General features: G+C 43.4%; 1 pseudogene; it reads left to right on the top strand.

Annotated features, from left to right (window-relative positions):
* The first annotated feature begins 17630 nt into the window (after nt 1-17630).
* Nucleotides 17631-57075, top strand: LOC111954767 (zinc finger protein 385D-like; annotated as a pseudogene).
* The last annotated feature ends 15014 nt before the right edge of the window (nt 57076-72089 follow it).

Below are 72089 nucleotides of genomic sequence, written 5' to 3'. Positions count from 1 at the left end.
CCTTGGGATGCATCCATGGCTAATGGTTGAGCTTCTAAAACAGCAAGACTGGTCGTATATCTCCCCGTTTGAGTTTTGACGTGAGTAGTTGCTGTCCGTCCACTCCGCTCGATTGGCGTGATCCCTGTGTTGATTTATGATTGTCGCACCACACCTATGTTTTATCACGACCCCTATGACCCCTGCGTTCATCCTGATCCTTGACCGCAGAGAGCATGGAACCCGCCCCCCCCCGACCAAACCTCGGCGGGGAATCTATCCAATCCACTGATGCCATGTATAATGTGGACCTCTCTCTGTAATCTGGTGGAGACCCTTCTAATATCTACAGTATCCCCAGACAGATGCAGCCATAAGCTATCTCTCCAGCCCCTCTAGCAGTGTATATTATAAGGTTAACTGTGAAGTGATGTGTGCATTAGCTGTGTTTATGGTTCATCTGGTGTTAGGGTTCAGCCTAGGGACAGACCATTGTGGCTCTTGAGGTTTGCAGGGAGTTTGTGCTACCCTGCTGAGCTCTAACTCTGAATCTCCATTTCACAGGCAAGGATACTTACTCATGGTTCAAACCACAGAGAGCTTCATTCTATTCCGTCCTCCCCTCCATACACTCCTACATGTATATGGAGAGCTGACTGGTTGTGCTAGCTTTAATTAGACATGTAAGGTGCCATCAGAAACTATAAACACCCTTTGACTTAGGAGTTAATGTTTTAAGTTAAAGTTTTACCCTAATTTAAATGTTTACAACACTGGTTGAAATGAAATGAAAACAGTAATGGTTGATGACTTTTAAAATACAGTGTATTTTCCACGCTGATTCCACATCACAGTATGTTGACAAATGACGTTGAAACAACGTTGATTCCACCAGTTTGTGCCCACTGGAAAGGAGGTCTACAGATTTTCCAGTGTGTGTGACTCTGTTCTTCTTAAAATAGTTTGTATTGTTCTGCCAGAGGCTGTCTCTGCACATTTACCCTACACACAGGAGAAGAAACAGACACACACACACACACACACACACACACACACACACACACACACACCACACACACACACACACACACACCACACACACACACACACACACACACACACACACACACACCCACACACACACACACACACACACACACACAACTTGGAACCGTAGAGCTGCTGCTGAGATGTACAGGAGATTGAATACCGTGAGCTGCTGCTGAGATGTACAGGAGATTGAATACCGTGGCTGCTGCTGAGATGTACAGGAGATTGAATACCGTGAGCTGCTGCTGAGATGTACAGGAGATTGAATACCGTGAGCTGCTGCTGAGATGTACAGGAGATTGAATACTGAGCTGCTGCTGAGATGTACAGGAGATTGAATACTGAGCTGCTGCTGAGATGTACAGGAGATTGATACCGTGAGCTGCTGCTGAGATGTACAGGAGATTGAATACCGTGAGCTGCTGCTGAGATGTACAGGAGATTGATACCGTGAGCTGCTGCTGAGATGTACAGGAGATTGAATAACATGAGCTGCTGCTGAGATGTACAGGAGATTGGATACCGTAAGCTGCTGCTGAGATGTACAGGAGACTGGACACAGATGCAGACATTACTATAGCATCTTCCACTATATACAATATGCCTACATTCTACTGACAGCTACTTGTGTAAGAAACATCAAATGTTATCACTGTGTTGGACAGTGTAATTTACAACATACATTATATAGTCTACTGTGTGTGTTACCTGTGTGTACTGTGTGTATTCTCATTTAACAGTCATCTGATGCAGAATCCCATTCCAAGTTCCCATTCCAAGTTCCCATTCCAAGTTCCCATTCCAAGTTCCCATTCCAAGTTCCCCCGCAGAAGATTTACCATTGGAATGCCTCCAATGTCTGCGTTTGTTGGAAAACCTACTGCACATTTCTTCGACTAATGTCATCGCATAAACACATTATCTAATGATTTGCAGATCACCATGGTGATGTTGTTGTGGTGACCAATCAGGTGGGCTGAATGATTGTTGGTAGCATTTCATTCCTCTCAAACAGGAGAGCTAGAGTGTCTGGAGTACTGTAGGAAGTACACTATATTTACAAAAGTATGTGGACACCCCATCAAATTARTGGATTAAGCTATTTCAGCCACACCCGTTGCTGACAGGTGTATAAAATCGAGCACACAGCCATGCAATCTCCATAGACAAACATTGGRAGTAGAATGGCCTTACTGAAGAGCTCAGTGACTTTCAACGTGGCACCGTCATTGGATGCCACCTTTCCAACAAGTCCGTTCGTGAAATTTCTTCCCTGCTCGATCTGCCCTGTCAACTGTAATTGCTGTTATTGTGAAGTGGAAACGTCTCGGAGCAACAGTGTCTCAGCAGTGAAGTGGTAGGCCACACAAGCTCACAGAACGGGACCGCCGAATGCTGATGCGCGTAGTGCGTAAAAATCGCCTGACCTTGTTCGCACAAGAACTGTTCGTCGGGAGCACGCTACCTGCCCAAATGCATAGTGCCAATTGTAAAGTTTGGTAGAGGAGGAATAATGGTCTGGGGCTGTTTTTCGTGGTTCGGGCTAGGCCCCTTAGTTCCAGTGAAGCGAAATCTTAACGCTACAGCATACAATGACATTCTAGACCATTCTGTGCTTCCAACTTTGTGGCAACAGTTTGGAYAAGGCCCTTTCCCTGTCCATACAGAAATGGTTTGTTGAGATTGGTGTGGAAGAACTTGACTGGCCTGCACAGAGCCTTGACCTCAACCCCATCGAACACCTTTGGGATAAATTGGAACGCCGACTGTGAGCCAGGCCTAATCGCCCAACATCAGTGCCCGACCTCACTAATGCTTGTGGAAACAAGTTGCCGCAGCGATGTTCAAACATCTAGTGGAAAGTCTTCCCAGAAGAGTGGAAGCTCTTATAGCAACAAAAGTGGGACCAACTCCATATTAATGCACATGATTTTGGAATGAGATGTTCGACGAGCAGGTGTCCACATACTTTTGGTCATGTAGTGTATATATGGATGGAGCCTGGAAGTGACCACTTAGAACATTCAAACTCAACTCTAGACCTCAAATCCAGTTCCACTGCATTTAACTGTTCCCCTCTAATCAAGGACTGATTTATACCTGGGACACCAGGTGTGTACAATTAATTATCAAGTAGAACAGAAAACCAGGAGGTGCCGGACCTCAAAGAGTAAGAGTTGAATACCCCTAATTTAGAGCAAGTACTTGAAGACTTCTAGAAATATGTTGTTGTTTTGAATGCCTAGTTGATTGCAATGTGAAGTAACATATAGGCAGTGTTTGTATTTGTGTGTGTGTGCGCATGTGCACGAGTGCATGTGTGTGCATCAGGGTTACCGTTAGCCTAATAAAGCCAATAAATAAAATTAGCACCGGCAAATTGTCCTGTGAAGAAGAAAATGCCCATTGTGAAATAATTACTTTTTGCCTATTCATTGATAGAAATACCAGTTGATATAAATACATTTGACCCGTCATGCATATCGTCTATGGGTTCATTTTAAGTATCTTATTTTTCACAGGCGCACAGCATACAGCTTTTGTGTGTTAAAAATAGTATTTTGGCCATGATTAAAAAGGGCTATTCTTTTTATTTCTCAACTGGTAATTGAAGAGAACATCACATTTGCCATTCAAATGCTTAGGTAACAGTAGGCAGGCTTCAGGACAACACACCACTTTGCAAATGTAGTAGAATGGCCTTACTGAAGAGCTCAGTGACTTTCAACATGCCACCGTCATAGGATGCCACCTTTTCAACAAGTCAGTTCGTGAACTTTCTGCCCTGCTAGAGCTGCCCCGGTGAACTGTAAGTGCTGTTATTGTGAAGTGGAAACGTCTCGGAGCAACAATGGCTCAGCCACGAAGTGGTAGGCCACATAATATCACAGAACAATCCCGCTGAGTGCTGAAGTTCGTATCGCMTGAAAATAGTCTGTCCTCTGTTGCAACACTCACCCCCGAGTTCCAAACTGCATTTGAAAGCAACATCATCACAAGAACTGTTCATAGGGAGTGGTGTAAAGCTCACCGTCATTGGACTCTGGAGCAGTAGAAACGCGTTCTCTGGAGTGATGAATCACGCTTCACCATCTGGCAGTCCGACGGACAAATCTGGGTTTTGTGGATGCCAGTTGGCATTGTGAATGCACAATGCCAACTGTAAAGTTTGGTGGAGAAGGAATAATTGTCTGGGGCTGTTTTTCATCGTTCAGGCTAGGTCCATTAGTTCCAGTGAAGAGAAATATTAAGGCTACAGTATACAATGACATCCTATGTTTTTATTTAACCTTTATTTAACCTTTAAGACCCATTTAGGTAAAAACTATTTTGCAAGGGCAACCTGGCAAGAAGGAAGGCAAAACAGGGAAATAGCAGAGTGTACATAAAATATTACTACAAAATACACACAAAATACAAAGTGTTACAAGTTACAGATACATTTGAAGAATAGAAACAACTGCAGCTATCACAAACAGTGTCGTTGATCAGAGTCTTAAAAACTCCCCTAACTTTAATATCTTTCGAAGCATGTTCCAGGATGAAGGGGCATTATGGGAAAAAGATTGTTTCCCCATCTCAGTTTTAGCCTTAGGAACAAACAAGGACAGCAGCGACTGTGAACGAAGACTGTATTGAGTGACTGATCTGGTCAGTAAGGAACAGAGATACAATCAATGCCCTATCAATGCTTTGTACACAGAAGTGTACCAGTGCTTTAGCCTCCTGGTGGAGAGAGAGGTCCATTGCACCATAGCATACAGATCACAGTGATGGGTGAGTGATCTAGTATTGGTAATAAATCTTAAAGCACCATGATACACTGTGTCCAGAGTTTAAGGTACTTGCTGAGGCCTGCAGATAGACAATATCACCGTAATCCAGCACTGATAACAAAGTGCTATGAATAATATCCTTTCTGACTGACATTGAAAAGCAAGATTTGTTCCAAAAATAGAAACCCAATTTGGTCAAGTTATTAATGTGCTGTTTAAAATTCATCTTTTCATCTAACCAAATCCCAAGATACTTATAGGAGTTGACCCTATCAATTTTCTGACCTTTTAGAGTTAAAATCTGCAAGTGACTCCATCTGTCTACTTTTAGAGAAGAGAAAACCACAGATGAATCTTTGCTTCCAACTTTGTGGCAACAGTTTGGGGAAGGTCCTTTCCTGTTTCAGCATGACAATGCCCCATGCACAAAACGAGGTCCATACAGAAAGGGTTTGTCGAGATCGGTGTGGAAGAACTTGACTGGCCTGCACAGAGCCCTGACCTCAACTCCATCCAACACCTTTTGGGATGAATTGCGAGCCAGGCCTAATCACCAAACATCAGTGCCCGACCTCACTAATGCTCGAGGCTGAATGGAAGCAAGTTCCTGCAGCAATTTTCCAACATCTAGTGGAAAGCCGAAGAGTGGAGAGTATAGCAGCAAAGGGGGGACCAACTTCATATTAATGCCCATGATGTTGGAATGAGATGTTCAACGAGCAGGTGTCCACATACTGTTGGTCATGTAGTGTAGCTACTTAATTGTTTGGAACAGTGGTTCCCAAACTTTTTATAGTCCCGTACCCCTTAACACATTCAACCTCCACCTGCGTACCCCCTCTAGCACCAGGGTCAGTGCACTCTCAAATGTAGTTTTTTGCCATCATTTCATTGTAAGCCTGCCACACACACACACACTATACGATACATTTATTAAACATAAGAATGAGTAGGAGTTTGTCACTTCCCACGAGCCGGGTTGTAACAAAGAACTCTTATAGGACCAGGGCACAAATAATAATCAATAATTACATATACAACTTTATTTGTTCATCAAAAATGGTGAATAACTCACCACAGGTTAATGAGAAGGGTGTGCTTGAAAGGATGCCCATAACTCTGCAATGTTGGGTTGTATTGGAGAGTCTCAGTCTTAAATAATTTTCCACACACAGTCTGTGCCTGTATTTAGTTGTCATGCTAGTGAGGGCCGAGAATCCACTCTCCCATAGGTACGTGGTTGCAAAGGGCATCAGTGTCTTAACAGTGCGATTTGCCAAGGCAGGATACTCTGAGCGCAGCCCAATCCATAAATCGAGCAGTGGATTCTGATTAAATAATATTTTCACAGAACTGCTTGTTGCAATTTCGATGAGGCTCTCTTGTTCAGATATCGGTAAGTGGACTGGAGGCAGGGCATGAAAGGGATAAGGAATCCAGTTGTTTGTGTCATCCATTTGGGGAAAGTACCTGCGTAATTGTGTACCCAACTCACTAAGGTGGTTCGCTATATCACATTTGACATTGTCCGTAAGCTTGAGTTCATTTGCACACAAAAGATAATTAAATGATGGAAGACCTGTTTGTTGTCCTTGTTAATGCAGACAGAGAAGAGCTCCAACTTCTTAATCATAGCCTCAATTTTGTCCCACACATTGAATATAGTTGCAGAGAGTCCCTGTAATCTTAGATTCAGATCATTGAGGTGAGAAAAAACATCACCCAGGTAGACCAGTCTTGTGAGAAACTCATCATCATGCACGCGGTCAGACAAGTGAAAATTATGGTCAATAAAGAAAACTTTAAACTCGTCTCTCAATTTAAAAAAACGTGTCAATACTTTGCCCCTTGATAACCAGTGCACTTCTATATGTTGTAAAAGCGTTACATGGTCGCTGTCCATATCATTGCATAGTGTAACGTGTGCGCTGGGAGTCGGGAAGCAAGTACAGGGAGTGAATAATTTAATAAATAAATGAAAACATAATACAAAACAAGAAACACGAACAACGCACAGACATGAAACTGGAACAGAAACAATGATGCCTGGGGAAGGAACCAAAGGGAGTGACACGTGTGGGAAGGAAATCAGGGAAGTGATGGTGAGTCTGATGACGCACAGGTGCGCGTAACGATGGTGACAGGTGTGCGCCCTAACGAGCAGCCTAGTGACCTAGAGGCCGGAGAGGGAGCACACGTGACACAGTGCAGAAAATACACGAGAGTTCAGGGGCCTTAATTTTATAAAGGTAACCATTTTCACTGTAGTGTCCAAAACGTCWTTCAAGCCGTCAGGCATTCCTTTGGCAGCAAGAGCCTCTCGGTGGATGCTGCAGTGTACCCTATCACAGTGCATATCACAGTTCCAGTGGGTCAGAAGTTTACATACACTGAGTTGACTGTGCCTTTAAACAGCTTGGAAAATTCCAGAAAATTATGTCATGGCTTTAGAAGCTTCTGATTGGCTAATTGACATCATTTGAGTCAATTGGAGGTGTACCTGTGAATGTATTTCAAGGCCTACCTTCAAACTCAGTGCCTCTTTGCTTGATATCATGGGAAAATCAAAAGAAATCAGCCAAAACCTCAGAAAACAAATTGTAGACCTCCACAAGTCTGGTTCATCCTTGGGAGCAATTTCCAAACGCCTGAAGGTACCACGTTCGTCGGTACAAARAATAGTGTGCAAGTATAAACACCATGTACCCACGCAGCCGTCATACCGCTCAGAAAGGAGTGTCAAGTTCTTGACCTTATTTCCCTTGTTTTGTATTTATTTAGTATGGTCAGGGCGTGAGTTGGGGTGGGTTGTCTATGTGTGTTTTCTATGTTGGGATTTTGTGTTCGGCCTGGTATGATTCTCAATCAGAGGCAGCTGTCAATCGTTGTCCCTGATTGAGAAGCATACTTAGGCAGCCGGGGTTTCACGTGTGGTTTGTGGGTGTTTGTTCCTGTGTTAGTGTTTTGCCACACGGGGACTGTTACGGTATGTTCGTTTGTTGTTTTGTATCGTATATTGTTTTCGTGTTCATTAAATATCATGGAAACTTACCACTCTGCACATTGGTCCTCCGATCCTTCTCGCCTCTCCTCGTCCGATGAGGAGGGCGACTTAGACTGCCGTTACAAGGAGACGCGTTCTGTCTCCTAGAGATGAACGTACTTTGGTGCAAAAAYTGCAAATCAATCCCAGAACAACAGCAAAGCACCTTGTGAAGATGCTGGAGGAAACTGTAACAAAAGTATCTATATCCACAGTAAAACGAGTCCTATATCGACATAACCTGAAAGGCCGCTCAGCAAGGAAGTAGCCACTGCTCCAAAACCGCCATAAAAAAGCCAGACTACGGTTTGCAACTGCATATGGGGACAAAGATTGTACTTTTTGGAGAAATGTCCTCTGGTCTGATGAAACAAAAATAGAACTGCTTGGCCATAATGACCATCGTTATGTTTGGAGGAAAAATGGGGAAGCTTGTAAGCCGAAGAACACCATCCCAACTGTGAAGAACGGGGGTGGCAGCATCATGTTGAGGAGGGACTGGTGCACTTCACAAAATAGATGGCATCATGAGGCAGGAAAATTACGTGGATATATTGAAGCAACATCTCAAGACATCAATCAGGAAGTTAAAGCTTGGTCGCAAATGGCTCTTCCAAATGAACAATGACCCCAAGCATATTTACAAAGTTGTGGCAAAATGGCTTAAGGACAACAAAGTCAAGGTATTGGAGTGGCCACCACAAAGCCCTGACCTCAATCCTATAGATAATTTGTCGGCAGAACTGAAAAGGTGTGTGCGAGCAAGGAGGCCTACAAACCTGACTCAGTTACACCAGCTCTGTCAGGAGGAATGGGCCAAAATTCACCCAACTTATTGTGGGAAGCTTGTGGAAGGCTACCCGAAACATTTGGCCCAAGTTAAACAATTTAAAGGCATTGCTACCAAATACTAATTGAGTGTACGTAAACTTCTGACCCACTGGGATTGTGATGAAATAAATTCAAACTGAAATAAATCATTCTCTCTAATAGTATTCTGGCATTTCACATTCTTAAAATAAAGTGGTGATCCTAACTGACCTAAGGTGTATGTAAACTTCTGACTTCAACTGTGTCTAGACCTGTTCTGAAAGGCCCCAGAGTCTGCAACACCACTAAGCAAGGGGCACCAACAAGCAAGCGGCACTATGAAGACCAAGGAGCTTGCCAAACAGGTCAGGGACAAAGTTGTGGAGAAGTACAGATCAGGGTTGTGTTATAAAAAAATGTCTGGAACTTTGAACATCCCACGAAGCACCATTAAATCCATTAGAAAAAAATTGAAAGAATATGGCACCACAACAAACCTGCCAAGACAGGGCAGCCCACCAAAACACACCGACCATGCAAGGAGGGCATTAATCAGAGAGGCAACATAGAGACCAAAGATAACCCTGAAGGAGCTGCAAAGCTCCACAGCGGAAATTGGAGTATCTGTCCATAGGACCACTTTAAGCCATACACTCCGCAGATCTGAGCTTTACAGAAGAGTGGTCAGACAAAAGRCAATGCTTAAAGAAAAAAATAAGCAAACACGTTTGGTGTTTGTCAAAAGGCATATGGAAGAAGGTACTCTGGTCAGATGAGACTAAAATTTAGCTTTTTGGCCATCAAGGAAAACACAATGTCTGGCACAAACCCAATACCTCTCATCACCCCGAGAATTTCATCCCCACAGTGAAGCATGGTGGTGGCATCATGCTATGGGGATGTTTTTCATAGGCAAGAACTGGGAAACTGGTCAGAATTGAAGGAATGATGGATAACGCTAAATACAGGGCAAGTCTAGAGGGAAACCTGTTTCAGTCTTCCAGAGATTAAAGACTGGGACAGAAGTTCACCTTCCAGCAGGACAATGACCCTAAGCATACTGCTAAAGCAACACTTGAATGGTTTAAGGGGAAACATTTAAATGTCTTGGAATGGCCTAGTCAAAGCCCAGACGTCAATCCAATTGAGAATCTGTGGTATGACTTAAAAATTGCTGTACACCAGTGGAACCCATCCAACTTGAAGGAGGTGGAGCAGTTTTGCCTTGTAGAATGGGCAAAAATCCCAGTGGCTAGATGTGCCAAGCTTATAGAGACATACCCCAAGAGACTTGCAGCTGTAATTGCTGTAAAAGTTGGCTCTACAAAGTATTTGTAGACTTTAGGGGGGGTGAATAGTTATGCACGTTCAAGTTTTCTGTATTTTTTGTCTTATTTCTTGTTTGTTTAACAATAAAACATATTTTGCATATTCAAAGTGGTAGGCATGTTGTGTAAATCAAATGATACAAACCCCCCAAAAATCTATTTTAATTCCAGGTTGTAAGACAACAAAATAGGAAAAATGCCAAGGGGGGTGAATACTTTCACAAGCCACTGTAGGACAGACACTTCAGAAGAACTTCCTTTAGATTTTTMGGGGGGACTATCTGTTGTTCCATGTAGTGAATCTGTTTGTATGGGCTAATAGCAGTGAGGCCAATAATTCTTTTTCATTAAATCATTTTTTTTAAATCATTTTTTTTATACCTCAAGGGGTCTTAAAATTCAAAAAAGAAAAAGCTAAATGATCCTTGCTATGACCTTAAAACAATTCCATATAGCTTAGTAGAGTTAGGATTCCTGGTTTTCACCCAGGTGACCTGGGTTCAACTCCCGGTATGGGAACTCATATCTTGGGGTTCCCGAGTGGCGCAGTCGTCTAAGGCACTGCATCTCAGTGCTAGAGGCGTCACTACAGAACCTTGTTCGATCCCGGGCTGTATCGCAACCAGCTGTGATTGGGGGTCCCATAGGGCTGCACACAATTGGCCCAGCGTCGTCTGGGTTAGGGGAGGGTTTGGCCGGGGTAGACCGTCATTGTAAAATAAGAATTTGTTCTTAACTGACTTGTCTAGTTAAAAAGAGACAGGAACATTATTACAGAGCTGGATGTCTCTTCCCATATTCACACAAGGGGCAATTGAGGTCAACACCTCTCTCTGTCTAGCAATTAGCAACAGACCAGACACAAACTATGGGAGCAGCACATAGTTCCCCTTCCATTTATCATACCTCGGTTGCCATGGCTGCCAGAGTGTTTATTGCTGTATCTGTGACACTAAATGGTCTCTGGTGTAAAGGGATGGATCTAGTATCTCGAGGCGAGAGCCCCCAACCCATAAAGTGATGGATCTGAATATCTGGAGGTGATAGCCCTCAACCCATAAAGTGATGGATCTGAATATCTAGTGGTGATAGCCCCCCAACCCATAAAGTAATGGATTTAGTATCTCGAGGTGATAGCCCCCCAACCCATAAAGGAATGGATTTAGTATCTCGAGGTGATAGCTCCCAACCCATAAAGTAATGGACCTAGTATCTCGAGGGGATAGTCCCCAACCCATAGAATAATGAACCTAGTATTTTGAGGTGATATCCCCCAGCCCATAAACACAAGGCAGATAGTAATGTGAAATAGGCTTTTAACGTCTGGATGGTTTGGCTCTTGCCTGGCTACCCAAACCCCTTGCTCCGGCCTAACGCTACGCCACGCCCACGGACGTTTGTTTATTCTTCTAAATGAGTCTGGATCGGAGTACTTCTGACGATTTCTAGAATGGAAACACATGCTAACCGTTCTGATTGGCCCCAGAAACCGATTGGTTGAGCCAGAGACAGAACACACGTGGGTAAAGTGGCTTTGATACTCTGATTGGTTAGAGATGATCCAATCGCTGATGACTTTGTTTTTTTTGAGTCGTCAGGCAAGTTTGGACCAGGGATGTCATTAACATTATTGCTAGCCTTAACCCAGCAATGCAACCTAGAGCTGTGGTTGTCTCAAAGCAGATCTAGTATGTACCAACTTTCACACCAGCCTGCTAATGGTGAATTTAATTTCTATCTCAGTTCTGCTCTTAGGCAGAGGAGCCAAGAGAAACACCTGTGGATTCTGACTAAGACTAGCCTGGACCCAGTCTGTATGTGCTTTACCCAACATACATGTAGCCCATTTGTAGTTTTTTAAAATTTAACTAGGCAAGTCAGTTAAGAACAAATTCTTATTTACAATGACGGCCTACCCCGGGTAAACCTGGATGATGCTGGGCCAATTGTGCGCCGCCCTATGGGACTCCCAATTACGGCCGGTTGTGATATAGCCTGGAATCGAACCAGGGTGTCTGTAGTGATGCCTCTAGCACTGAGACGTAGTGCCTTAGACTGCTTCGTCACTCGGTAGCCCATGCCATGCCCAAGGAGCTGGCTAAAGTACCTATAGGTCTGAGACCAGCTCCAGGCTACAGTAAGACTGCTACCCTCAAACTTTCCCAACCCAAGTCTGAAACAAAGCTTAGTCCTGAGACTAGAGAATTGGGAAACCTCCCTCGAGGGAGAAAAAAATGAATAATAGCACCAAGCCTTAAAGCATTCTGTTATTTTCCGAGAACAGAAAGTGTCTGGTCTGGCATAACAGTAAGTGACAAAGGAGCGTCACATTTAGTTTATGAGCAGATATTTCCATCTGTGTACTTTTCTTCTTCTCTCTCTCTGCCGTTGTTCCGTGGAGCTGGACAGAAACACGCTAAATAACTCAAGTCAGTGGGAGATACTCTGGGAAGATGCTGGATGTTGAGCTGTTACTGTTACTAAGGGCTTCCTTATATTTGTGTGAAGTGTGACTTTTTTATCATGCGATGCCTTGTAGATTCATTTCTTAATTTAAGGGATGTTTAAACCAAAACACTGCATTGTATTTTGTGGCAGATCCAAGACACCATTCCATTTAAATGCCACTAATTCTGATGAATCTGCCCCAGGTGCCCCTCCTCGCAAAAACTGGGGGGGAGATTGCAGCAGACAGGCCAAAACGAATTTATATTCTCTGACTGTGAGTGCACAGTGCCTTCAGAAAGTATTCACACCCCTTCACTTTTTCCACATTTTCTTGTCTTACAGCCTGAATTTAAAATGGATTACATTTCAATTTTTTGTCACTTGCCTACACACAATAGCCCCTAATGTCAAAGTGGAATTTTGTTTTTTCAAAAAGATGTTAGTCAATAAGTATTCAACCCCTTTGTTATGGCAAACCTAAATAAGTTCAGGAGTAAACAATTACTTAACAAGTCACATAAGTTGCATGGACTCAATAATAGCAATGGCAATAATAGTGTCAATAATAATAGTGGCATGGCAATAATAGTGTTTAACATGATTTTTGAATGAATACCTCATCTCTGTACCCCACACATACAATTATCTGTAAGGTTCCTCAGTCAAGCAGTGAATTTCAAACACAGATTCAACCACAAAGACCAGGGAGGTTTTCCAATGCCTCGCAAAGAAGACCACCTATTAGTAGATGGGTAATAATTAAAAAAGCAGACACTGAATATCCCTTTGAGCATGGTGAAGTTATTAATTACACTTTGGATGGTGTATCAATACATGGTGTATCAATACACTACAAAGATACAGGCGCCCTTCCTAATTTCACCATGAGGCCAATGGTGACATTAAAACAGTTACAGAGTTTAATGGCTGTGATAGGAGAACACTGAGGACGGATCAACAACATTGTAGTTACTCCACAATACTAACCTAATTGACAGAGTGAAAAGAAGGAAGACTGTACAGAATAAAAATATTCCAAAACATGCATCTTGTTTGCAACAAGGTATTAAGTAATACTGCAAAAAAGGTTGCAAAGCTATTCCCTTTCTGTCCTGAATACAAAGTGTTATGTTTGGGGCAAATCTAACACAACACATTACTGAGTACCACTCTCCATATTTTCAAGCATAGTGGTGGCTGCATCATGTTAAGGGTATGCTTGTAATCATTAAGGACTAGAGAGTTTTACAGGATAAAAAAMAAATGGAATGGAGCTAAGCACAGGCAAATTTCTAGTGGAAAACCTGGTTCAGTCTGCTTTCCACCAGAGACTGGGAGATGTTCACCTTTTCGGAGGACAATAACCTAAAACACAAGGCCAAATCTACACTGGAGTTGCTTACCAAGAAGACAGTGAATGTTCCTGAGTGGCCGAGTTACAGTTTTAACTTAAATCTACTTGAAAACCTATGGCAAGACCTGAAAATGGTTGTCTAGCAATGATCAACAACGAATTTGACAGAACTTGAAGAATTGTAAAAAGAATGGGCAAAAGTTGCACAATCCAGGTGTGGAAAGCTCTTACACGGAACCAAAACCGTCTGCGTACATGCGCCATCGTGCGCAATCCCATTTTGTCCCCACACACCAAACGCGATCACGATACGCAGGTTAAAATATCAAAACAAACTCTGAACCAATTTTATTTATTTGGGGACAGGTCGAAAAGCATTAAACATTTATGCCAATTTAGCTAGCTAGCGTGCACTTGCTAGCTAATTTGTCCTTTTTTAGCTAGCTTGCTGCTGCTAGCTAATTTGTCCTGGGATATAAACATTGAGTTATTTTACCTGAAATGTACAAGGTCCTCTACTCTGCCAATTAATCCACACATAAAACGGTCAAACTAATCGTTTCTAGTCATCTCTCCTCCTTCCAAGCTTTTTCTTCTCTTGACTTTATATTGCGATTGGCAACTTTCATAAATTAGGTGCATTACCACCACTGACCTCGTTCATCTTTCAGTCACCCACGTGGGTATATGAGGAGATGGCACGTGAGTACCTGCTTCTACAAACCAATGAGGAGATGGGAGAGGCAGGACTTGCTGCGCGATCTGCGTCAGAAATAGAACTGACTCCTGTTTTGGCTCTTGGCAACGCAGACGCTCATTGGCGTGCGCGAGCAGTGTGGGTGCAATAATTGAATAACATGAATGTCTAAATTTATTTTGCTAATTTATTTTGGTGTAGTCAGCCTGTTAGAAACATACCCAGACAGATTCACAGCTGTAATCGTGAGTGGTGCTTCTACAAAATATTGACTCAGGGGTGTGAATACTTATGTAAATGAGATATTCCTGTATTTTATTTTCAATAAATTTGCAAACATTTCTAAAAACATGTTTTCACTTTGTCATTATTGGGTATTGTGTGTAGATGGGTGAGAGAAAAACAAATCTATTTAATCCATTTTGAATTCATTCAGGCTGTATACCACAACAAACTGTGGAATAAGTCAAGGGGTATGAACACTTTCTGATGAGAAGAGTGCATTTAAGAGCCATGCTTGTGTGTGTGTGGACATGTTTAACTATACTTGTGGTTTAACTATACTGTTTAACTATACTTGTGGTTTACTACCATAACAAAAATTGTACCAATTGGGGACATTTTGTTTTGTCCCCACAAGGTGAAATGTTATTTCTAGGGGCTTTAGGGTTAAGGTTAGAATTAGTGTTAGGGTTAGAATTAGTGTTAGGGTTAGGGTCCCCACAAGTTTAGTTCTACAAGACTGTGTGTGTGTGTGGGTGGGTGGGTGGGTGGGTGGGTGGGTGTGTGTGTGTGTGTGAGAGAGTCTATGCATGATGATGATGGTGATGATGATAACACCTAGTGTGATGTTATGTGTGTGGGACATACAGTGCATTCGGAAAGTATTCAGACCACTTGACTTTTAGCAACATTTTGTGACGTTACAGCCTCGTTCTAAAATTGATTAAATTGTTTTTTCCACTCATCAAACTACACACAATACATCATAATGAAAAAGAAAAACAGGTTTTTATACATTATTGCTAATTTATAAAAAGAAAACAACTGAAATATCACATTTACATAACTATTCAGACCCTTTACACGGTACATTGTTGAAGCACAGTGATTACAGCCTCAAGTCTTCTTGGGTATGATGCTACAAGCTTGGCATACCTGTATTTGGGAGTTTCTCCCATTCTTCTCTGCAGATCCTCTCAAGCTCTGTCAGGTCTCTCCAGAGATGTTCAATCGGGTTCAAGTCTGGACTCTGGCTGGGCCACTCAAAGACATTCAGAGACTTGTCACGAAACCACTCCTGTGGTGTCTTGGCTGTGTACTTAGGGTTGTTGTCCTGTTGGAAGGTGAACCTTCACCCCAGTCTGAGGTCCTGAGCACTCTGGAGCAGGTTTTCATCAAGGATCTCTCTGTACTTTGCTCCGTTCATCTTTCCCTCGATCCTGACCCCTAGATGCTGCCACCACCATACTTCACCATAGGGATGATGTCAGGTTTCCTCCAGAAGTGACACTTGGCATTCAGGCCAAAGAGTTCAATCTTGGTTTTACTGCATTTTACCGAGGAGTGGCTTCCATCTGGCCGCTCTACCATAAAGGCCTGATTGGTGGAGTGCTACAGAGATGGTTGTCCTTCTGGAAGGTTCTCCCATCTCCACAGAGGAACTCTGGAGCTCTGTCAGAGTCAGAGTGATCATCATGTTTTTGGTCACCTCCCTGACCAAGGCCCTTCTCTCCCGATTGCTCAGTTTGGTTGAGCGGCTAGCTCTAGGAAGAGTCTTGGTGGTTCCAAACGTCTTCCATTTAAGAATGATGGAGGCCACTGTGTTCTTGGGGACCTTCAATATGTTGTTTTGGTGTTTTGGTACCCTTCCCCAGATCTGTGCCTCAGCACAATCCTGTCTCGGAGCTCTATGGACAATTCCTTTGACCTCATGGCTTGGTTTTTGCTCTGACATGCACTGTCAACTGTGGGACCTTATATAGACAGGTGTGTGTCTTTCATAGCAAAGGGTCTGAATACTTATGTAAATAAGGTATTTCTGTTTGAATTTGTATTTTTATTTAAGCAATTTTACAATAACGCTGTAACGTAACAAAATATGGAAAAAGTCAAGGGGTCTGAATACTTTCCAAATGCACTGTATCTGCATGCTGTATGTGGTTTCCTTCTGAACCAGTGAACGCAGGGATGCATCTAAAAATACCAGCCCCTGGAGGAATGGAGTGAGGATGTTAAAGGATTTACCAACAGGCTCATCCAAAGACAACAGCCTGGGCAGCCTCCGTAGACTCACAGTGGAGTGAATGAATCACAGCGAGGAGGCAGGGATTTCCCCATTTTTAGGGCTGGATGGTGACCATGGTATCCCATATGCCGCATCAGATCACATCAGTTCTCTGCTCTTCCTCCCTCCCTCCCTCTCTCTCTCTATTTCTGTGTGTGCACGCACACGTGTGCATGTCAATAGGTTAACAAGAGCACCTGGCTCAGTGATGACTTGACCAATAACCTCAAATAGCATACTACAGCTGACACAGACACACCCTGCATATGGAGCCTACACTCCAATAAAGTCAAATTCTTCACACATCTCAGAGAAAGACAGAGGTAGGTGGAGGAAAACAGAAGCCATGTTTACACCTGGTTCTAACATGTATCATTTTTCCTGATCTTGTTTACATTCTGATTGTGCCCACATTTTCAGGCAGGTGTAGACGACTAAAAGACATCTTCCTGACCACCTCCAGAGGTATTCAGGGACCCATTGTACATGGATATCAATCAAGTTTTAACAGATCTGGATGGTCAAATCATTTAAATCATTATTATACCGGCCTCTCAAATCATTGACAGGTTGCACCATTGGCGTATGGCATCAATAATTGTCTTAAAATAAATACATTCATATTATTTTGAAAGAAAGTCAAATAATTTGTATACAGGAAGGCACCAGGAAATCTAGTCACAATGCGAGCACAGTGGACGGAAATGAGACACATTTTACCTCCATGTGTAAACGAACCTTGATCCGATAGTGATTGGGACCACATGTTAGCTCAAGGTGTAAACAAGGTTAGAGAGAGAGAGGGAGTTTAGAGGAGGGAGAGTAGACTACCTCAGCAGTGAGTGGTAGCCTATTGTGGAGGAGAGGAGACTCCTTCTGGACCCATCATACCACCATGCTCAGCTAGAATCGATTAAAGACTTTACCAGCGGGGCGGTGAAGTTGCTTGCAAAAGCAGTATTGATTGTTGATAAGACCAGCATGTATTTTGGTAAGGAGATACTTATTTTTACTTCAAGTACAGTAGGAAATTACCAGAATGCATTTAGGTAGCCTTAAATAAATAAAACATTGCCTACTCAAACGTGTTAGGTTAATTACAATTTAAGGCTCAGTAAATGCACAGTTAGATGCTTCATGTAAATGTCTGCTGTAAGGATGCGCTCTGAGGACGTGGGTCACAGAAATAGCCTGTTGCCCATCCTGGCAAGTTGAGTCCACCTTTTTGTTTTGTTGTCCACAACGATGAAATCGGGAGGGGTCTGTGGATCTGTCTACGTCCTTTAGTACGTCCATACATACATGCTTTTGCAGACTGTACGATTTTAGCCGTTTTATGCCCCGATTGTATCCCCCAGACAAGATTGATTTCCACGTCGTGGGAGAATTCTTAGGTCGTAAACGATTATCGGACGTCTTGGACCGTTCAGTGTGATAGGGTCTAGGTCTGCCGATTAAGTACCACCACGTGAGATTGTAGGCTCGGACAAAGTTCTGGTAGTGTCAGAATGTTTTGCCTTTATCGTGTAATGCGGCAGCTGTTACACAACGATCCGAGTGACTGACCAATAGGAAAACGGCTGGCACTGAGCAGTATGCACACAATAATACGGAATAGTCAAATTAATATAATTGTCCATTTTTTAAACGTTTATGATGTGCAAAAATAACGATTCCCAAAAAATCTTGTTTACGTGTAATTTGAAATCAGGCTACTTGATGGGATTTTGATAAATGCACAAAATCGCCAATCAAAATAAACGTTATACCACAGCGACCATGTTATTTTGGGGAAGACTATTTGATTATGAGTTGGACACAAAGTTTCTATGTGAACTATTTCACACATAGTTTTGAGGAGTTCGAATCAGAGTTCACTTTGGTCATCCAACAACAGCGCAATATCTCAATCTGCTACGTGAGTAGGCTATATTCAGTAGCCAATATATAGTCCCCTTCTCCCACTAATCCGAATCAGTACTCACATATTTCTGTGATCTCAAATTATGATGCTGCGTGCATTTAATCAAATGCTGTCAAAACAACCAATGAGCGCAGTCAAACAACCAATAATAATGCGTGACTCTGGTTATTTTCCTGTGTTCGGTACGGACTGCGTTCTGTTCTCACCGTGAGTGAACGGCACCACAGTACGAATTGAATCGGACTGAGACCACCCTTTTTGAGCGTAGAAAGGTGCGTTGTTAAGTGCGGATTTAATGTGGATAAATCGTTAACACCAGATTTTTGGAAAAACCACACCAAACCATTCCGATGTAAAATCCCCCTAAAATTCATAGAATAAATTATATTTTCAGAACTCACTTCACTCGCGCATAAGCATAGAGCAGGGGTTCCCAAACTTCAAGGGGTCTGAATACTTTCCAAAGCCACTGTATTTGAAAACCACACCACAAAACAACGACATGCACACAGTGCATTCGGGAAAGTATGCAGACCCCTTGACTTCTCCACCTTTTGTTACGTTCCGTTACAGCCTTATTCTAAAATGAATTAAAAACATGTTTTTCCTCATCAAACTACACACAATACCCCATAATGACAATGGGTCTGAATATTTTCAGAATGCACTGTAAGTACAGAAATATGGTACTGCTCTTGTTTACTCAACTCAGGGCTTCTGCCTCCAACTCTATTTGATGATAAAGTGTGACTTTGCTCCCTGCTGTCATGCCTGGTGCTACATCATATACCATCTCAGTCTGCTTCCCAAATCGTACCCTGTTTCATACATAGTGCACTGGTTTTGACKAGAGTCCTATGGGAGGGATCGATGGGATTTAGAAGGGGAAAAAAGTAGGATGCATTGTTCTCCCTGCATGTCTCTCAGCCAAAGTCAATGATATTACTATCTATACATTTTACATTAGAAGACTGCAGAATCAGAGAAAGAGACAGAGAAAGAGACAGTAAGGGACAGAGCGAGAGACATAAAGAGAGACAGACAGACATAAAGAGAGACAAACAGAGCGAGACAGAGAGAGAGACAGAGAGAGGGAGTCGGCGAGAGGGAGTCGGAGAGAGGGAGTCAGAGAGAGGGAGTCAGAGAGAGAGACAAAGAGGGAAAAAGAGAGAGAAAGAGAGACAGACAGAGCAAGACAGAGAAATAGACAGAGAGAGAGAGGGAGACTCCCATATCTACTGGGTGAAACATCAAAGTGTGCCATCACAGCAGCAAGATTTGTGACCTGTTGCCAKAAGAAAAAGGCAACCAGTGAAGAACAAACATCATTGTAAATACAACCCATATTTATGTTTATTTATTTTCCCTTTTGTACTTTAACCATTTGCATATCGTTACAACACTATACATACATAATATTACATTTGTAATGTCATTATTCTTTTGGAACTTCTATGAGTGTAATGTTTACTGTTCATTTTTATTGTTTATTTCACTTTTGTATATTATCTACTTCACTTGCTTTGGCAATGGTAACATATGTTTCCCATGCCAATAAAGCCCCTTGAATTGAATTTAATTGAGAGGGTGACAGAGAGGGAGACAGACAGACAGACAGACAGACAGACAGACAGACAGACAGACAGACAGACAGACAGACAGACAGACAGACAGACAGACAGACAGACAGACAGCATGAGACATCAAGAGAAGGAGAGAGGAGGGAGGGAGCAAGGTAGGGACAGACAGAGACATGGAGAGAGGAGGGAGGGAGCGAGGTAGGAACAGCACAGAGACATGGAGAGAGGAGGGAGGGAGCGAGGTAGGAACAGACAGAGACATGGAGAGAGGAGCGAGGGAGCGAGGTAGGGACAGACAGACATGGAGAGAGGAGGGAGGGAGCGAGGTAGGGACAGACAAGACATGGAGAGAGGAGGGAGGGAGCGAGGTAGGAAGAGAAAACACAATCAGCTTGTGCTCTAACACTCATCTTTCTCTTATTTAGCTCTTGTGTTGCTAGGCCTCTTTAGTCTTCACTCTCTTTCTCTTTCTCCCTCTCGCTCACACACACACACACACACACACACACACACACACACACACACACACACACACACACACACACACACACACACACACACACACACACACACACACACACACACACATTCACACACACACACACACACACACACACACACACACACACACACACACACACACACACACACACACACACACACACACACTTAAGGTAATCAGGCCAAATGTTTGTGCAGCAGGGTGTACATGGGTGGGGCTGTGATTGTTATGATTATCAAACTGTAATCAGGCTCAGTGGAAATCCCAAAACAAAACAAACTCTCCATAATCAGGAACTCACCCACACAAACAGAGCTAATCACAGAGGATACACTAATGACCTTATTGAACCAAGCTCTGTGTGTGTGTCTGTGGGTTAGTATGTGTGTATGTGTGTGCGTGAGTGAGTGTGATTAGCCCCTCGCCCTCACCCTCTTTTTAAACTGTATTAATCTGTTTAGAATTGACGTGATGACTGTCTCCTAGGTAACGTCTGTCAGACCACTACCCTGCCTTCATTGGACCTTGGGCCTCCTGTGGGAGGAGTCCACCAATCCATGGAGCTGAAGCCCCTCCTCCCGCTCAGCCTGTTCCATGGTTTCACTGAAGTGAGTAGTGTCAATCACTACCATCACCATAGTTAGTTAGTAGTATACAATGCTTTGACATTTCTCCACACAACCTGAGGTGAGCTTTACTCTGTTGTTTCTGCACCAAGCTTTTCTTAGAACTCTGTCCAAGGTGGAATCTTTTTGTGTCTGTAAAATGTATTATTTGAGAAATGTCAGTGTAAACGCTTTTATGCGCAAATATTGATATAATAACCATTGTTTCTAAGTTAACTTGGAGTCACGCGATGACATGTTGTCTGGTCCTCCCACTATGACTCGTCAGGAAAGCATGCAGTTTATTAGTCTACAGATGAAATAAGTGATGAACTTCACAGGGAGGTGAAAGTGTAAGGTGATGAACTTGATGCTCCTTTCAATACATATCGAGGGTCTTATTCTGGTGACATTGGTGATCGATGCTTGGCTGCCATTTGACAAATAAAAATGATCTTGCCCTTTTGTCCATAATAATAATCTCATCATGTAGGCTACACGTGCACTCTAGCCAAGCGCACAGATAGAGCTGTTGTGGTGCCCACAATACCAGAGTGGGCACACTCACTGTATAACACAACATTTTTTGTGAGACAACCATCAGTATAGTTGAAAATGAGATGGAAACCCATTTAACTACTATTTTTTTATTCGGTACATGGGAATTTTAATGCAAAAAGTACTTTTATGTGCATTACGTCATCACGCAACAAGTCAACAAGTCAAGTCAATTTGATGGAAAATGTGCATATTGTTTTAATGCAGATTTTTTTTATATTCGTATGAAAATCTGTCTCCAACTGGATGGAAACCTACCTCATGACAAGTTTCAGAGATAGACGGCCAAACAGTGTAGGTAGGATTCTCTGTATCGCCTGGTTGAAAATCAAGATTTTTCTTCTCAAATCAAATAAAATGTGTTTCGTCACATGCTTCTTTGTTACGTCCGTCGTTAAATGAAGACCAAGGTGCAACGTGGTAGGCGTACATTTAATTTAATTTTAAATGTTCCATCAAAAACAATAAACAACTCAACGAACGTAAAGCTAGGAGTGCAACACATGCAACACAAAAAGACAAGATCCCACAACTGAAGGTGGGAAAAAGGGCTGCCTAAGTATGATCCCCAATCAGAGACAACGATAGACAGCTGCCTCTGATTGGGAACCATACTCGGCCAACAAAGAAATATAAACATAGATTTCCCACCCTAGTCACACCCTGACCTACCAAATAGAGAATTAAAAGGATCTCTAAGGTCAGGGCGTGACATTCGTAAACAACAGGTGTGGACTAACAGTGAAATGCCTACTTACGGGCCCTTCTCAACAATGCAGAGAGAAATAAAATAGAGAAATAATAGAAAAGTAAAACACGTAATAATAKATGTAATAATAGATACACAATGAGAAACAATAACTTAGAGTCGATGTGCAGGAGTACGACGTAATTGAGGTAGATATGTACTGTACATATAACTAAACTCAGCAAAAAAAGAAACTTCCTTTTTTCAGGACCCTGTCTTTCAAATATATTTCGTAAAATTCCAATAACTTCACAGATCTTCATTGTAAAGGGTTTAAACACTGTTTCCCATGCTTGTTCAATGAACCATAAACAATTAATGAACATGCACCTGTGGAACGGTCGTTTAGACACTAACAGCTTACAGACGGTAGGCAATTAAGGTCACCGTTTTGAAAACTTAGGACACTAAAGAGGCCTTTCTACTGACTCTGAAAAACACCAAAAGAAAGATGCCAAGGGTCCCTGCTCATCTGCGTGAACGTGCCTTAGGCATGCTGCAAGGAGGCATGAGGACTGCAGATGTGGCCAGGGCAATAAATTGCAATGTCCATACTGTGAGATGCCTAAGACAGCACTACAGGGAGACAGGACGGACAGTTGATTGTCCTTGCAATGGCAGACCACGTGTAACAACACCTGCACAGGATCTGTACATCTGAACATCACACCTGCGGGACAGGTACAGGATGGCAACAACAWCTGCCCGAGTTACACCAGGAATGTACAATCCCTCCATCAGTGCTCAGACTGTCCGCAATAGGCTGAGAGAGTCTGGACTGAGGGCTTGTATGGCTGTTGTAAGGCAGGTCCTCACCAYACCTCACCGGCAACAATGTCGCCACAAACCACCGTCGCTGGACCAGACAGGARTGGCAAAAGTGCTCTTCACTGACGAGTCACGGTCTTGTCTCACCAGGGGTGATGGTTGGATTCGCGTTTATCGTCGAAGGAATGAGTGTTACAGCGAGGTTGGTACTCTGGAGCGGGATCGATTTGGAGGTGGAGGGCCTGTCATGGTCTGGGGCGGTGTGTTACAGCATCATCGGACTGAACTTGTCATTGCAGGCAATCTCAACGCGGTGCGTTACAGGGAAGACATCCTCCTCCCTCATGTGGTACCCTTTCTGCAAGCTCATCCTGACATGACCCTCCAGCATGACAATGCCACCAGCCATACTGCTCGTTCTGTGCGTGTGATTTCCTGCAAGACAGGAATGTCAGTGTTCTGTCATGGCCAGCGAAGAGCCCGGATCTCAATCCCATTGAGCACGTCTGGGACCTGTTGGATCGGAGGGTGAGGGCTAGGGCCAGGGCCATTCCCCCCAGAAATGTCTGGGAACTTGCAGGTGTCTTGGTGGAAGAGTGAGGTAACATCTCACAGCAAGAAGATGCAAATCTGGTGCAGTCCATGAGGAGGAGATGCACTGTTCCTTTTGATTTTGACCCCCCCCCCTTTGTTCAGGGACACAATATTCAATTTCTGTTAGTCACATGTCTGTGGAACTTGTTCAGTTTATGTCTCAGTTGTTGAATCTTGTTATGTTTATACAAATATTTACACATGTTAAGTTTGCTGAAAATAAACGCAGTTGACAGTGAGAGGACATTTCTTTTTTTGCTGAGTTTAGGAATAAAGTGACAGATAGTAAACAGTAGTAGTGTCACGTTCTGACCTTAATTCCTTTTTTATGTCTTTATTTTAGTTTGGTCAGGGCGTGATTTGGGGTGGGCATTCTATGTTGTTATTCTATGTTTTGTTCTGTGTGTTATATTTCTATGTGTTTAGCCTAGTATGGTTCTCAATCAGAGGCAGGTGTCGATCGTTGTGATTGAGAATGATACTTKGGTAGCCTGTTTTCCCACAATGGGTTGTGGGTAGTTATTTTCTGTGTCTGTTTCACCATACAGAACTGTTTCGGTTGTTTGTTTGTGCTTTTGTTATTTTGTTCAGTTGATTTATAAAAAATCTAATTATGGACAGTTACCACGCTGCACATTGGTCCGATATTTCCTACTCCTCCTCAGACGAAGAGGAGAATCGTTACAAGTAGCAGCGTATGTGATGAGTCAAGGTTAGTGCAAAAAGGGTCAATGCAGATAGTCCGGGTAGCTATTTGGTTAACTATTTAAATAACTATTTAGCAGTATTATAGCTTGGGGGTAGAAGCTGTTCAAGATCCTGTTGGTCCCAGACGGTGCATTGGTCCCGCTTCACGTGCGGTAGCAGGGAGAACAGTCTATGACTTGGGTGTCTGGAATCGTTGAAAATGTTGAACACTTCCTCTGACACCACCCTGTATAGAGGTCCTGGACGGCCTTTTCACAACTGTGCTGGTGTGTTTGGACCATGATAGATCCTTAGTGATTTTTGGGGTATTTTATTAGGATCCCAATTAGCTGTTGCAAAAGCAGCAGCTACTCATCCTGGTGTCCACATAAAACATGAAACATGACATAATACAGAACATTAATAGACAAGAACAGCTCAAGGACAGAACTACATAAATTAAAAATAAATGTTTAAAAAGGCACACGTAGCCTACTTATCAATACCAATACATACACACAAACTATCTAGGTCAAATAGGGGAGAGGGGTTGTGCCGTGAGGTGTTGCTTTATCCGTTTTTTTAAAACCAGGTTTGCTGTTTATTTGAGCAATATGAGATGGAAGGGAGTTCCATGCAATAATGGCTCTATATAATACTTTACGCTTTCTTGAATTTGTTCTGGATTTGGGTACTGTGAAAAGACCTCTGGTGGCATGTCTGGTGCGGTAAGTGTGTGTGTCAGGGCTGTGTGTAAGTTGACTATGCAAACAATTTGGGATTTTCAACACATTAATGTTTCTTATAAAAATAAGTTATGCAGTCAGTCTATCCCCAACTCTTAGCCAAGAGAGACTGGCATGCATAGTATTTATATCAGCCCTCTGATTACAATGAAGAGCAAGACGTGCCACTGGTCCCCCACAGCGCCGGTGTTATGGGTGGGCCTCAGGGGGCCTGGCCTGCCCAACTGTACCTCCTTGCCAGTACAAATAAAATATTGGTCATCTATTTGACTAACACACGTGTAGAAAGACGCATCAATCTCAGATAAATCATCCGAGCGAAACAGCGCCCCTCTGTCTGCTTATGTGTATGGCATGTCATATTATTTCTGTCCATACAGCATCAGATACCTATAATAAGATAGAGGGGCACTGTTTCGCTTGCTCGGATGCTTTCTCTGGTGAGATACTGGAGTTTTACCAGAGAGAAAAGGTGAAGCGAGAGGGCTCATTCTSGCCAAATCTGTCCATAATAAGCCAAATGCGTTTCTATGGGGATACCTTAATATAAAATGCCTCAAGTAAAAGTGAAAGTCACCCAGTAATTACTACTTGAGTAAAAGTCTAAAAGTATCTGGTTTTAAATGTACTTAAGTACAGTGCTGGAAAAAGTACTCAATTGTCATACTTGAGTGAAAGTAAAAACTAAAAGTACATGCTATACATTATTATTATTATTATCATTTGTATTTATTTTTTGACAGCCAGGGGCACACTCCAACACTCAGACATAATTTACAAACTAAGCATTTGTGTTTAGTGAGTCTCCCAGATCAGAGGCAGTAGGTATGACCAAGGACGTTGTCTTGATAAGTGTGTCAATTGGACCATTTTCCTGTACTGCTAAGCATTCAAATTGTAACAAGTATTTTGAGTGTCAAGGAAAATGTATGGAGTAAAAAGTACATTATTTTCTTTATGAATGTAGTGAATGAAAAGTAAAAATATAAATAGTAAAGTATATATACCCCAAAAAACTACTTAGGTAGTACTTTCAAGTATTTTTACATAAGCACTTTACACCACTGGTGCCAGTGCAGTGTTCGGATGCTGGCTTCCCCTAAAGTAAATTGACGTTTTTGCCAAAATTATATAATTACTCCTGTCTAAATAAAATCATTCAAAATCTTTCACTAGAGAGCATGATTTGGCCACAGAGGATCCTTAGCTTCTTTTAAAAAATAGTTGAAGATTGTTTCAAATCACAAGTGTGTAGGCCTATGCCTATTTAATTTGGAAGCCCGCAATTTGGTTTTTAAGGCCAGGTCTCTCTACAGAATGCATGCACTCAACTCTCCATAATGCACTCAGCTGTCTCCTGACAATTCTTGCACATTCATTTGTTTGTGTGAATTGTTTGCCCTTTGATTGTTTATTTTTTTWAATAAATTCCCCATTACACATGTCACCAGTAGGCCTAATAAATGTACTGTTAATTAATTTCTGTTCACGCATGTATTAATTAAAGTAATTTACTGTTCTCATTCTCGGAATGGAAATGGTTGCCGAGTTCACAACCTACTACACTTGTCAGAAATGACTTTTGTCCATTTTGTCATTGTCTACTCCATGTGAGCAATGAGAATGTGACTGGTTTCTCTGTTCTGARAACGTTTAGGGAGAGCGCGCCTGAGCACGCATAGAAGTACCTGGCCTGCTGCGGGATAATGTAGAAATTTTCCCATTTGGGGATGTTTGATTTCTGATTGTCTTTACTCACCACTTCCACCACTAATAACCTAATGTGTGTAGATTGATGAGGGGGAAAAAACTATTTAATCKATTTTAGAATAAGACTGTAATGCAACAAAATGTGGAAAAAGTCAAGAGGTCTGAATAATTACTGAATGCACTGTATGTTGTAGTAATGTTCGAGTCACTCAAATATCAAATGAATACACAATAGTCATGTCAAAATGTAGAGAATTGCAAGAAAATGGGCTATAAAACGGCAATATGTTCTGTACACCCCATGTCAAAATGTGTGGATTGCAAGAAATGGGCTATAAAACGGCAATATGTTCTGTACACCCCATGTCAAAATGTGTGGAATTGCAAGAAAATGGGCTATAAAACGGCAATATGTTCTGTACACCCCATGTCAAAATGTGTGGAATTGCAAGAAATGGGCTATAAAAGGCAATATGTTCTGTACACCCCATGTCAAAATGTGTGGAATTGCAAGAAAATGGGCTATAAAACGGCAATATGTTCTGTACACCCCATGTCAAAATGTGTGGAATTGCAAGAAAATGGGCTATAAAACGGCAATATGTTCTGTACACCCCATGTCAAAATGTGTGGAATTGCAAGAAATAACCTTTTGCTGCAATGGGGGTCCGAGTGAAAAAGTTTGGGAACCCCTGGACTAGATACAATGTTGCAAGTTCGCTAGCAACAGCTTAAACCGAACCCAGTTGATTTATTTGATAGCCTTGTTGCACTTCACTAGTGATAGCTCAAGTCAACATCGATAGAAAGGGGGCCGACTGGCGGCGTAGAGAGATTATTGCGATTGAAAGAATCTGAATTTTCATCAGGATATTTTCTACTGTTTTTATTTCTCGGCTTTAGGCCTATGTATTTTACTTAGTTGACGATGGAAGTTAAAGGCCTACTGCTGCATTGGCCTATAGGATATCTCTGAGTTCCATGCACTCATTTCTTTAGCTTCCAATGGATCACAGTGTATCAATGTGTCCATATGACCGAGGCTGATTGTCACAACGACTCCTGCTCCCTCCCTCCCGGCGTTCGACGGCACCGGTCTACTAACCACTGGCCATGTCTTCATTATTACGCACACRTGTTCCCCATCATTACGCACACATGGTCGTCATTGCCTCCTTGATTACTCCCCCTTTATTTAGCCTTCAGTCACTAGGTGTTATTGTTTTCTCTCACGTTCAGTACGCGCCTCGTGTTTGTTCATCTGCACCGGTTCTTTATTAAACTCACCTTCTGCACCGGTTCTTTATTAAACTCACCTTCTGCACCGGTTTCCTGACTCCCGGCGTATACATTGCACTGATGCTATTGCATTAGTTGAATTATTACTTAAAACATGTGTTCAGRTTTTTATGATTAACCACGTGACAGTGATTTTGAGAAACTTAAACTTTATTATGAAAATATAAACAAAAATGCTCATACAAAAATAATCATAACTGGCACACAGGTCGGTAGAAATGGTAGCTTCCCCAAACTTTAAACTCATAACACCCATACAAAAAAATTATGCACGTGTTTGCCCTCCCACTTCCTACATATCCTTCTCTCACTCCCTCCATGTCCCCCTCTCACTCCCTCCATGTCCCCTCCCACTTCCTACATATCCCCTCTCACTCCCTCCATGTCCCTCTCTCACTCCCTCCATGGTCCCCCTCTGTACTCCCTCCATGCCCCGCCCCTACACCCCCACTCCCTACATATCCCCTCCTCACTCCCTCCATGTCCCCTCTACTCCCTCCATGCCTCCCACTCTCATCCCCTCCCTCTCATGTTCCCCCTCTCACTGCCCTCCATGTCCCCTCCCACTTCCTACATATACCCTCTCACTCCCCTCCATGTCCCCTCTCACTCCCTCCATGTCCCCCCTCACTCCTCATGTCCGCTTCTCATTCCTACATATTCCTCCATCTCCCCTCCATATCCCCTCTCACTTCCTCCATGTCCCCCTTCTCACTCCCTCCCCATGTCCTCTCACTTCCTACATATTCCTCTCTCCCTCCATGTCCCCCTCTCACTCCCTCCATGTCCCCTCTCACTTCCTACATATCCCATTCTCCCTCCATGTCCCCTGCTCACTTCCTCCATTGTCCCCTCTCACTCCTCCATGTCCCCTCTCACTTCTCCATGTCCCCCTCTCACTTCCTCCATGTCCCCTCTCACTTCCTCCATGTCCCCTCTCCTGTTAGAAGTTTGAGTTTATTATTCTTTGCTCACAGATAAAACTGAAGAAATGCAGAATTTACATTACTAATAATTGCAAAACATGATTTAAAATCCATAACATATAATACGTGCATACATAGAATACAGAACACTTGAAACATTACAGGACATTTTTCATGATGGCAATTGAAAATGTCCCCTCTCACTCCTTCCATGTCCCTCTCTCATGTTTCTCTTCTTACTCTCAGTTTTCTCTTTCTCTCTTTCTCTCCATCCATCCACACCTCTTACCTCTTTCTCCCTCCCCCTCCCTCCCTCCTCCCTCCCTCTCCTCCCTCCCTCCCCCCCTCCCTCCCTCTCCCTCCCTCCCTCCCTCCCTCCCTCCCTCCCTCCCTCCCTCCGTCCGTCCGTCTGTCTGTCTGTCTTATGGTGTGTTGATATGATGATTGTGGTAGGTAGGTTTGCCAGAATGTTAATGAGACCTGGCTAGGTAATGGGAATCCGCCCCCTCTCTCGAACGCAGCACGGATGATTTGAACCTGTGGGTGTTTCAGTGCGTAAGTGTACAGTTAACTGAATCACGCTGATGTGCTGTGTGTGTGTGTGTGTGTGTGTGTGTTGTGTGTGTGTGTGTGTGTGTGTGTGGTGTGTGTGTGTGTGTGTGTGTGTGTGTGTGCGTGCGTGCTGCGTGCGTGCGTGCTGCCGCCTGCCTGCCGCTGCCTGCCTGCCTGCCTGCCTGCCTGCCTGCCTGCCTGCCTGCCTGCCTGCCTGCCTGCCTGCCTGCCTGCCTGCCTGCCTGCCTGCCTGCCTGCCTGCCTGCCTGCCTTGCCTGCCTCTGTTAGTATATAACTACTGTTAGTATATGCCCAGGAGTCTGTAAGCACACACACCATCTCCAACATGACTTTTTGTTTGTCGTCGACATGTGGGTTGTCGTGGTTACAGGAATGTGTATGTTGTGTGCCAAGCAGCATGTCTAATGGGGAGGGATTGATGGGTTGTTTGGCGGGTTGTGTCGTGTTTCTTTGGGAACGGGAGAGACGGGTGTCTCAGTAAGTGGCCTCTTAGTGAGTTGAAAGAGTTAAACAAATACTCACCCATTCATTCATTTCAGGTCTAAGACAAGTTATTACAATGTAACAGCAGTCAAGAGATGCAATAACAGTCAAGAGAGTAAAACAGTCAAGAGATGTAATAACAGTCAAGAGATGTAAAACAGTCAAGAGATGCAATAACAGTCAAGAGATGTAATAACAGTCAAGAGATGTGAAACAGTCAAGAGATGTAATAACAGTCAAGAGATGTAATAACAGTCAAGAGATGTAAAACAGTCAAGAGATGCAATAACAGTCAAGAGATGTAATAACAGTCAGAGATGTGAAACAGTCAAGAGATGTAATAACAGTCAAGAGATGTAATAACAGTCAAGAGATGTAAAACAGTCAAGAGAATGTGAAACAGTCAAGAGATGTAATAACAGTCAAGAGAGTAATAACAGTCAAGAGAGTGCAATAACAGTCAAAGAGATGCAATACAGCAAGAGATGAATAACAGTCAAGAGATGTAATAACAGTCAAGAGATGTAATAACAGTCAAAAATATGTAATAACAGTCAAGAGATGTGAAACAGTCAAGAGATGTAATAACAGTCAAGAGATGTAATAACAGTCAAGAGATGTAATAACAGTCAAGAGATGTAAAACAGTCAAGAGATGGAAAAAACAGTCAAAGAGATGTAATAACAGTCAAGAGATGTAATAACAGTCCAAGAGATGTAATAACAGTCAAAGAGATGTAATAACAGTCAAGAAGTGAAAACAGTCAAGAGATGTAATAACAGTCAAGAGATGCAATAACAGTCAAGAGATGTAATAACAGTCAAGAGATGTAATAACAGTCAAGAGATGTAAAACAGTCAAGAACAATCACCGTACAGTTGAACAGTTAACCTTCTGAATGTACTCAGATTGAACTGGAGCTATACTCACTTCTCTGTCCGGATTCCCATAGTACACACAGACATAACTCATGCTAATGACTGTAATGACCATGATCATCTCTAACTCATAACTCTGTCTGTCACCTCCCTCAGAAAGGGACCAGGAAGTGTGAGCTCCAGTACAGCAGTATTTACACTATGTATGATGTGTTTCCATCTACTGACACATAGCCCATAACTCTCTCTCCTACAGAACAATGAATAGACAAAGACAGATTATATGAGGGATGGAGAGATTGAGAGGTGAGATTTGTAAATCTGAAAAGAGGAAGATACATACAGACAGATATACAGACAGAGAGAGAGAAAAGGAGAGAAATTGACAGTGTAGAGGAGAAAGCGAGAGAAAGGCAGGAAGAGAAAGAGAGAGAGAAAAAGCAGCAATAATAATGTTTGTCCATCTTGAGACACCGTAGCCACTATATACATTTTAGAATAGTCAGAATTAATCTATGATAACTCATTAATTGATGTTTTTGCCGAGGAAATCTTAGTCACGCAATTTTACATCTAACATGTTTGGTGCAGTATTTCTCAAGTGGAAAAACTTGCATGAAAATGAGTCCTCTATCGTTGAATGACAACAAACACTTAATTGAAGAATCCCTACGTTGACCAATGGAAAAATGACCGACGGTGTAGGCTTGGCTACCGAAATCCGGATTGCCTCGCAAATTTTTTGGGGGTGTGCACGAACAGCCCAAAAAAACCTGGCTGAAGACCAAAACGAACAAAAACGTCAGAAAATGTTGTCATAATATATGCAAGAAACTGTTTCGGATGGGAAGCATGCAGATGCCTTAATAAGAGATAGAGAGTGATACAGTGCAGTAACCACAGGTGGTAGGCAGTCCATCACACTCAGAGGAAAGTGTCTGAGACAACAGCTCCTTGGGGAGACATGAAGGTGACTTTGATCAGACAAAGACAGAGGAGGCGAGAAAGAAGGATAGAGAGGGTAAAGAAGTGGAGAGGGTTCATAGTGGAGCAAATAGAGTGTGGGTTGGGGTTGGAATGTGGAGTGCCGGCTCAGAGAGGGGTCAGAGGGTGATATAAGGGTTGAGGGTGCTGAAGGGTTAAGGCGTCAGCATGCTTCAGTTCTGCTGGCACCTAGCTGAACTTGGCTAGACGAACCGAATGAATGTGCTCGCATACTCCCTTAAAATACCTTTTCTTGAAAAATGAGTAAAACAATCCCTACCGTTGACCAATCACAGATGAAGGGGTGTAGTTTTTGGCTACCGAACTTCAGCTAGCCCCCAGTAAAAATGGAGCTGAAGGGTTGTGTGTGTGTGGGGGGGGGTGAAGGGTTAGGAGCAATGATTTATAGATGACTGATAGGGGGCGCTGTGTTGACGCCACCGTGCCTCCATCTTGGCACTCCCTCACCTTTGTATAAAATATTTTGTAAGCTGTAGAAATGTATTTATTTATGTCTACATTCATCTTTGCCATATTTGTTCTATTACAGATACCTTAACACATACTTTTAAATTAGATTATGTGAGCATGCTAGCAGACTCATAGACTTCAAGTCATTGCGCTAACGCTATTTAGCATTAGCTCGCAAAACTACCTCTAACTGGACACAGAGACATAAAAATGGGATCCACTAGTTCATCTGATTCTGTTGAAGTAAATAAAGGGCCTAATTGCCAAAATTCTGAAGTATCCCTTTAAGTCACGGTACAATGCTTCCCAGTGACCACAGGTAGAGGGAGACAAAGTTGGTTAATAAACAAAATAAAAACTATTTTATTTAACTATAAGAGGTCAGATTTAGATTAAACGTTATGTGTTGTGAATGTGATCTTGTCAAGTCGTGAATTGTATTCCTCTAGAGAAGTGGTGGTCAATTTACCTCCTTGAGAGTTACTGGGTGTGCAGGCTTTTGCTCCAGCCCTACAATAACATACCTGATTCAGATGTCAGTAGAAGCAGTAAAATCAGGAGAATCAGGAGTCAGTAGAATCAACAGCCTCATTCATTACTAGGTTTACCATGAAATTAAAGTGCTTTTTTATTTTTGAACTTGTCGAGGTGAACTCGGAGATGTTCGTCTCAACCCAGAGTTTTCAAAGCCCGTCTCTGTGGACAATAAGGACCGTCACCCTTTAGAGAGGTGTCCAGTAAGGGATGTTGGACCTGCCCATCTTTTAAGTGCACTTTGAGGTGTTTAGGGATGTTTTACTGTTGAAAGGTACCATGTACCATGTAATCAGTTATGGAGCGATAAGATTTTTCTCAACCGTGACCTCTTGATCAACCCTAAAACGAACCCCATTTTACCACTTGCTCACTGTTGAAAGGTAGGAGTTGGTCACCTTGCGCCCTGTTATACGGAACAAAAGCATTATTTTTAGTGTCTGGCAGAATCTGGTCAAAAGTAGTACACAAAAGTGGTGCACTACATATGGAATAGGGTGCCATTTGGGACACAACGTCTGGCTAATATGCCTGTCTAGTCAAGGGAGCATTGAATATATAATATTAATATAATAATATTAAATGCCATTTAGCAGACGCTTTTATACAAAGCGACTTAGTCATGTCTGGATACATTTTAAATATAGGTGGTCCCTGGAATCAAACCCACTATCCTGGCGTTGCAAGCACAATCCTCAACCAACTGAGCTACAGATTACCATTTCTGGTCTTCTTGCTCAACATTGACCTGTTGCTTAACCCTATGCCGATGGCATTATCTACCAAGAGAATTCTCTTCGATCATAATCACAGTCGTGTATAGTCCCCCCAAGCAGACACATCGACTGCCCTAAAATAACTTCCTTCGACTCTATGTAAACTGGAAACCACATATCCTGAGGCTGCATTTATTGTAGCTGGGGATTTTTACAAGGCTAATCTGAAAACAAGGCTCCCTAAATTCTATCAGCATATCAATTGCGCAACCCTTGCTGGCAAAACCCTGGAACATTGTTATTCTAACTTCGTCAACGCATATAAGGCCCTCCCCCGCCCTCCTTTCGGAAAAGCTGACCATGACTCCATTTTGTTGCTCCCAGCCTATAGACAGAAACTAAAACAGGAAACACCCGCGCTCAGGTCTGTTCAACGCTGGTCCGACCAATCGGATTCCGCGCTTCAAGATTGCTTCGATTACATGGACTGGGATATGTTCCGCATAGCGTCGAACAACAACATTGATGAATACGCTGATTCGGTGAGCGAGTTTATTATAAGTGCATCGGTGATGTTGTACCCACAGCGTCTATTAATAACCTCTCTGGGATAGGGGGCAGTATTTTCACGTCTGGATGAAAAGCGTGCCCATAGTAATCTGCCTGCTACTCAGGCCCAGAAGCTATGATATGCATATCATTAGTAGGTTTGGATAGAAAACACTCTGAAGTTTCAAAAACTGTTTGAATAATGTCTGTGAGTTTAACAGAACTGATTTGGCAGGTGAAACCCCGAGCACAATCCATCCAGGGATTTTTTTTTTAGGTCAATCTGTTTTCCATTAGCTTTCTATGGCAAGCCCGTTTTAATAGAAATATGCTTGCAGTTCCTACAGCTTCCACTAGATGTCAACAGTCTTTAGAAATTGGTTGATGTTTTTCCTTTGAGTAATGAAGAAGTAGCCCTTTCCTTTCTGAGGCTCGAGCCAGGTGGACTGTTTTGTTTGGGGCGCGTGACCTGAAGCGCGCTCCACTTTAATTTTATCAGCTATTGAACACGGTATAGTCCGTCTTAAATTTGATCGATTATTTACGTTTTAAAATACCTAAAGTTGGATTAGGAAAGTTGTTTGGAATGTTTGGACCAAGATTACAGGTAATTTATTAGATATTTTGTAGTCATGTTGGGCGAGTTGGAACCGGTGTTTTTCTGAATCAAACGCGCCAAATAAATGGACATTTTGGGGATATATAACGACGGAATTAATCGAACAAAAGGACCATTTGTGATGTTTATCGGACATATTGGAGTGCCAACAGAAGAAGCTCTTCAAAGGTAAGGCATGAATTATATCCTTATTTCTGAGTTTTGTGTCGCGCCTGGCGGGTTCAAATATGATTGTCATGTGTTTGTATGCGGGGTGCTGTCCTCAGATAATAGCATGGTTTGCCTTCGCCGTAAAGCCTTTTTGAAATCTGACACGGTGGCTGGATTCACAAGAAGGCAAGCTTTATTTTGGTGTATTGCACTTGTGATTGTATGAAAGTTAAATATTTCTAATAATTTAATTTGAATTTGGCACTCTGTCATTTCACCGGATGTTGTCAAATCGATCCCGCTAACGGGATTTGATCCATGAGAAGTTTTAAAACATTCCCCAACCAGAAACTGTGGATTGATGGCAGCATTCGCGCAAAACTGAAAGCGCGAACCACTGCTTTTAATCCGGGCAAGGTGACCGGAAACATGACCGAATACAAACAGTGTAGCCATTCCCTCCGCAAGGCAATCAAACAAGCTAAGCGTCAGTATAGAGACAAAGTAGAGTCGCAATTCAACGGCTCAGACATGAGAGGTATGTGGCAGGGTCTACAGTCAATCACGGACTACAAAAGAAAAACCAGCCCCATCGCAGACCACGATGTCTTGCTCCCAGACAGACTAAACAACTTCTTTGCTCGTTTTGAGGACAATACAGTGCCACTGATACGGCCCGCTACCAAAACCTGCGGGCTCTCCTTCACTGCAGCCAACGTGAGTAAAACTTTTAAACGTGTTAACCCTCACAAGGCTGCAGACCCAGACGGCATCCCCAGCCGCGTCCTCAGAGCATGCACAGACCAGCTGGCTGGTGTGTTCACGGACATATTCAATTAATCCTTATCCCAGTCTGCTGTTCCCACATGCTTCAAGAGGGCCACCATTGTTCCTGTTCCAAAGAAAGCTAATGTAACTGAGCTAAATGACTACCGCCCCGTAGCACTCACTTTCGTCATCATGAAGTGCTTTGAGAGACTAGTCAAGGACCATATCACCTCCACCCTACCTGACACCCTAGACCCACTCCAATTTGCTTACCGCCCCAATAGGTCCACAGACGACGTAATCGCAATCACACTGCACACTGCCCTAATCTATCTGGACAAGAGGAATACCTATGTAAGAATGCTGTTCATCGACTACAGCTCAGCATTTAACACCATAGTACCCTCCAAACTCGTCATTAAGCTCGAGACCCTGGGTCTCGACCCCGCCCTGTGAAACTGGGTCCTGGACTTCCTGACGTGCCGCCCCCAGGTGGTGAGGGTAGGTAACAACATCTCCACCCCGCTGATCCTCAACAATGGTGCGTTCTCAGCCCTCTCCTGTACTCCCTGTTCACCCACAACTGCGTGGCCATGCACGCCTCCAACTCAATCATCAAGTTTGCAGACGACACTACAGTGGTAGGCTTGATTACCAACAACAACGAGACGGCCTACAGGGAGGAGGTGAGGGCCCTCAGAGTGTGGTGTCAGGAAAATAACCTCACACTCAATGTCAACAAAACAAAAGAGATGATCGTGGACTTCAGGAAACAGCAAAGGGAGCAGCCCCCTATCCACATCGACGGAACAGTAGTGGAGAGGGTGGAAAGTTTTAAGTTCCTCGGAGTACACATCACGGACAACCTGAAATGGTCCACCTACACAGACAGCGTGGTGAAGAAGGTGCAGCAGCGCCTCTTCAACCTCAGGAGGCTGAAGAAATTTGGCTTGTCACCAACAACACTCACAAACTTTTACAGATGCACAATCGAGAGCATCCTGTTGGGCTGTATCACCGCATGGTACGGCAACTGCTCCGCCCATAACGGTAAGGCTCTCCAGAGGGTAGTGAGGACTGCACAACGCATCACCGGGGACAAACTACCTGCCCTCCAGGACACCTACACCACCCGATGTCACAGGAAGGCCAAAAAGATCATCAAGGACAACAACCACCCGAGCCACTGCCTGTTCACCCCGCTATCATCCAGAAGGCGAGGTCAGTACAGGTGCATTAAAGCGGGGACCGAGAGACTGAAAAACAGCTTCTATCTCAAGGCCATCAGACTGTTAAACAGCCATCACTAACATTGAGTGGCTGCTGCCAACATACTGACTCAACTCTAGCCACTTTAATAATGGAACATTTTATGTAATAAATGTATCACTAGCCACTTTAAACAATGCCACTTTATATAATGTTTACATACCCTACATTACTCATCTCATATGTATATACTGTACTCTATACCATCTACTGCATCTTGCCATCTTGATGTAATAAATGTATCACTAGCCACTTCAAACAATGCCACTTTATATAATGTTTACATACCCTACATTACTCATCTCATATGTATATACTGTACTTTATACCATCTACTGCATCTTGCCTATGCCGTTCGGCCATCACTCATTCATATATTTTTATGTACATATTCTTATTCATTCCTTTACACTTGTGTGTATAAGGTAGTTGTTGTGAAATTGTTAGGTTAGATTACTTGTTAGATATTACTGCATGGTCGGAACTAGAAGCAGAAGCAAAAGAAAATTGATTTGATATTCGTAAGTCTACTTTTAACCCTTCTCTTAACCCTACTCTTAACCCTATCCATACCATATTCTCCCTCTGGTTTGGATTGGGAAGGTAGGCCTGCATTGGTCACCATCTGTTATAAGTAATGGAAGGACCATTACTCTAAGCCTGTTTAAGTCTGAGATAGGGCTGTTACGGTAACCATATTAACGCCACACCGGTGGTCACGAGTCATGATGGCAATCAAATTCCCCGTGACCATTTAGTCACGGTAATTAGGCTTCTCCAAGCTCTGATGCTGCTGATGGTCATTAGTAGCCTACCAAACTTGCTAACTGCCTAGACTCAGCACTCTATTGTCCCTCTTATCGCTCTGCATCAATGCAAATGTAATTGAAAATCTAATCAAACACTTAATGAGAGGCCATGAGCTCATGTTGTGCAACATTTCTATAGGGTATGCAATTGCGTGAGAAAACAGAGTTTTGATGGCCTCTATTAAAAAGAGGAGGAACCCATCAGCTTTCTATAGGCTAGGCCTACTATATCTATTTGTCAACGTTCCTAATATTAAGCACATTGCTTGTCTTTACAACAGGAGTATAGCCTACTTGAGAGAATGCCAAAAGTGTGCAAAGCTGTCATCAAGGCAAAGGGTGGCTACTTTGAAGTATCTAAAATCTAAAATATATTTTGATTTGATTAACACTTTTTTGGTTACTACATGATTCCATATGTGTTATTTCATAGTTTTGATGTCTTCAATATTATTCTACAATGTAGAACGTAAAAATAAAGATAAAACCCTTGAATGAGTAGGTGTGCCCAAACTTTTGACTGGTACTGTATATTATTTAGTATATGTAAAGACAAGATTAAATCAAGATTAGTCTGATGGGTTACAATATTTGCCTATTACTTGGGAATTATATATTATCATTTGTGAATGATGCCCAGCTTGTGCAGTGGCGTGGAAATTCTAATCAAAAGGAAGAGAGACTGCAGATTCTTCACTTTTTATTATAAGGTTTACAAATCTGGAGCTGGTTAACAATCCACTCAACAACATTGCAGAGTTAAGAGCCAAACAAGCAAGAGTTGGGTCTCAGCCTTTATAGGAAAATACAACCACTGTCTACATGGCAGTTTAACAGGTGTGTGAGGATCATGGTGGGAACATAACGCACAAACTAGTGATAACGCCAGTTTTGTTACTCCTTTCTGCTGGTAGAATGTTCGCTGCTGCTCAAGCTAGCCTCTGATCTCTTTACATCTCCACCCAGCTGTGCCCTTGAAAGATACGAAAAGAACAGGATGGACCAAAAACTGTGGTCATTCTTAGAGGCTCTTTGTCTTTGGCCGCGTGAACAAGTCACTCAGAAACAAGAGAGGAAAAAACAATGGCTTCTTACATGAGAGAAACAGACAGTGGAAATGTACAGGTTTAAGGCTCATACAGCGCATTTGCATAACAATGTTTCTAATTTTGCCACCATAGCAGTAAGGCAAGAAACAGCAAATGCCTTTTTTTTGTTGACTTTTTCAAATCATAATCATGTAGCCTAGCCCATATGCCTATATGTTTTGATAAGGTTTGTATCACAACTAAAGGGGCCAAATAACTTCTTAAAATGAAGCACATTAATCCACTTTACAACAGGTGTAGCGCCTAACACACGCAGTGGTTGAGTTTAAAGTTTGGGGAAGATAGTTTTCACCATAAAAATGCACCTTTATAATAAAAGCATTACATGCATAATTGCATTTGTGATCACTTTTGAGAATTCCCGCTAACTACCGTGTGTGCATTGCTGCGCTTAATGTGAAGAAATAGCCTAATAGTTTATCAACATTTTAAGCTAAACGTTCTGATCTGTTGCATCCGCCTCATTGCTTTAAAAAAATGTTTTTGATGCTAGTGGTTATATTCATTTGGGATCTATCGCATCCCAGACTATGTTTGGAATATTTATTTCTCGCACAGAATAGGATAAGTCAACTTTTATACTATGCTGGATAGTAGATTGACATAGGCTAGTGCTTTTGATATTCGTTAGGCTTACTCATCTTGTTGGCTGATGAATAGTAAATATGGATAATTCTTCAATATGCGCCTCGGAATTGCGCAGTTGCATCCCCGATGTGTCTGTCTTCACTTGTAGCCTGTGAGAAGGACCCGATCACATGACGGGCTTAATAAGAATTTAGATATCTGAGAGAGCCATGTGAGTGAGAGGTGCTTCGGAGCACTCAGCCGGGAGAAGGGTATTATAATTATTATATTCAGCCCAAGGGCACAACGACCACACAAAGGGGATGTTGCCGGGAAAATCGAGGCATTATCAAGTGCTTGTCAATTTGTGAATGAGAGACTGATAAAGTGTGTGCAGCCTGCGCAAAAAATAAAGCAGAGCTCATGCCTTTCATGCGACTTTTTTCAAATCATCATTAGAGTCGCATCATGCAGCCTTGGAATGTATTAAAATCAAAACATATAGCCCAATGTTTGTATCACTACTAAAGTTGCATAAATAACCCTAAATTAAGCAAATAGGAGGACCAGTTTCTTTGTTAACCGCTCAACACAGAATAGTGCGCACTCCCTCAAATAATTTGGAGAAAAGATCCTTACTATTTTATTCAGCTATGTTCAATTGTATTCTTCATACTATAATATAAAATAATGCCACTGAATTCTCAGCAAATCTTGTCTACTAAATGAACTAGTGTAGCCCTCAGCCATATGGCATAGCCAGACCTGGGCCTAACATAAGGATAACTCAGAGTATGCTATTCTGTTCAACTGAAAAAGACTACATTTTCGTCATATCATGTTTCTTTAGACTGGTCTAAAATAAATAATGGATTTATTGTGATGGCGTAGGCTATATTATATTGGTTTATTAGACTTTTTAAAATGTAGATATTCCAAAGGTTTGCGTCAGTGGCTTGTAGGCTATGCGTGGAAGCCACGAGATGCTAAATGTGTTTATGTTAATTAACGGTCAATTACCGTGAGACCTGCAGTTATTTGCTTGACAATCACCAGCTGACAAAATGTCATGACCGCCACAGCCCTAGTGTGAGAGCATTTGAGGTACTCTTTAACATTGACATCTTGCTCAACCTTCACTTCTGTCTCAGCCTCTGCCCTAGCCGTACCACAGTAATTCAACACCTTTTCACTCTTGTTGTTGCAGATGGACCGCGTTCACAAATCCCAGATTGGTCCAGGATTTGGACTAACCACGCCCCTTATGAGGAAACCCAGCTCATCGTGTGCCGTGTGCCGACTGAGGTTCAACTCAGAGGTAGGCAGAGTTTGATCTCTTACAGGGCAGTACCAGGGATGCTGCAGAGTTTCACCACATACAGGGCAGTACCAGGGATGCTGCAGAGTTTCACCAGATACAGGGCAGTACCAGGGATGCTTGCAGAGTTTGAACTTAACCAGTAGATATATACTAAGTGATGTGTGGTGTTAACCAGTAGATATATACTAAGTGTTGTATGGTGTTGACCAGTAGATATATACTAAGTGTTGTGTGGTTTTGACCAGATTAGACTTATCTAAGTGTAGTGTGGTGGTGTTAACCAGTAGATATATACTAAGTGTTGGTGGTGTCTTACAGTAGATACTATACTAAGTGTGTGTGGTGTTACCAGTAGATATATACTAAGTGTGTGTGGTGTTGACCAGTAGATATATACTAAGTGTTGTGTGGTGTTAACCAGTAGATATATACTAAGTGTTGTGTGCTGTTGACCAGTAGATATATACTAAGTGATGTGTAGTGTTAACCAGTAGATATATACTAAGTGTTGTATGGTGTTGACCAGTAGATATATCTAAGTGTTGTGTGGTGTTAACCATAGATATAACAAGTGTTGTGTGGTGTTAACCAGTAGATATATACTAAGTGTTGTGTGGTGTTGACCAGTAGATATATACTAAGTGTTGTATGGTGTTGACCAGTAGATATATACTAAGTGTTGTATGTGTTGACCAGTAGATATATACTAGTTTGTGTGGTTGACCAGTAGATATATATACTAAGTGTTGTATGGTGTTGACCAGTAGATATATATACTAAGTGGTTGTGGTGGTTTGACATAGATATATATACTAAGTTGATGTGTGGTGTTGACCAGTAGATATATACCTAAGTGTTGTATGGTGTTGACCAGTAGATATATACAAGTGTTGTAATGGTGTTGACCAGTAAGAATCTATACTAAGTGTTGTGGTGTTGACCAGTAGAATATTAGTGTTGTGTGGTGAACCAGTAAGATATATACTAAGTGTTGTATGGTGTTGACCATAGATATCATAACTAAGTGTTGTGTGGTGGTTAACCAGTAGATATATACTAAGTGATGTGTGGTGTTGACCAGTAGATATATATACTAAGTGTTGTGTGGTGTTAACCAGTAGATATATACTAAGTGTTGTGTGGTGTTGACCAGTAGATATATATACTAAGTGTTGTGTGGTGTTGACCAGTAGATATATACTAAGTGATGTGTGGTGTTGACCAGTAGATATATATACTAAGTGTTGTGTGGTGTTAACCAGTACATATACTTTGTGGATGGCACAGGTTTGATATTGGATGAGATGTATGAGATGAAAATCTCTCAGAGTTTATAAGTTGCTCTGGATAAGAGCATCTGATAACTGATGAAACACTAATCATGTTAGATCTCTGGCTTGACCCTGTGGTTACATAACTTGAGTTCTTACTACTGCATGGTCATTGGAGTTGTTGTCTCTTGTGTGATTCAGTGCTTCTGGCTCTATTTTCTCTGTGTAGAGCCAGGCCTCATCCCATTACAATGGTACCAAACACTTCAAGAGGCTCAAAGCCCTTGACCCACCAGACTGCAAGACCAGAGCCCCTGACACAGTAACCAAGGAAACCACGACCAAGAACGTATCACCCTGCCCTGTGCCGCCCAGCTCAGAACCCAGTTCAACAGGTTGGTGTGTGTGTGGTTGTGTGTGTGTGTGTCAATGACTGTATATATGAATGCAAAAATCCATCAATCACATGACACCATTCATTCATATGTGAAGACTCAATAGCACATTAAAGCCAAATGAAGACGGTTAAGATGGCGTCTCGTGGAGACATAACACACTCACTGGGCCACTCCAGTAAGTGACGTAGCTCAGTGCTGCCCTCTCACTGAGTAACTCATGTTGAAGACTGAACGATGTACTGAAGGCCGCCATTAGCAACTAAATTATCTTTATAACTTCTTCTGTGTGCAATTTTAAAATAATTGATTCTAGGACATTTGCTGTATTAGAAGCAATAATTGGCATCATGATTGTCTTATTATTTAAGGCCAACCAGTACCGTGGTCGGCCTTGAACTTCAGTGGCTTCAATGAGAGAGAGCTGTCTTTGTCTCCTTGTGTGCACTGCGTGCGTACGTGCGTGTGTGTGTGTGTTCATGAGTGCATGTGCACGTGTTTGTGTGCACCTGTCTATCCTCACTGTCAAAAAGAGAAGATGTACTAAAAGGCTGAAAGGCATTAAACACTCCTTCCTCTACATTACCCTAAATACATATTAAATACAGTGCATTGGGGAAAGTATTCAGACCCCTTGACTTTTTCCACATTTTGTTACATTACAGCCTTATTCTAAAATGAATAAAATATTTTTTTCCCTCYTCAATCTACAGACAATACACCATAATGACAAAGCAAAAACAGTTTTWAATTTTTTTTTGCGAATGTATTTAAAAAATATCACATTGACATAAGTATTCAGACCCTACATACATGTATACATACAGTTGCAGTCGGAAGTTTACATACACCTTAGCCAAATACATTTAAACTCCGTTTTTCACAATTCCTGACATTTAATCCTAGTAAAGATTCCCTGTCTTAGGTCAGTTAGGATCACCACTTTATTTTAAGAATGTGAAATGTCAGAATAATAGTAGAGAGAATGATTTATTTCAGCTTTTATTTATTTCATCACATTCCCAGTGGGTCAGAAGTTTACATACACTCAATTACTATTTGGTAGCATTGCCTTTAAATTGTTTAACTTCGGTCAAACGTTTCGGGTAGCCTTCCACAAGCTTCCCACAATAAGTTGGGTGAATTTTGGCCCATTCCTCCTGTTGTCCTTAAGCCATTTTGCCACAACTTTGGAAGTATGCTTGGGGTCATTGTCCATTTGGAAGACCCATTTTCGACCAAGCTTTAACTTCCTGACTGATGTCTTGAGATGTTGCTTCAATATATTCACATAATTTTCCTTCCTCATTGTGCCATCTATTTTGTGAAGTGCACCAGTCCACAACATGATGGTGCCACCCCGGTGTTTCACGGTTGGGATGGTGTTCTTCGGCTTGCAAGCCTGCCCCTTTTTCCTCCAAACACAACGATGGTCATTATGGCCAAGCAGTTCCATTTTTGTTTATCAGGCCAGAGGACATTTCTCCAAAAAGCACGATCTTTGTCCCCATGTGCAMTTGCAAACCGTAGTCTGGATTTTTTAATGGCGGTTTTGGAGCAGTGGCTTCTTCCTTGCTGAGCGGCCTTTCAGGTTATGTCAATATAGGACTCGTTTTACTGTGGATATAGATACTTTTGTAACAGTTTCCTCCAGCATCTTCACAAGGTCCTTTGCTGTTGTTCTCAGATTGATTTGCACTTTTCGCACTAAAGTACGTTAATCTCTAGGAGACAGAACGTGTCTCCTTCCTGAGTGGTATGACGGCTGCGTGGTCCCATGGTGTTTATACTTGCGTACTATTGTTTGTACAGATGAACGTGGTACCTTCAGGCGTTTGYAAATTGCTCCCAAGGATGAACCAGACTTGTGGAGGTCTACATTTTATTTCTGATGTCTTGGCGGATTTCTTTTGATTTCTCCCATGATGTCAGCAAAGAGGCACTGAGTTTGAAGGTAAGCCTTGAAATACATCCACAGGTACACCTCCAATTGACTCAAATTATGTCAATTAGCCTATCAGAAGCTTCTAAAGGAATTTTCTGGAATTTTCCAAGCTATTTAAAGGCACAGTCAACTTAGTGTATGTAACTTCTGACCCACTGGAATTGTGATACAGTGAATTATAAGTGAAATAATCTATCTGTAAACAATTGTTGGAAAAACTACTACACAAAGTAGATGTTCTAACAGACTTGCCAAAATTATAGTTTGTTAACAAGAAATTTGTAAAGTGGTTGAAAAACTAGTTTTAATAACTCCAACCTAAGTGTATGTGAACTTCTGACTTCAACTGTATATTCTCAGTCTTTAGAGGTTCAAACGCAGCCCTTTGCTTGTGTGTTTGTAATGTATGCAGATCTGTGAGTATGTATGCGTCCACAGCTGTAGGAGTTTGCGTTGTTTGTTAATCTCTGCAGATCTGGGAGTGTGTATGTGTCTTTATATCACAACAGGTTGGTGGCACCTTAATTGGGGTAATGGCTGGAGCGGAATCATTGGAATGGTATCAAACACATAAAATACATGTTTCCATGGTTTCCAGGTGTTTGATACATTCCCTTATCACATTTGTTGGTGTGCATGAGTGTTTCAGAGAGTGGGAGGCATATTGTTTGATAATAATGCAACATAGTGAGAGACCATTTTGATTTAATGCGATAGCGATAGAGGGAGTTTTTCTGCGTGTGGAAGAAACAGGGGAGCCATGTGTTGATGACTTTGTCAAACAGCCTTATTGCCATTTTAGAGAGACAGTCAATGAAAACAGACAAACAGGCCTAATCACCATTACCACAGCAAGGTTCCCAAATCCCCTCTTCCAGTCTGTCTCACTGCAGATAATGGAGTATAATAATCTCAATCCAAGCCTCTAATTTTCCTACTCTGAAAAATGTAATCAGATTCCCATAGGGGTAAATCCATATGAATTAAGACCATGGAAGAAGTGGTCAGAAAGTGACTTTTTGGACCTGAATGCCAAAACAGGTGCTCAAAGTTGACCCATTTTGTATTCCCCATCATACAATGAGACATCTATGTCTTCATCACTGGAAAAGATAAACAGTTGAGTTTAATATAATTTAAAAGCTTATTAACAGGGTTGTCCAACTATTTTAAAACGTCTTGAAAGAAAACATTTTTTTATGAAAACAATCTTTTTTTTAACCTTTAATGTCAATGATTTAAAATCTCAGATTCTTCTCATATTCGCATATGTTGTAGCTTAGAACCGATTTGAGGTTTTTGTGTTGTGCCCGCCATTGGTTGAGACACAACATGGTCTTGAATACAGGGTGTCATTTCAATCATAGAAATATAATTCATAGAATGGACCTATCCCTTCAGACCATTGCGATTCAGCTGGTACACCATTGAAATTGAACTGAAATTTTAACTTTAACTTTAGAAGCCTTTCAAAACTCAAATAGCCTACAAGTCTGCATTTCCTGCTAGGCAGGAAGATTCTCAGAAACAAAAGAGTGATCAAATTAAGATCCTACATCTGTAGGTCTCCTATGGAGGATTGACAGTATAATTTAAAACAACAGATCCTCCCATTCAACTCAACATTCTTTGATGTGTGGATGTCCAACCATCTTTGTGGTACTATTTAAAAGTCGAAATTTCTATTTGATTCCCATTTTAGTACATTTAACAGTCAAAACATGACACCCACCCTGTATTCAAGAGCATGTTGTCTCAACCGATGGCTGGCACAACACAAACACCTCAGATGATGTAAAATGTGGACAGGTTTTAGATAATTGATGCTTAAGGCAAAAAAATTACATAATTGCTGTAAATAAATAAATAAAACATTCAATAAATTCTAGAATTGTTTGACAACCCTGTTTTTGTAAACTTTTAAAAGACATCAATCTCAACCGTTTATCTTTTCTAGTGATCAAAAAAGGTCAACTTTCAGGACTTCTATCCCTTGAATGTTTTGGCATTCAGTTCCAAAAAGTAACTTTCTGAGCAAGTAAACAATGGGCAAATACTGTATGTAATGAAGCTTTTGTTCAAATCAAAAGGGGTGCTGTCAAAAAGTGATTGAATTCAAGTGGATTTACCCATAGGAAATCTTTGATTATTACCAAGATTACAGCTAATGAATCTCATACACACTGGTGTGCTTTTATCTGTCTCAGTGAGTTATGGTAAGAGTTGAGAAACTTGGGATGCTTCCCAAATGGCACCCTATTCACTATCTAGAATAGGGTGCCGTTTGGGACGCAGACCCTGCAGTGGTAATCAGCATTAGAGACTCTATTAGAGGTTGATGTAGGAGAGAAGAAAGCATCAGAGTAAACGTGTCTCCCCTCTCTCTCACCACCACTGTCACACACACAAACACTCTCCCCACTAATTCACCATTCACCACACTCAAATTCGTTTTCATTTTACCATGACAGAAAATGGAGGGATAAACCCTTATCACGATGGTCTTTTCTATTCTTCTGTGTAGATGTCACAGCCGGAGCCGTGTTGTCACCACCCTCTGCCTCTGGGGTGGTTCCATTGACCTGCAGCCCATCTGTATCCATGGAAATGCCCTCTGACCCCTCTCTGTCACTCTGTCCCCTGGTGGAGAAGGAGAAGGAGATGGAGGGAGAGGTGGAGGAGGTTGTGGAGTCGGAGGAAAAGAAGGCTAAGAGACTACTATACTGTTCTCTCTGCAAGGTGGCGGTCAACTCTGCATCCCAGCTACAGGCTCACAACAGTGGTGAGAATGAAGCTTTAATGACCTGTTTGTGTACAGGTGTGTGTCATCATCATGTTGCAACAAGTCCGTCTTCTTAATCATTGCTCTCATCGGGTCAATACCACACCAATCGATCACTCACTCCCTATCCCCAAGGGCTAGGCCATTATTGCCTTCTTGATCTGATAGGTAAAGTGTATGTTAGGACAGGGCCTCTATCTCTCTCTTGTCATCCTCCCCATTGAGATGCACCTTTATGTTGTAGCCAGATGCCCCACTTTGTTAATACTGTACTTAGTTGGCGTCTCTGCTTCTAACCTTTGGCCCATCTGACCTTTCACCCTGTCAGGCACGAAACACAAGACAATGCTGGAGGCCAGGAGCGGCGACGGAGCCATAAAGTCATTCCCCAGGTCAGGGGTCAAAGCCAAGCTGGCCCCTCCCACCGAGGTGTCAACGGGGCTCCAGAACAAAACTTTCCACTGTGAGATCTGCGATGTGCACGTCAACTCCGAGACACAACTCAAACAGGTTAGTTGTATACTGTATTTAAACTGAAATCCGCCCTTTTATGAATATTTATACATCTGCGTTCCAGAGATGAGAGGAAAAAGATGGATTTTAATTAGATTTAGTGTTTCCGTAAATTTCCTGTGACCTGGTGAATCTATGAGCTAGACTGACCCATTTATGCTAAGACATCCTCCGTCTCCCTCATCCTTGTAGAATCTCATTCCATACTAGTAGTATTCCTGCATACTTCCGAGTCTTTGTTCTGTTTCACATTCCATTCTTCCAGTTCTACTACAACATATTCTAGCTTTCGCTGCCCCTTGTTATCATTATGCCTGCTTACTGAGACATCCAGTCACCCATAGTCACTCTTTTAACCTCTTCTACCCTTCTCACGCTAACCATACCATACCCTTCTCTCCCGTTCTTCATTACTTACTCTCTCCTCTCTCTCTCTCTATGGCAGACCAACACTACTGCCCAAACACATCACCACCAACCACCTCGGAAACAAACAAACCACAATCGTGTTTCACCCACGACTCATCTCTCCGCCTGAGAGAGCGGCAGGTTAACGAAACTCCCAATAACAAACCTTTGCCACCTATTGTGTCGCCACCCGTTCCATTTGAACCAGAAACAATGTTGGATTACTGGGTGTATGGTCTTATGTTGTGTGTTGTGTTTGGTGTGTCGTCTTTGGGTGTTGTGGTGTGTGTGTTGCGTGTGGTGTGGTGTTGGTGGTGTGGTTTGGTGGTGTGTTTTGTTTGGTGTGTGTATAAAGTGAAAACAGTCACGACCCTTACGCAACATGACGCCAGGGCACCTGTAGTTACCTAATCAAATAATGGGCACCCCTGAAATATTAACCATCAATCAGTACGTGAAGCACCACGCCCTCACACCCCAGAGCCCTTCCCCAAGGAAAACGGGAGCCAAATTGTAAAGGAAAATTGAACAGTACTAGAGTGGATGAAAACATGCGGGGCAGCCCGACACCCTACGAACGGCGCCGCACCCCCCAACCCCATGCAGCTGGAGAAGAATTTAACCGCATGACGGACAGAACAGAAGGCGTGCCACAACCACCGTGCGAAAAGAACGGACGAAAAGATCTGCAAAACACCCCGATCAACCCCGGGAATTCACCACGGGGCAGACCACCACAGTACCAAAAAACACCCATCGAATGCCCCCCCCCCCCCCCACCCAATTTCCCTCACACCCCCACCCCCCCACCCCTCAAGCGCCCTAGCGGGCACATGAGTGCCGGGCAGGCCAAATCTCATCTCCCCAGGCACCGCAGACTGCCGCCCCGCCAAATGAAGGGCCAGACAGGGTGCAGTAGGTGCAGGGAGCTGGCCAAACACACATGCAGGACAACGCACGCACCCCACCAGCTAAGCAACAACCAACCAACGCCACAGAGCGTCACGTACAGTCCGTGGGCCAAAACAAAGAGACATACCTCCCCCAACACCCCAAAACACAGTCGCGCGCCACAGGTGAGAGGACAGGCCGTCGCCGAGACCGGAAAAGAATGACACTGAGAAGTGAGACAGTGGTATCCCAGGTCGCAACCCACGCCCGCAAGCGCGGAAAGCGGCAGCAGGCTGCAGAACCAAAACGTGGCGGAAGACCAATCTCACCACAGGGCACAAAACAACGGAATACAAAAGGATCAGAAAACGGGAGGCGCCTAGTTCCGCCGGCCAAAAAGCATACGCCACAATACCAGACAAATACCAGGGAAGAATCGACGACGACGCAGCGGCCAACGGAGGAGCAGGCAGATCGGTGACGCAACAGGCAGGCCAAACAGTCAACCCAGACCCGACAACAGGTACCACAGCCGTCGGCGAAAACCGAAAAAAGACGCAAGCAACTTACACACAAATACCCCCAAGAAGAACAAAGCACAACCAGGTGTTAGAGGAGGTTGCAACAGATGTAACATAAGAAAAATTATCCAGTAACCAGAAGGGTGCACACCCTCTGCAGGAACGCGAAACGGGACCAGGCAGCCGCCAGAGCCGAAAGTGGCACAGCTATTGGAAGCCAACCGGAACGCAAGGATGGACAAGGAAGCACACACGTGTCCAAAGAACGCAGCTGACAAGGCAGCGCAGGAGCAAAAACCAACCAGAGCGAAAAAGGCGAACCGAACAAGCACACACCAGACCAAAAAAAGCCACAGAAATCCACAAACAGAGGTCCCGCCGCAAGAAAAACAGGACCTACCAAGCCCGTAACACCCCGCAAACGAACATCAGAAACGGCAGACCAAAACCGTAGCACCGACAAACCCCCATACCGCGTAACAAACGCCAAAACAACCAGCCGGCCACCCGTAAGCACCGGAGGAGAGCCATACAGAACCACACCGTGCAGAAAAAGCACAGACACTCCGACCAAAAACCGAAAACGCCAACCAGAAAACAACAGCGCGCAAACCAAAAACTCCGGCAACACCACACGCCGAGATACCGCGCCACCGACTATGAACAGGGCACAGAGAGCGCGACGACGACACAGAAAAGAACGCGCAAACAGAAACCGGGAACCCCAACGCGCAGACCAACGAAGGACCGGCCACAAACAACCAACCCACACACCACAAACACCAACGCAATCACGCGAAAGCCGACGCCCCACAACCTACGTCAACCCAACAAACCAGCGCATAACGAAACCAGACCTCACCCACAACTCACAGAGAGAGGAAACAGAAACGCCCAAAACACCCACGACAGCACCCCAAACAGACCAGACAAGAAGCAAAAGCAAAAGGGCAAAACAGCAAAAAACGAGAGCAGAAGAGAAAAAAGCCAAAAAGAAACAGAGCGAAGACGGACAAACAATGAGTAACACACACGACAATCGAGGAGGTTACAAGTGAAGATTAAGCGAAACAGAAGCAAAAGACGACAAGCAGTCAGAGAGCGAGCCCGCGGAAAAGCAACTAAGCGTGACCGAAACCAGAGAAAAAAATCAGCCCCCCAAACCCACACCCGACGGCCAGCCAGTCGAACAAATAAACAGGGGGAACCAAAACAGGCACAAGCAAACACTCAACACCCAAACCCATCCAAACACCACACCATACAACAACAGACAAAAACGCAGAAGAAACATTAAGGTACGAAAAAAAAACACAAAACGACAACAACGAGCAAGGAAAAAACAGCCACCAAGAGACCACTGACCACCGCACGGACACAACCACATAGAAACCGGCCACAGAAGAGAAGGCGAAAGAAAAATACGGAAAGAGCGCGCGAAATAGCAGACACACTGGAAGCAACGCAACACACACAAAGCCAAAACACCGAACCAGAGGACACGCGAAACAGCACAGAGGAGGCCCCGCTCGCGCCCTACCCCGCAACCCCGAAGAAGAAAAACCTATAACAGAAACTCACCACAAGACCAGCGGCAGCAGACCAGCGGAAACAAAACACAGCAGACCCAAGATCCACACGAAACGGCACCGAACCGGCAAAACAGCCAAGCGGACGTAAACCCAAAGAAACAGAGAGGACGCGAAGAAGAACAAACCGCGCGAAGACAACCCCATCACACCCTAAGGAAAGGGAACAAACCCACCAGACCACACCCGCGACGGCCGAACACGTAAACCCAAAACACAGAGACGAAAAAAACTAACGATAAAGAAGGAGCGGGCCCAAAAGCCCGCAACCAAGACAGAAAACCCAGCACATCACACAGCGGGGTACCGACCCAGCGACGAACCAGAACCCCTGAGAGACGCGACCCCACACACAACCAAAAGAAAGAAAGCCACACCCCAGCACCGAACTGCGGCCGGGCACGAACGACCGAACGCCAGAAATCCGGAAAAAAGCAGAAAACAGTCCGGAGGAACGACACAAGCGCAAACCCCCGCCCCCACGCCGGCGCGCGCACCCCCCGAGGCCGCAGCACCGGCTACCCAAAAAGCAAACCAGGGCGCAGCACATAGGCAACAGCGTCGACGCCAGGACCCCCACACCCACACCAGACCCCAGGGAACCAAAGTCCCCCACGCACACCTCCCCTCACCCCAGACGAGCAAAACGCCACGAAACATGAGATGCCAACGACAACCAGACACCCAACAGACTCACAGACGGAGGCTAAAAAGCCACAAACGAGACGCACCTGCCGCGAAGAATCAGACCACGCAAAGGCCCGCACAAGCCAGGCCGACACCCACGGGATAAGCGGCCGCGAGAACAAACGAACAGAAAAAGACCTAAAACGTAACCCCAACACAACCTACTAACCCACCCCCGCATAGCACCGCGCCCCACACACACCCGCCCGCCCGCCCGCCTGCACCGAACAGGCAGACCGCCAAAGCAGAACCAGACCCGGGGCCAAAAAACATCCACGTGCGGAGCAACACAGGAACAACCCCGCCACGAACACAACACGCACAACACTCGGCCCGATAAACCACAAACAACAACACAAAGACAGACACACACAACCCAACGACGCCCCGCGACAAAACATCAGAGTCATAAGAACAAGCGGCGGAGCTGAAAACAGCGCACAACAATAAAGCGGAAAAAAAAGAAGAACCAGAACAACCCGCCGTGGGAAACGCCACAATCAGAGAGCCCAAGCAAACAGACCGGAGCCACCAGCCGTGGCGCGTGCGGAACAGCGAGCCACACAAAAACGACGGGCAACAGACCGCAATACACCAGGAAACTACCAAATCCCCTCCACCACAACCCAGAAAACCGAGACGAACCCGCCCAACACACCGCAAACAGAAATACGAAGACAGTGACGCAAAGCCAACAGAATAACACGATCAAAAAGGCCCAGCCCGACCCGGCCCCACAAGACAGAGCCAAGGTCGGCGCACCGGGCGCCGCCCGAATACCGGCCTCAACAGCGAAGAGAGCCACCCAGCTGACACGATACAAGCGCCAGCAACCCACCGCACACAAGCAAGACCACGTCCGACGGCTGACACGCAACCGCACAGCAACCATCCACCCACCGCTCAGCCCACCCGAGCAAGACCAACATACGACGGCGCCAGCCGCCCCGCCAACCTACACACAAACAGCGCAGCACGCGCAGCCAAACTACCTCGAACCCTCCAACAACACCAAGACCGGACGCACCCAGCGAGCCATCCCCCCGACCAAATGACCTCACCAAACCCCAGAGCACTACCGCTGGTGCTCACTATTCACGCCCGAGCCCACCGAGCGCCAGCGCGATCCCGGCGCCAACCCAAGCGTGGAACTAACGCTGGTAGCACCAGCTCAGGACACACCAACTACAGCAACACGCCACAACCAAACAAGCCCGCACCGCACAACAACAGCAAACCCACAACCAAACCATATCAGACCGTCGCGAAGGCCTACCAAGCCGCGAAAGAACGACGGGCCAAACCAGAGCAACACACGGGCCCAGGCCCGCAAACCCAAACACCGCCCCGCACCACCCAATGCCCGCAAAACACGCACCACACCGAGCACCTCCCAGCCGAAAAACCAGCCAAAAAACCGGCCGGAACACCCCGCAAAAAAAACCAAGAACACAAAGCAGACCCTGCCACCCCAACGAAGCCCGATCCAGTCACAAAAACACCCACAGACCCCCCAAGAACAAACCCAGAACAAACAACACCACCAAACAAAAGCACCAAAGCCAAAACACGAAAGCCAAAAAACAGCCCACACCCACCACACGAAAAAACGCCCACCGAAACAAACAGCAGGCAAAGCAAGCACGACCCCACGCACCCCGACACCAACCAAGAAACACCCACAAAACAAAACAAGCACTAACAAGGACGCACAGGCAACAGGGGCGAGAGGACGAAGAGAAAACGAAACAAGGCGCTAAACGGGGAAAACAAACAAAACAAGCACGACCATGCAATCCACCGGACCGTCTCACTAGGCACTGTGGGCCAGCGGCATGCACCCAGCCACGCATAGTTCTCGAAGACAAAGCTCAAACCGCAACATTAACAAAACTAGCCTACGTGCACCGCTGGCACGACCGGGCCTAAGCGGTGACCCCTCGGTCAACACCAACTCGAGCGGCAACTCAGCTACACCGTGGCTGTCGCAAAGCTCGCGCGCCGGTGCACCAACGTGACTCGCAGAGAGAGGTGCAGGGGGCAAATGGGAAGCCGGGCCCGACCGCGCAGCTCGGAGGCCCACAGACCCGTAAAGCCCACCGGCCAAGCTCCCCGGAGATAGTCAAGATCGCGTCCGGTGCCGGCCAGGGCGCAGCCAATCCACACACGCATACTCTCCGTCGATCCAGACACACCATAGCTCGCTAAAACCTGCTATCGGCGCCCGCGCACCAACACCACGCCAAACACACCAGCACAGGCACCATAACACCCAGTGGCCCCAAGCCGTAAGTCCCACACCCCTTCGACCTATTTCTACCCATCGAGCATCTCCAACCCGACCTCTCCTCCGTCTCACGCCAACAGTACTGTATATAAGCTTGTCTCCTGGCCACCCCTAACATCAACACCCACCCACGCGCAACGCCCCAAACCCCCCACACAACCTGCACAAACCAACCGCTCGGAGTCCAGCCACGCCACCAATGAGCCACACCACCCACAACCCTCAAAACCCAGGTCACCCCACAACACGCCACGCCGCCAGCCGCCCAAACAACCAAGCAAAAAGCCACGACCCGGAACACCGACAACATCCACGCAGAAGCGCAGGCCCTTAGATACTACTAACCTTGCAACTGCATATACAAAATATTCCTACAGCATATCGATACAGGCCTCACAAATCTTAGCCCGGGCATCACCGCGACCCTGTCGCGTAAGGCATCTTTCTAGGTTGGGTCATGACGCTATCATTAGTACTAACCGCTTTACCATGCTAACAAATACTTGATACGCCCTCGCCAGTACAAGCCCACCGGCAAACAGCCGGCCAAGTGACACACTGAACTCGAGCGGAAATAGGAACCACAGCAACAGTGAAACCCAACCAGCCCAAAAAATCGAAACAAACGCACCTCTGCTCTCAGTATTCAAGGATATTTGCCACCGATCTTACAGTATAGCTCTTAGTGGTCTTAGCTCGTACCATATCTCGCGTTGTTGCCGCGACCACTCGCCTAACTCGCGTCTTACTGCTCAACAGGGATAACAAGTTCTGTACATGTGGCGTGTCGGTATCGTCGCCCCCCCCCCCCCCCTCCTCTCTCCACCCGCCCCTCTCTCTCTCCTCAGCACAATCAGTAGTAGAAGCATAAAGACCGTGCGACAGGAAGCCAAGCCAAGCCCAGTTTAGCCCCTATGGTCTGCCGTCTCAACGCAACCAGAATCTACAGACGAGTGAGTACCGACATTATTGTTCTTTTGGCAGTACTTTACTGAGTGTTTTGTTGTGGACTTTGTGGTTTACATCTGGTATGATTGGATTGGAGTGTTTTGTAAAGTGTTATGTAGATTGTGGATACAGGTTGATAGCGTGTTATGTTTGCGATCACGTTTATGATTTAATTGTAGCACGGTTGTGATCACGTTGTGATTTTAATTGTAGGATGGTTGTGATCATGTTGTGATTTATTGTTAGTACTGGTTGTGATCACGTTGTGATTGTAAGTTGTAGACTGGTGTTATCACGTTGTGATTTAATTTTAGACTGGTTGTGACGATCTGTGGATTTAATTGTAGACTGGTTGGTGATCAGTGTCATTGTGATTTAATGTAGACGGTTGTGATCATGTTGTGATTTAATTGTAGACTGGTTGTGATCATGTTGTGATTTAATATAGACAGGTTGTGATCATGTTGTGATTTAAATGTAGACTGGTTGTGATCATTGGTTGTGATTTTAATTGATAGACTGGTTGTGATCATGTTGTGATATAATTGTAGACTTGGTTGGCGATCTACTGTCCTTGTGAGTTAATTTGGCAGACTGGTTTGTGATCACGTTGTGATTTAATTGGTAGACTGGTTTTGACTCATGGTTGTAATTAATTTGTAGATGGTTGTGATCATGTTGTGATTTAAATGTAGATCCTGGGTTGTATCAGTGTGATTTAAATTGAGACTGGTTTGATCACGTTGTGATTTAATTGTAAGCTGGTTTAGTCACGTTGTATTTAATTGTAGACTGGTTGTGTTATTCACGTGTTGTGATTTAAATGTATAGACTGGTTGTGATCATGTTGTGATTTAATTGTAGACTGGTTGTGATCATGTTGTGATTTAAATGTAGACTGGTTGTGATCAGTGTGATTTAAATGTAGACTGGTGTTATCCATGTTGTGATTTTAAGTGTAGACTGGTTGTGATCATGTTGTGATTTAATTGTAGAATGGTTTTGATCACGCTGTGTGTGGTTTCCAGGTTGGGATCACTCTGAGGAAGGAGCAGGACTTGGCAAAGCCTCTCGTCTCGTGCCTCTTACAGCGCCATCTCTCCCTCGCTGCTGCTGCTGCCATGGCAACCCTGTCCCCGTTCCATTTGCGCCCTGCCCCTACATCTGGCTCCGCCCTCTTTCAGACTCAGCCCCTCCACCAGACCCTATTACATCCTGCCCCAGGACCTCTCCGTACGGCACATACATCAGTTCTGTTCTCACCGTACTGACTCAGACCTGAACCAGATTTGGCCTACTCCTGACTCAGACCCATGTCAGATGGACCAGAACCCAACAGAATCTGTGGGACCAGTGCAGACAAAATGCAGTCTGTAAAGTTGGAAACAGAGCTGGGATCAGATTCAGAGTATTTATCTCTACTGACCATCTTGGACCAGGGTGTCTATGTTGGTTTTTGTGCCATGCTTGAGTGTGTTCGATCGTGTGTTTGTCATGAAATATGAGTATTGTTTTTCAATAAAGAATTTGTTGCTTACCTTGATACTAATCCCTCTTTGGGTCCCGTTCAAGAATTTCTCAAACTGAAATGAATTAAGAGACTCAGATCCTTCATTTTGGCTTCAAACGATGGGCCTCAATTATTTATTACTTAGAGTACAGGTAATCCCCTTGGCTTAACTTCTTCAGATAAATCACAACAGGAATGTGCTCCTTGACCGTGACTTTATTGTCTGGGAGATGCTGCTGTGCACAGGAGGACCCAGGCCCCATGAATCTCTGTAGAGATCCATTTAATCAGACATATGTTGGTAAATCTAATGTTTTGGTGGGAGGTAGTCTATAAGAAGGGGTTAACCCCTATCAAATAGAACTATTCGACATCCTTAACAAGATTTTTTACAATATACGTACATATTATCATATGTTTGTATGGCAATCAAAGCAGGGAGGGGGGTCTTCAAGAGGGGTTATCCAAAGTATAAGAGGTAGTGGTAGTGCATATGAAAACAGTTGTGTGCATTGTGCCTACAAGCTACATACAGATACAGGATTGTGTCGAGGTACAGATCTGGGGAAGGGTACCAAAAAATGTCTGCAGCATTGAAGGTCCCCAAGAACACAGTGTCCTCCATCATTCTTAAATGGAGGAAGATTGGAACCACCAAGACTCTTCATAGAGCTGGCCGCCTGGCCAAACTGAGCAATCGGGGGAGAAGGGCCTTAGTCAGGGAGGTAGGTGACCAAGAACCCGATGGTCAGTCTGACAGAGCTCCAGAGTTCCTCTGTGGAGATGGGAGAACCTTCCAGAAGGACAACCATCTCTGCAGCCCTCCATCAATCAGGCATTTATGGTAGTGGCCAGACGGAAGCCACTCCTCAGTAAAAGGCACATGACAGCCCGCTTGGAGTTTACCAAAAGGCACCTAAAAGACTCTCAGACCATGTGAAAGAAGATTCTCTGGTCTGATGAAACCAAGATTGAACTCTTTGGCCTGAATGCCAAGCGTCACGTCTGGAAGACACCTGGCACCATCCCTACGGTGAAGCATGGTGGTGGCAGCATCATGCTGTGGGGATGTTTTTCAGCATGCAGGGACTGGGAGACTAGTCAAAGTACAGAAAGACCCTTGATGAAAACCTGCTCTAGAGCGCTCAGGACCTCAGACTGGGGCGAAGGTTCACCTTCCAACATGACAATGAACTGAACCACACAGCCAAGACAACGCAGAAGTGGTTTCGGGCCAAGTCTCTGAATGTCCTTGAGTGGCCCAGCCAGAGCCTGGACTTAAACCAAATTGAAAAGCTCTGGAGAGACCTGAAAATAGCTGTGCAGTGACGCTTCCTATCCAACCTGACAGAGCATGAGAGGATCTGAAGAGAAGAATGGGAGAAACTCCCCATCGGTGTGCCAAGTTTGTAGCGTCATACTAAAGAAGACTTGAGGATGTAATTCCTGTTAAAGGTGCTTCAACAAAGTACTGAATAAAGGGTCTGAATACTTCTGTAAATGTGAAATTTCCGTTTTTTTTTAATACATTTGCAAAAAAGAAAAAAAAAGTTTTTGCTTTGTCATTATGGGGTAATGTGTGTAGATTAATGATTTTTGTTTTGTTGAATATGGCTGTAATATAACAAAATGTGGAAAAAGTCAAGGGGTCTGAATACTTTTCGAATGTACTTTATCTAAGGAACTGTTTCAGAGGAAGACGTGTTTATAATCAGCTGAATCCCAGTCGACCTTCAGTGACTAAGAATACCAGCATACATCTGAGAGAAAAGTAGAAGTGCTTTTTGGGGATTCTAATGGTACATGTAAAGTGCTTTTAGCCTAATGGCCACGATGAAGGAAGGCTCTTATATAAACAACGTCCCACTCATTAGATCAGATCTTCTGCTGCTCTTACGGATGTGCTTGAAGGATCTAAGAAGCACTGCCCATTCTCTTCAACTCAGGTTTGTTTCCAGTGGTTTGAGATGAGATTAGCGAGATGGATTGTGTGTGTGTATGTAACATTTTAGATATGCTTCAATTTACCACTTCAATCATTTCAGAGGTCATGACCTTTATGTTACCTTTGAACCTACTGCATTGCTCATGGAGTGGTGTCATCAGTCTCTCAGAAATAAACCCGATTCCTGCTATATTAGAAACTTTCACAGAAGTCCGCCACTAATGCTAGTATCTACTCACAGTTGCTCCAGTACTAATAACTAAATTCGCCTGGAAAGAAAATCACCCCTCGCTCGATCACAGCAGCATCCTCATCCTCCCTCTCAGCATGGCTGCCATATTGCTTACATTCATTCTCTGGAGCCGTGATTGAGAACATCTGTGTGTGGGATACTCAGGGTAATATTTAATATTCCAGCGCTTGTCAGACAACAGACCCCCTTTTAGCCCTCTGGCCAAGCCCGGCTGCTCTGCTCTTCACCTCATTCTGTCTCTCACTTCCTCTCCCTTTCTTTTTCTCCTTCTCCCGCTCCTCCTCCATCTCAATCTCTCTCTTGCTGTCTCACTCACACGCACGCACACAATAAAAAGAATAATTGATTCAACTTTTAAAGAGCTATTCAACACATGAAGAATATCAAAGCGCTTTAAAGCAACAAAACAATACAACAACTTTAGAGACAAATTACTTAATTCATGAGATGGAAGGTCATGAGAGGGTCGGGAAAGTTCATGGCTTGAATGTTCATTGGAGGAAGGTGGTCAAAGGGGGCAAGCAAACAGAGATGGTCTCTGAAGCAAGTCTGGGGGGCCGGCAGGCAGCACGGCGTCATCAAGGTGTCTCACCATCCCTGCTGTCTGTGTGGCTTCTCCATGATAGGATTTGGATTGAGTTTAAACTCAGCTACTCCAGTTCATGGACTCTGTATAAGGGTAGCTAGTTAGCTACTCCTTCAATACTAACAAAATGAATCACCCACTTGAGTGAAGCTATGGTAGTCAAGTGGTGCCAGAAAGCACACCACATTTCAATAATAACTCAAAAGTAGCCTTCCAACTTAGTCTTCCCTTAGATCCTCATCCTCATGCAGTCTATCACAGTGCCATCCGTTTTGTCACCAAAGCCCCATACACTACCCACCATTGCGACCTGTACGCTCTCGTTGGTTGGCCCTCGCTTCATACTCGTCGCCAAACCCACTGGCTACAGGTTATCTACAAGTCTCTGCTAGGTAAAGCCCCACCTTATCTCAGGTCACTGGTCACCATAGCAGCACTCACTCGTAGCACGCGCTCCAGCAGGTATATCTCACTGGTCACCCCCAAAGCCAATTCCTCCTTTGGTCATCTTTCCTTCCAGTTCTCTGCTGCCAATGACTGGAACGAACTGCAAAAATCTCTGAAGCTGGAGACTCATATCTCCCTCACTAGCTTTAAGCACCAGCTGTCAGAGCAGCTCACAGATCACTGCACCTGTACATAGCCCATCTGTAACCAGCCCATCTATCTACCTACCTCATCCCCATACTGTATTTATTTATTTTGCTCCTTTGCACCCCAGTATCTCTACTTGCACATTCATCTTCTGCACATCTACCATTCCAGTGTTTAATTGCTATATTGTAATTACTTCGCCACCATGGCCTATTTATTGCCTTAACTCCCTTAACTTACCTCATTTGCACTCACTAGCCGTTTGTTTGTTTGGCAAGCTAGCTAATGTTAGCTGGCAATTGTTTTGATTCGAATGCCAGCCAGTGTCTGGAGGTTGAGGATGGAGAAGCCGAAAGCAAGACGCCACAGCAGAGTTGTGCAGTGATTTTTTTATATTTTAAATTTCACCTTTATTTAACCAGGTAGGCTAGTTGAGATCAAGTTCTCATTTGCAACTGCGACCTGGCCAAGATAAAGCATAGCAATTCGACACATACAACAACACAGAATTACACATGGAATAAACAAAACAGTCAATAATACAGTAAAACAAAAGAAAACAAAAGTGTTTGTGTCACACTGCTTTGCTTTATCTTGGCCAGGTCGCAGTTGCAAATGAGAACTTGTTCTCAACCAGCCTACCTGGTTAAATATATATATTTAAATCACTGCACAACTCTGCTGTGGCGTCTTGCTTTCGGCTTCTCTCCATCCTCAACCTCCGGACACTGGCTGGCATTCGAATCAAAACAATTGCCAGCTAACATTAGCTAGCTAGCCAAACAAACAAACGGCCTAAGACTGTAACTGAGGTGGCCTGTAATAGTAAAAAGAACGGACACAAGTTTATGTCTGCAAAGTCCTGTCGCTTTCTTTATTCTGAAGAATGTTTTTTTCTCTTGTTCAATTGTCAATTTTCTTGTTTGTACTTTTAAAACATTCACATCAAACAAGTGCACACTTTCAATTACACAACATAAATGCACTTTACCTAAAGAATTCAGAATTATAAAATATTCCACAAATAACCCTGTCTTACTGTATGATTTCAAATGAAAACCAAAATGTATGTCACATTCATTCAACAGAAACACTTATATATGAAGACATAAATAATTTAATGTATTTCTACATACTGCTACCGATATAGAAAACTGACAATACATTCAGCTGTAAGATAGTGGCACCTCCGTAAAATCGTCTCTTCTCATGCACCCGCACTGTCTGCACTAAAAGTCCACGCTCCAGACTGAGCGTGCACGGCCAGTTTACCAGCTCATGAGCACAATTTTACATAAAACCAATAACATGTTAAAAAATAAATAAAATAAAAACCTCAGAAATTCCTAACAAATGGATTCTTTATAAAATATCCTAGACAAAATTCAGTACAAGTAAGCTACTCAGTAAACATAGTCTCTGTGACTTGTAAATTGTTTTTACCTCAGCTAGCATCAAGCTAACATATACTCTCACTCATTGTAAATCATGTTCTTCTCTCACTCAGTTCGACACAAAACCTTTCCTAATGTGATTATACCTTGACAAAGTTGTTTTACAGCATGTTATTGCATATTCATTCTATATTAGAACGTTTGGAAGTTCTGTTACATACATGTAATAGTAGAAAAAATMGACACAWGTTTACGTCTGCACAGTTCTGCCGCTTTCTTTATTCTGAAGAATGGTGCGTGTGCTTGGCCAGAACATGCTGTTTCTCCTACTACCACAACGCAACAGCGTCATCTATTGGCCTGATGGAATACTAACGCTAAAGCATGTAGAATATGCAATTTTGATTAATTAAGACAAATATATAATCAAATTGGTTAAAAATAATAATAAAGTGGTGTCTGTTTTTAGTGAGTTTGTTTTCAACCCAGTACACTCTCCCCTCCTCTTTTTGATGACTRCTGACATCTATTTGTTTGCTGTCTATAGTCAAGTCAATTTCTAGTCAGTGTATAGCATGTCCAGACAAGTGGTGTTCCTTTGTGCCAGTAACCTCCTTGTGACACTGGATAAGTCATTATGTTTCCAGGCACCATGTAAAAATTGAGCACAACTGTGTTTGCTCCTTGTCTCCATAACTGGTATGACGGTTGTGTTATGTGGAGTGGAACAGGGGAACCCAAGAGCAGACTCAGACGCGAAGACTGGGATGAAGTAACCAAGGTATTTATTGATACACAGGGGAAAGATGGAGTGCAGGCCAGGGGAAGCTCGGGCAGGTTGCAGGAAACCAAGTGCGGAGGCTAAGGCTGGAGCGAGAGGGGTTGGAACAGGGTAAGCAGGTCCGGAGGGAGAATCCAAGGGAGCAGTAGAGTGGGGTAACCAGGACAGAGTAGCAGGATGACGTGACGTAGGACTGGAGACAGGAAGCAGAGTCAGAGTGGGCAGAATGAGCAGAGTTTACGATCTAGCAGCGTGGAAGTGGCAGGGCTGAGTATTTGTAGAGGTCTTGATTATGGAACAGGTTGCAGCTGGTGGGGATCTGCTCTGACTCCAGCACATCTGTCTCCGCCCACACAATCACACACACACAGAGAGAGGGGGAGTTGGAGAAAGCACTAGGGGTGTGGCGGCAGGTCAAGGATCCACAGAATGAGCAGTAGAGGGCGTGGCAGGAGCAGATGTAACAAGTTGTCCCAGACTCTCATAGCTAAACATTTCTCTGGGCGTTCCAGTGCGCTTGGACCTTCTCACAGGTAAGTCTTCCTTTCCATTGATCTCTTGCCTCTGTACTAGCACAACATCTTGGAGTTCCTCCTGCACTTCATCCTCCACTCCATGCTGTTCAGGTCCTTCAGACTGCTGCTGGATCTGTTCTATCTTCTGTGCCACTGTAGGTCTGAACTCCTGAGCAGTAGCTTGCAGTCTGGTATGTCACTCTGGTTGACTTGGTTGTTGTCTGACATCGATCTGATGGACCCGAGGACTGTGCTGGTTAGTATAGTAGCTTTCCTCTTCATCTGAACTGTCAGATTCTTTGTCAATCAGGTTACTGATGGTTGTCTGTTTTTGTCTTGACAGGAGACAGTGTGTCAGCGTCTGCATTCATTTTCCCAGGCCTGTATTTCAAGTCGAAGTGAAAGTCGGCCAACTCCCCAACCCAGCGGTGACCTACTGCATTGAGTTTAGCTGTGCTCAGAACATATGTCAAAGGGTTGTTGTTTGTGTTTACGGTATAAGGTGGGTGCATAGTATAGATAGTCTCTAAATTTGTCACAGATTGCCCATTTAACTGCTAAAAACTCAAGTTTGCCAGAGTGGAGGTGGTAGTTTTTCTCTGCTGGAGTTACCGTTCTGGACCCATACCGATTACACATAGTCTCCCGTTCTCATGTTGGTAAAGGACAGCCCCTAGACCCTCATTGGAAGCGTAAGTGTGTAGCAAAAATGGTAAGTCACAGTCTGGGTATGCTAATATGAGTGAATTGGTTAGCATGTCAACCAACTTGGCTATGATGGCTCTGTGTACAGCCGTCCACTGAACTGGTGTCTCTGGATGCTGTTGTCCATTGCTAACCTTTTTGGCCTGGGTTTTTCCTCTGGTTGATTTGGGCTTTTCTTCTGATGGACTTTGTAGCAACTCAAATATGGGTTTGGCCATCCTGGAGAAATCTTGGATGAACGACATGTAGTAGCCGAAGAACAGTCTACACAGCTCTGACTAACTAGCATAGGCACATGTATGGCCATTTTCCCATGTTTACTACTAAGAAGCTCCAGGGACACTTCAATTCATCCATCAATGGGGACAGTAGTTCAGCTTGCTGCAGTCATGTGGAGCCGGCCTTCAGTTAACAAAGTCTCAAGGGGTTGGATCTCAAGAGTTCTCTACTGGGAAACAGTGCTGCTACATCAGTAACCCTCATCAACCCAGATACCTGCTTTGCAACCAGGGGTGCTGCATGTGCTGACCCATTGCTCACTGCGTCTTTGGTTGTTGATGTGTTGTTGGTCTCGGTCAGTGACTGATAATAGTATCAGTCAGTCATTGTCTGTGACTGATAATAGTTCATCAAGTTGATCATGCAGGTGAAGTAGATAGGACAATCCCTCGTCCTCCAGCTTCAGTATCTCCTCACCCATGACCAAAGTTCTGGTTCGTTAGACTCCGATGCCTCTGGAATGTCTCTTTCGCTCTCGTTGTCTAGTGCCATTGATAGTGTGTGCAGCTGGCTTCCATTCATTGATGGGCGGCAGGGACAACTCTCAAAGTTGTCCCTGTAGCCTCAGCTCTCTGGATAACTCTTGCAGCCATTCATGGCAGCTCTGACGTCTGTATCACCCAGTTTTAGGATCAGCAATTCACCAGATGGTAGCGCTATCCTGGACGAGCCCCCAATCCTGCTACTCCGTGCTGGATTCTGATGATATTAATTAGCTATATTAATTGTTAATTCTTAAAACAAAAAGTTTGTATGGAAGAAATACCATAATTGATTCATTATAAAAAATATTTACAAAATGTACAGCAGCTCTCTGCCAAGGCAACCACAAAGTCACAACACAAGGCTGTAACAAGTTTATTTTTTTTTGCACTGAGATGATGTCATAATGATGTTACAAGGTTGTTGTAGTACTGAGATGATGTCACAATGATGTTACAAGGTTGTTGCAGAGCCATTTATTTAGAGAGTTAATGAGAATAATAATTTATTCAACTTATATAGTGCTTCAAAGCGCTTCAAAGCACAAAAGACAAGAGATTTAGAAAAACAACATCACAACATCATGAGATGGACAGTCATTAGAAAGTTCATGGCTTGACTGGTCATCTGTATTAAGCCTCAGGATAAGACCTAGATGCAGACAGTTCGAATCACAGATGTTTATTTACAAAACAGGAGGCAGGCAAATGACAGGTCAAGGGCAGGCAGAGGTCAGTAATCCAGGGCAGTCACTCAGGTACAGAACAGCAGCCAGGCTCAGGGTCAGGGCAGGCAGATGTCAGTAATCCAGGGCAGTGTCAGAAAGGTACAGAACGTCAGGCAGGCTCGGGTCAGAGCAGGCAGAATGGTCAAAACTGGGAAGACTAGGAAAAACAAAACTAGAGCACAGGAAACACGGGAACACGCTTGTAGGCCTTGACGGGAGAAGACAAACTGGCAACAGACACAAAAAAAAAACGCAGGTATAAATACACAGGACATAATGGGGACAAATGGGAGAAACTTCAACATTTTATGTTCGCCATGTTAGCGCCCCATAAACATTACATGGGAATATTTTATAATGCTATGTAACTTAATGTCTAGAATTAGAACAGTATAAACTATTCTAATATATTTGTGTGTTGGCCAAACACAAATATATGACTCTGGGTTGTTGTAGTGGTGCTTAGATGATGTCACAATGGCATTAGAATGTTGGTGGGCCCATGGCCATAGAATTTGGAATTAGAATACTAGAATGGACAAGAATCTTCTGACGATGGTCCAAAAGTCAGCCATGTTGGTCTCGGAGTTGGTCAATTTTTTATTGTTTATTTTATTMWWRWTTTTATTTAACTAGGCAGTTAAGAACAAATTCTTATTTACAATGATGGCCTACCCCGGTCAAACCCTCCCCTAACCAGGACAACGCTGGGCCATCACAGTGCTGTGATAAGAAATTGTGTAAAACAATGCATGTGAAGAATTGATCTGCACTGTATGTGTGTTAGCTAGCTAGCCAGTCAGTTTTAGAGGTTTGATTCCATACATTTGTCAAATGAACTGCCAATATCCAAACATTCCATTCAAGCAATGCAGTCAATCCACAGCCAATCCACTGGCTCAAATCAGTTGATGATAGGACTTAGACAAGTTATAAATGCAACAAGTACTGACATTGTATCATATAATAGCACTCACAGCTTTCAAAGCCCCATTCTGTAACTTTGTAGGTTCATGACATCCTCCCTCTAGTAATTTAATAGGATCTCTATAGCAATGATGTCACAATTATGTTGTTATCCCAAGCTGATGCTAGAAAAATGTTCTAGCCATGTACAATGTTACAATTTCAAAATGTTTATACTGTAGCTCAGATTGTTACAAAGCCTCTTTTTATAACGTTAGATTGTTAGTGTTTCTCTATTATAAAGTAGGTAAAGCAATGCTATTTTGATGCAGCAATGTCAGATTGAACACTGTTCTTCTATATAAGGGAGCAACACACAAATCGTCTCAACAGTGTTCGAGAAAGGCATCTGTCTAAAATTGACTCTATAAAACAATAATCCCAGATTTTCTGGGTTGTTTCTCTTTAAGTGTTTGCTTTGGGTCTGATTGGCTCTCTCTGCGCTAGGATTTCATTATCATAAATTGTGTGCTTGGCTCTCCACATTTTCCACATTTAATTTTGGGTTGTGTTTTTTGGCCTGGGGAGGGGGAGCAGAGAGTACAGCTAATGCATTACATCTGCTGGGAGGGAGAGCTCCAAACTGACCTGATCACTGGCTAGAGCAACGCTGGGCTCTTATTTGCTGAGATGGACCCGTCTGGTGGTCTGACATGTCTTCATTGGTGTTGTGTTCAGCTAAACAGTGATGGATAGATGGATGGACGGATTGGTGGGTGGGATGATTGGTTAACAGCTTTTTTGTGAATCTACGATAAAGGCAGGTAACACATCCAGTGTCCATGTCAGAACCCTCTCTTTCATCAGTCAGCCAGTCAGTCAGCGAGTCAGTGGACGTGTTTGAGTGCTAAGCCGAAAGTAGCCGAATGTAGACAGAAGTTGACGTGTAAAGTCGGGGGAGGTACATGCATTCGGAAAGTATTCAGCTACCTTGACTTTTTCCACATTTTGTTACGTTACAGCCTTATTCTAAAAAACATTCCCTCATCAATCTACACACAATTCCCCATAATGACTAAGCATAAACAGGTTTTAAGACAAAAAATATATTAAATATTACATTTACATTTACATAATTTACATTTTGTGGTCCRGTGTGGCTCAGTTGGTAGAGCATGGCGCTTGCAACGCCAGGGTTGTGGGTTCATTCCCCACGGGGGGACCAGGATGAATATGTATGAACTTTCCAATTTGTAAGTCGCTCTGGATAAGAGCGTCAGCTAAATGACTTAAATGTAAATGTATAAGTATTCAGACCCTTTGCTTTGTTGAAGCACCTTTGGCAGCGATTACAGCCTTGAGTCTTCTTGGGTATGATGCTACAAGCTTGGCACAACTGTATTTGGGGAGTTTCTCCCATTCTTCTCTGCAGATCCTCTCATGCTCTGTCAGGTTGGATGGGGAGCTGTCACGTTCTGACCTTAGTTCCTTTTGTATGTCTTTATTTTAGTTTGGTCAGGGCGTGAGTTGGGGTGGGCATTCTATGTTGTTTTTCTATGTTTTGTTCTGTTGTTCTATTTCTATGTGTTTGGCCTAGTATGGTTCTCAATCAGAGGCAGGTGTCAGTCGTTGTCTCTGATTGGGAGCCATATTTAGGTAGCCTGTTTTCCTTTGTGTTTTGTGGGTGGTTGTTTCCTGTGTCTGTACCATACGGGACTGTTTCGATTTTCATTTGTTCATTCACTTTGTTATTTTGTATTTTTGTAGTGTTCAGTTTTACATATTAAAATGGACACTTACCACGCTGCATATTGGTCCGATATCTCTTACTCCTCGTCAGAAGAAGAGGAAAGTCGTTACAGGAGCGTTGCTGCACAGCTATTTTCAGGTCTCTCCAGAGATTTTCGATCGGGTTCAAGTCCGGGCTCTGGATGGGCCACTCAAGGAGATTCAGAGACTTGTCCCAAAGCCACTCCTGCGTTGTCTTAGCTGTGTGCTTCGGGTCAATGACCTGTTGGAAGGTGAACCTTCGCCCCAGTCTGAGGTCCTGAGCGCTCCGAAGCAGGTTTTCATCAAGGATCTCTCTGCACTTTGCTCTGTTCATCTTTCCCTCGATCTTGACTAGTCTCCCAGTCCCTGCTGCTGAAAAATATCCCCACAGCATGATGCTGCCACCACCATGCTTCAGCGTAGGGATGGTGCCAGGTTTCTTCCAAACGTGGCGCTTGGCATTCAGGCCAAAGAGTTCAATCTTGGTTTCATCAGACCAGAGATTCTTGTTTCTTTAGGTGCCTTCAGGTGCCTTTTGGCAAACTCCAAGCGGTCTGTTATGTGCCTTTTTACTGAGGAGTGGCTTCCATCTGTCCACTCTACCATAAAGGCCTGATTGGTGGAGTGCTGCAAAGATGGTTGTCCTTCTGGAAGGTTCTCCCATCTCCACAGAGGAACTCTGGAGCTCTGTCAGAGTGACCATCGGGTTATTGGTCACCTCCCTTTCCAAGACCCTTTTTCCCCCGATTGCTTAGTTTGGCTGGGTGGTTAGTCTTGGTGGTTCCAAACTTCTTCAATTTAAGAATAATGGAGGCCACTGTGTTCTTGTGGACCTTCAATGCTGCAGAATTTATTTTGGTACCTTTCCCCAGATCTGTGCCTCAAAACATTTTGTATCTGGACTCTACGGACAATTCCTTCGACCTCATGGCTTGGTTTTTGCTCTGACATGCACTGTCAACTGTGGGGCCTTATATAGATAGGTGTGTACCTTTCCAAATCATGTCCAATCAATTGAATTTACCACAGGTGGACTCTAAGTTGTAGAAACATCTCAAGGATGATCAACATAAACAGGATGCACCTGAGCTCAATTTTGAGCCTCATAGCAAAGGGTCTGAATACTTGTGTAGAAAATGTATTTCTGTATTTTGTTTTGAGTACATTTGCTTAAAATTCTAAAAACCTGTTTTTGCTTTGTCATTATAGGGTATTGTGTATAGATTGATGAGTTTTTTTCTTAATTTAATCAATTTTAGAATAAGACTGTAACATAACAAAATGTTGAAGAAGGGGTCTGAATACTTTCCACATGCACTCTAAGCTACCAGGTAAACAATATGAAATAATTAGACTATATATATACACATCAGTTGACATAAGTTACCGGGTAGACAATATGCCAAGCAGTCATATGCACCTGGTATTGACCCCGCGACTGGTTTCTGCGGTACTTTCTCATTAAATGAGCAGGTTTCCTGGACACAGATTAAGCCTCTAGTGTATAAATCGCTTACAATAACCCATGTGTAGCCTACAATATGTATTACATTTTATTCACACTTAATAGACAATCAACAAATTTGATATGTATATTGTCACAAGTAGGATATTTGTTTGTTAGAAATGTTGATTTAATGACATTGTAAGGATAAAGATGTATTTAAGCTCTAAATATACATTTACCCAAAACAATAAACATGCATTGATAATAACCAATGACAACCAATGATAGGTGGAGACATCAACAATTTGCTTACAAGAAAACGAAGAAGGTTTTCTCCCACAAGTTGCAGTTGCAGAAATTTCCCCTTGACAGCAGTCGAAATTTCATGACCTTTAAACACATGGTCGTTGTAAAGGTAATGCAGTTGACAAGTAGTCGCAAGTCTTACAATTTTTATACCCATAATGCAACACACTTTGAAAAACGGTGACCAACATTGGCCTCCGTTCTTATGATACAGATTTTTTTATRMCTTTGGTACTATTTTTACAAGTATGTGTTGAATTAGAACAAAACTTCAAATGATAACACTTGTTAAGCAGCCAGTGTTACAGTCAAAACCTTTCATTGTGCATTCATTTGTAGACATCTTTCACCACGCAACCATTCATCCAAAACAACATACGTTTACTGAGAGATATGAGTACATTGATTTAATCACCAAAACATAACATCGTGATATCTTCTCAATTTAGTTATTTCAACAAACAGTTTATCCAATAGAACAAAAAAATWAGATATTTGTTTCAAAATTGCCCGTTGAATTGTATTATGCTACAGTACATTACACTGTTTTCACATGAGGCAATACACTACCCCCAAAAAATGTACTGAACATCACATTTCCATAATTTCGATCCCATGCGTAATCAAAGGTGTGATCAATGAAGACATCTGTCAATATGGGGGGAATCTGGTCCAACTCAAGATGTCATAAAAAAATCATTTTTACATGACCCTCCCCTTGTACTGTAAAATAAACTGCATACCCTGTCTGTGCATAAATATAGTGCACCTAAAAGTAACTTTTGCAGTTAAATTCCCCTGTACCAAATAAGAAATACAAATGAAATAGGTTTCCATCTCTTGGCCAACTGACGGTTTTGTGACAGAAAATGCTGCGTAGGTATAGCAACTGTGCCCACTCTAGTATTGGTATTTGTGCTCTAGCCAACAGCTTGATGTTACAGAGTGGGTATAGCATACTACATGATGAGATTATTATTATGGACAAAAGTGCAAGATTATTTCTATTTGTCAAACGACAGCAAAGCATCGATCATCATGTCACCAGAATAAGACCCTCTATATTTATTGAAAGGAGCATCAAGCTCATCACCTTGCACTTTCACCTCCCTGTGAAGTTCATCATAATTTATTTCATCTGTAGCCTAATAAACTGCATGCTTTCCCATGATGTCGTGACATTATTTATCTGACGTATTTTACGCGCAGAAAAAGTTTGGACGGAAACCTGGTTAAATGTCAAGCCATTTTGAGGATTCTGTAATTATATTTTTGAGGAACGTCCGCATGCCTACAGGATATTTTTGAAGTAGCCTAATCAGATTCATTGTGACTGGTTGTGTTTATGCCACAAATAAATAGTCATACATTTTTTAAGAAAAAATGAGCGAGGTGAGCAAGGAATATCCACTCGGATTGGAGAGGAGGCATGCATTGTGGTGTTGTAGGCTGGTCTAGGTAGGATAATTGTATTGTTCCTAAACAATAGGGGACATTTTTGAGCTGCATGTCTCATGCCTTTACTGTTCTTTCATGCACAATGATACACCTGGCCTCTCCACTGCCTATCAGCCGTTCCTATTTGTTCTTGTGGATTCATATTGAGAATTTATGCAGCTTTGAATGATTTTATGTGTGGTATGCAGAGGAGGCTGGTGGGATGCGCTAAAGGAGGACTGGCGCATTGTAATGGCTGGAATGTAATAAATGGAACGGTATCAAAAACACATCAAGCATATGGAAACCACATGTTTGACTCCGTTCCATTGATTCAATTCAAGCCATTACAGTGAGCCTGTCCTCCTATAGCTCCTCACACCAGCCTCCTCTGGTGGTATGATTGGTAGTTAGCCTATTGCAGATCTGGACAAAATATCTACCTACCACTAGACAGTTAGACTGGTAGACTATATTGACCTGCGGTCTAGTAAAAGTTAGTGTGTGTAAAAGTGTAGTGCATAAGGGAAGAACCAAAACACCTTGTATAGGGGAGGCGCACGCAAGCAGATAAGGACATTTGGCTATGATGGATGAAATTATATAGTAAAATCTGCAAAAGAGCGAATGTAAACCAGGGAAAAAACGCACTACCTTCCCATGCCAAATAAAAAAACACACAACCCTCCCCTATTTTGGACCCCTATAGGTTCTCATCCAAGTCGCAGTAAATATCCTCATTGTTCATGCACCTGGTGAAAAACATTTTGGCATGGCGAATCCCAGCCTGACATAGGTCTGGATTTAAATCATTGCATGCCTCATCCATGGCCTGAAGGAGGCTGGTATGCTCATGGGGATGGCAATCATCTTCCACCTGTATTGTAATCATGTATTGTATTTTACAGTATATATTTTCTACTTTTACAGTATTGTATTGTATGTATGTATTGTAATGATCCTGTACGTGGTATTGTATTACTGCACTGTTGGAG

The sequence above is a fragment of the Salvelinus sp. IW2-2015 genome, linkage group LG30 (assembly GCF_002910315.2).
Source record: "Salvelinus sp. IW2-2015 linkage group LG30, ASM291031v2, whole genome shotgun sequence".
Taxonomy (NCBI): Eukaryota; Metazoa; Chordata; class Actinopteri; order Salmoniformes; family Salmonidae; genus Salvelinus; species Salvelinus sp. IW2-2015.
This window is presented reverse-complemented; position numbering and strand designations above follow the sequence as displayed.